The 72,089-nt window shown below is 44.0% G+C and overlaps 1 protein-coding gene and 1 pseudogene across 8 annotated transcripts; both read right to left on the bottom strand.

Moving 5' to 3' along the window:
- Nucleotides 1-16,827: 16,827 nt before the first annotated feature.
- Nucleotides 16,828-36,228, bottom strand: MED10 (mediator complex subunit 10). 7 transcript variants are annotated; one of them, XM_073332415.1, is made up of 5 exons: nt 36,061-36,227; nt 35,165-35,248; nt 33,710-33,812; nt 30,848-30,954; nt 16,828-17,099 (listed from the first exon to the last, which is right to left on the bottom strand). In XM_073332415.1, exons 1-4 carry the CDS (start codon nt 36,180-36,182, stop codon nt 30,859-30,861), a joined length of 405 nt encoding a protein of 134 aa, XP_073188516.1. In that variant the 5' UTR covers nt 36,183-36,227; the 3' UTR covers nt 16,828-17,099; nt 30,848-30,858. The 7 variants fall into 7 exon arrangements, with proteins under 7 accessions (XP_073188516.1, XP_073188517.1, XP_073188512.1 ...); XM_073332416.1 differs by having other exon boundaries at nt 16,828-16,982; XM_073332411.1 differs by lacking the exon at nt 30,848-30,954 and having other exon boundaries at nt 36,061-36,228.
- Nucleotides 36,229-46,798: 10,570 nt separating this feature from the next.
- LOC140906138 (uncharacterized) lies at nt 46,799-71,665 on the bottom strand (annotated as a pseudogene). Its single transcript, XR_013635275.1, has 5 exons — nt 70,906-71,665; nt 69,363-70,229; nt 62,197-62,312; nt 57,568-57,800; nt 46,799-48,597 (listed from the first exon to the last, which is right to left on the bottom strand). The product of XR_013635275.1 is annotated as an uncharacterized LOC140906138 (transcript).
- Between the last annotated feature and the right edge of the window lie 424 nt (nt 71,666-72,089).

Here is a 72,089-nt window from a genome sequence, read left to right as displayed (position 1 = left end):
GACCTGCTTCGGATTTTGAGCCCTGGTCCTCTCACGCTGCTGCTCGTATGAGCACTGAGATGGTAGGTATTGAGGAGATTGTGACCTGTGGTGTGGCTGAGAGGTATATCTTCTCTTCTGTCCCGCAGCGTAGATTCCTAGGCTATGTCTACACTACCGTGGTAAGTCAACCTAAGTTATGCTACTCCAGCTACCTGAATAACATAGTTAGAGTCGACATAGCTTAGGTTGACTTACTGTGGTGTCTACATTGTGCTGGGTTGATGGGAGACGCTCTCCCATTGACTTACCTTACTCCTCTCGTTCCCAGTGGAGTACCGGAGTCAAACGGAGAGTGCTCTGCCATTGATTTAAGCAGGTATTCACTAGATCCACTAAATCAACCCCCTCTCCCCTGTGCATTGATCGCAGCAGCGTCAATCCCGCAGTAGTGTAGACATTGCCCTCGGGAGTGTAATGTGGCCTGGGAATCCTTCAGGATGTGGAGAGAAGAATCTGTCTTCTCTGTGAAGAATTTTGGGTCCTTCCAACTGGAAGTCTTCTGCAGAAAGGTGTAGCCAAGAAACCCACTACTACTCATTACTACTGTCATGGAGACCAGGCAGGCCACTGTATCGGCTACATCCAGTGCAGCACCAGTCTGGCTATTAACTGACCCTCTCTGAGAATGGCCTGAAACTGCTGCTTTTGTGTCTCTGGTAAATGTTCCAGAAATGCATTTAGTTTCCCATAATTAATAAAATCATATTTGGCCATGACAGTTTGGTAATTCACAACTCTGAACTGTAATGTCACCGACAAATACGCCATCTTGCCAAGCCCGATTGTATGGGGTCAACTTGGCATGATGTTGCTTGCTTCGTGCATTAACCACATTCACTACAATGGAGTTGGGTTGCGGATGTTGAAACAGGAAGTCTGCCTTTTGGGGAGGGATGTAGTATTTTTTTGGCTCTCTTGCTGGTTGGTGAAATGGAGGCTGGTGTCTGCCAGATGACTTTGGTAGGATCTAGAATCACCTCATTAATTGAGAAGGCAATTCTCAATAAGGAAGAGGTGTGCAGAATATCCACCAACTTGTGACGTGTATCTGACACCTTCTGCAGGGGAATCTGCAGCTTATCTGACACCCTCTTGGTAAGATCCAGAAAGTTCTTAAAATCATCATCTAGTGCTGGGGGGGAGGCATTACAGCCTCATCTCATGGAGATGAGGAGAAGTTTGCTGGAGGGGTAGCTTCCCATTCGAGCCCTTCTTCCTGTTCTGAAAAAGCTTCCTCCTCCCCTGGGTTGGGGGCTCTGGATGGCCAGGCTATAGGAGACCATCTGTTGGACTCTCTCTGAGAGACACTGGACAGCCGCAACATGTGGGATGTGTACGTCACCCAAGGATCGCAATACGGCCATGGGGGGTGGGAGGGTATTGGCGATGGGGTTACCCCAGGGGGCCCATACCATGATCGTAGGTTGGCTCAATGGAATTGAGTCAGACCCTTGAATTGTGATGGTGGACCACAATGAGGGGCCAGGAAAAAGACCTCCTGGTCGTTGTCAGACTCGGCACTGGGTAACATGGCACTGATTGGGGTATTGGTGGTACATGCCCAGTGCCAAGAGTGATTTTGGGTGCCAGGATGTGCAGGTACCGAGTAATGGGGATTGTGGTTCTTCCCCACCCATCAGGTCTCCATGGTACTGGAGCTCATGCGGTACCGTGGGCTGACTCAGTATCAGGAGTGTCCGTGGTACCTTCTCAATACTGATGGTTGAGAAGGTGCAGAGCACTCCCTAGATAAGAACTGTGTCAGGCCCGGTACTGAAAGTTTTGTTGGTACCGTTCTTTTAGAGATGGTACAGTAAATGTCTTTTCCTGGGTACTGGGGTCAAAGGTTTCCAGAGTAGTAGAGCTTATGTGGTACTGTGGGCTCACTTGGTAACACAGAAGAGTGCCCGTGGTATGTTGTCAATACTGATGGTTGAGAAGGTGCAGAGCACTCCCTAGATGGGAGTTTTGTCACACCTGATATCAAAAGTTTTCTCTGTGCTGTTCTGTAAGAGACGGTATGGTAATTGTCTTTCTCCTTAGGGTGAGGTACTGTTGCCTCAGAGCCTGAGCCCCTGGCTTCCCCAGGTGGTGCAGCAGAGGTCATAGCAGAGGCTCCCTTCTGGGTACCATGCTTCAGAGCTGCTGGTGCCATCGGTACTGAAGTGGCAGCAATGAGGAACCCCTCTGGCTGGTCAATTACTAGGAGCCCTTTTTTACGAACAGGAGGAGTCTGTTGTTTGTTTTTCACGATTTTACCCCCTTTGAAGTTAAAGGTTCCAGGGATGATCTTGTGTCAGCACCTGGAGACTGAAGTGCCTTCTCCATAAGTAGGAGTTTTAACTTCAGCTCCCAGTTCCTGCAAGACTAGAACTTTAGCTGTGGCAGGGGAAGCACTTCTGTGGGACTCTCCCAGGCACCAGACACAAAGAATCAACTCCTTGCAGGAGAGGCACCTCTTGGAGCTGGGCATGCCCCTGGGTGGGGTCTATCATCCTCTAGCAGTGAGGAATGCAGAAGAAATGTCTTCTTTCCTCCTCATCTTCTTTTCTTCTTTTTCTAAAATTGAAAATACATAGTGTCTTCTAAACATGGGGAGTGGGGGAGCAGGAAATGTAAACTGAAGTTCTTTTTCTTTCTTTAATACAGACAGAGTAAAAAGGAAACACTAACTATTAAAGACTAACAAATTTATTTGGGCATAAGCTTTCATGGGCTAGAACCCACTTCATCAGATGCATGGAGCAGAAAATACAGGAGCAGGTATAAATACATGAAAAGATGGGAGTTGCCTTACCACGTGTGAGGTCAGTCTAACGAGACAATTCAATTAACAGCAGGATACCGAGGGAGAAAAAATAACTTTTGAAGTGGTAATGAGAGTGTATTTATACCTGCTCCTGTATTTTCACTCCATGCATTTGATGAATGGCTTCTAGCCCACGAAAGCTTATGCCCAAAATAAATTTGTTAGTCTCTAAGGTGCCACAAGGACTTCTTGTTGTTTTTGCTGATACAGTCTAACACGGCTACCACTCTGAAACCTGTCACCATGCAAGGCACTGAATTTAGCCATATGAAGTGGAAATCCATCAACTTCATGAAAAAACTCGTGTAGATGCAGACAGACATCATCTTCCTTTCCAAATGCAAACAAATGGAAATCATACCAAAAGGATTAAAGGTAAAAAATCCATTACAATCAACACACCACACAGACTATACTGAGAGATTGTGTCACACACTCTCAAAGAAACTGAGGAACCACCTCATCAAAATCCTATACAACAAACAGAAGAAAATCAAGAATGAACTCTCAAAACTAGAAACTCTCTTCAAAACCCAACCTTCCACACAAACTCCCTCATGGCTGGTCTTTACAAAAACTAGACAAGCCATTTACAACATACACTTTGCTTCTCTACAGAGGAAAAAGGACACTAAATTATCTAAACTCCTACATGCCACAAGGGGCCACAACAGTGGTTCCCTTAACTCACCCAACAATATTGTTAATTTTCCACTGAATGCATCCGATTAAGTGAGCTGTAGCTCACGAAAGCTTATGCTCAAATAAATTGGTTAGTCTCTAAGGTGCCACAAGTACTCCTTTTCTTTTTACTATCCTTTGGTGATCTTCCAGACAAAACCATCCTAGCTTCTATGGATGTAGAAGCCCCCTACACCAACATTCCACATAAAGATGGACTACAAGCCATCAGGAATAGCATCCCCGATACCATCATGGCAAACCTGGTGGCTGAACTTTGTGACTTTGTCCTCACCCACAACTATTTCACATTTGGGGACAATTTATACCTTCAAGCCAGCGGGACTGCTATGGGTGGCCGCACAGTATGCCAACATTTTAATGGCTGACTTAGAACAACACTTCCTCAGCTCTCATCCCCTTATGCCCCTACTCTACTTGTGCTACATTGATGACATCTTCTTCATCTGGACCCATGGGAAGGAGGCCCTTGAGGAATTCCACGAAGATTTCAACAATTTCTATCCCACCACCAACCTCAGCCTGGACCAGTCCACACAAGAGGTCTAATAAGTGCTAATAAGTGATGGTCACATAAACACCACCCTATACCGGAAACCTATTGAATTCTATACTTACCTACATACCTCCAGCTTTCATCCAGACCACATCACACAATCCATTGTCTACAGACAAGCTCTAAGATACAACCGCATTTGCTCCAATCCCTCAGACAGAGACAAACACCTACAGGATCTCTATCAAGCGTTCTTAAAACTACAATACCCACCTTGTGAAGTGAAGAAACAGATTGACAGAGCCAGAAGACAGGCCCAACAAGACAGGCCCAACAAAGAAAGTAACAGAACGCCACTAGTCGTCACCTACAGCCCCCAACTAAAACCTCTCCAGCAGATCATCAAGGATCTACAACCTATCCTGAAGGACGATCCCTCACTCTCACAGAACTTGGGAGACAGGCCAGTCCTCGCTTACAGACAGCCCCCCAACCTGAAGCAAATACTCACCAGCAACTACACACCACACAACAAAAACACCAAACCAGGAACCAAACCCTGGTGCCAACTCTGTCCACATATCTATTCAAGGGACACCATTATAGGACCTAACCACATCAGCCACACCATCAGGGGTTGTTCACCTGCACATCTACCAATATGATGTATGCCATCATGTGCCAGCAATGCCCCTCTGCCATGTACATTGGCCAAACCGGACAGTCTCTATGCAAAAGAATAAATGGACACAAATCTGACATCAGGAATCATAATATTCAAAAACCAGTAGGAGAACATTTCACTCTCTCTGGTCACTCAATAACAGACCTAAAAGTGGCAATTCTTCAACAACAAAAACTTCAGAAACAGACTCCACCATGAAACTGCGGAATTGGAATTAATTTGCAAACTGGACACCATCAGATTAGGTCTGAATAAAGACTGGGAGTGGTTGGGTCATTACAAAACCTAAACCTAATTTCCCCAATACTAATTTCCCCCTACTGTTACTCACACCTTCTTGTCAACTGTCTGAAATGGGCCGCTCTCATTACCACTTCAGAAGTTATTTTTTCTCCCTTGGTATGCTGCTGTTAATTGAATTGTCTCATTAGACTGATCTCACACTTGGTAAGGCAACTCCCATCCTTCCATGTATTTATACCTGCTCCTGTATTTTCCACTCCATGCATCTGATGAAGTGGGTTCTAGCCCACAAAAGCTTATGCCCAAATAAATTTGTTAGTCTCTAAGGTGCCACAAGGACTTCTTGTTGTTTTTGCTGATAGAGACTAACCCGGCTACCACTCTGAAACCTGTCACTAACTATTAAGGAGAACAAAAGAAACAAAAATAACTACTACTTATGGTAATGATGCAGCTAAGGAAGGGAGGACTGCTTGCTCTGTTGGAAGCCAAAGGCCAGTTGAGGAGGAATTGAGGGAGGGTTCGCCTGCGCAGTAACAAATAGTCTTGTGGCAGACCACGAGGGAGGAAGAGTGCATGAGCAGGCTCAATGGACATGGCTAACAAAAAATCTCTGATTAGAGGTGCAGGGGTGCACATACAAGTATATTAACTCCTCGCTGCAATGATGATTGTGGAGCTTCGTTGAGCTGGAGGAGTCAGACGGTGGGATATTTCCTGGGGAATGCCTTACTGCTAAATGATGAACTAACACTCAGCTGAGCCCTCAAGGGTTAACACTTTGCTGTTAATGTAGCCTCACACTCTACAAGGCAGCATAAATGGAGGGAGGAGACAAAGCATGGCAGAGAGAGACAGACACACACACCGTGTGTGTGTGAGAGGGAGCGAGACAGATACATACACTATGTGAGAGAAACACGCATTGCCCCTTTAAGTACGCTGACCCCACTCTAAGCGCACTGCCTTTTAAAGTAGATCAGCAAGTTGAGACAGCATCTGCTGCCAGCAAGTTCCCTTCATCCTGAGCCCTGTCCTGTCCCCTCCCTGCTCTGAGGGGGACACCCTGACATTAGCACCCCTTTTTCCCCCCGCTCTGCACAGCAAGCAGGAGGCTCCCAAGAGTAGCTCCAAGGCAGCTGGCAGGAGCAGCACACAGCAATGGGGGGGAGGGACTGCTGAATTGCCCTACAATTGACAGCCGCACAGGGAACTTAGGGGAGCTGATAAGGGGGCTCCCATGGTTCCAAGCCCCCACCAGCTGGCTCCAATGGGCTCCTCTTTCTGCAAGCAGTGGACAAAGCAGGCGCTGCCAAACAATGTTATAAGGGAGCATTGCGCAACTTTAAACAAGTATATTTTCTAACTGATCACCAATGTAATAACGTTAACCGTTGTTAAACAATGTTAAGTGAAGAGTTACTGTACAGTGGAACACCCATAGGGACACTACTTGAAGAACCACCAGGGATGACTTGTCTGCTGAAGATTTCTTAAATCAGACCTTTAAACTGATAGAGTATAATAGAGAGAGACATTTTGATGGGATATTACACCTTGTTGTGACAACTGTAAAAAACAAGGGTGGAGGTGGCCATAGTTTTAAATTCTATCCCCAACAGTCTAATCATCAATAAAAAGAGACAGTATTTAGTAGACCTGACTAACACCAGTAATAATCTGTGTCTTGGCTGTCAGATCTGATGGGAAACCCTCAGATGCAGAATGAGAAAGCTGCATGAAAAAGTGGGGTGATCAAATTAAAAGAAAGGTCATGCTTAGCCATGTAGCAGTGTTTGAACAGCATTTACAAGTCAACATACAAGTGGTGCTTTATACAGAAAAAGTGGAATGGCAGGTTGGCATCCTGAGATTTTTTTCAGCCTTCTGCATGATGAACATTATTTTGGAGTTCTGGATGTGAAAAAGCTTTTTGATTTGAGAAATTATTGTGCTTTGCTACAGACTGTATAGTCACACACACATGCAGGTTTGAGTGCCGACTCTGCTTGATCACAACATGTGCAGACAATGCTCTAGCTGTACTGCAGGTAAACACTGTATTGCAGTGCTTAGACAGACACATAGACTTGGCATCAGAAAACTAAGTTGAATGCCTGTCCTAAACTTTAGGTGCCAAGTGTCATCTCATATGAACACAGGGCACAAATGCAAATTGAGATGCCGTAAGCAGTATTAGGCCCTGATCTCTGGTGATGTAGACAGTCACCTGTGTTTTATGGACAACATTAGAAAGTCTGAATGATCAGAAAAGTATGTATTTTATTATTTTGAATGCATGCAGGAGACACGATTGCATGTGCCTAAAGCCAGACAAATTCTGGGAATTTAAGAGAGAAAAGAATCTGGCTTTTTTAAGACCTTTATTGGAAAATAATTCCAGGACTACCCATTCATAACACAGAAAAGGCTATGATGCATTGTGACATACTGGGGCACATTCCAGACTAGTGGAGGGCTATGTCACCCCTGCCCTGCAACCTTGGGGGCCTTACAATGTTTTGTTGTAGTAGTTCCCACTTGGGTTGTTCACAATCAGCCTTCCAGTATGCAAGCCACACCCTGAGTGTCTATGTGTAACTTCAGCCTGCCAGCTACACCCTTGCTCAGACCAGACTTGATTATACTGCAGAGTGACCCCAGCCCTGGATCTTCAAGAAATGTACACCCAGAAATGTATGTCCTGTACTACCCAGCCCTCTCCTGAACAGTACAAATATATTAGGACCTGTTATTCCTTTAAGTTTAAGGGAATAATATGCCATTTTATTTCCTTAAAGTTACCCAGACACTTCAATTTAAATACACTGGACTACATAAAACAATAAAACAAGTTTATTAACTACAAAGAGATACATTTTAAAGTGAATACAAGTAATGAGATATAAAAGTCAGAAATGGTTACAAGAAAAATAAAGATAAAATGCTTACTTTCATCTATTTAACAAATTATATTAGTTGCAAAGAAAACTCTTTCACCACATGCTCCAGGAGATTACTGACCAAACTCTCAGGTTAGGACCGCTCCCGCAGAATCCAGTGGCTGTTTCCTTTTGTCTTCTCAGGTGCGGAGAATGAGGTGGGCGGGAGGAGAGGAAGGGGTGCCTTGGGATATTGGTCTCTCCTTTTTATAGTTTCAGCCCCCCTCTTGAAAACCATTTCCAGCTGGGTACCAGGAGACAAAACGTCCATGGGGAAGGACGTTGCCTGCTGCTTTTTCCTCACCTGTTTGAGCTTCCTTTGTTTTCTCTCCCTGCTTGATGACCCTGTTTACTACTTAAATGCAAATTAAGGAAAACACACATTCCTTCCTTTGTTTAAGACAGACTTGACTTCTGCCTGGGCTCTGGAACATGTGTTAATAACATCATACTGGGGAATCTTATAACTTCATATATAATGGTGCCACACAGATTTTAGACAATACTCATCAGCAAATTATGAATTTTCAAATGATATCTCACAAGGCATTCTTTCTATAACGATGATTACAATACTGTGTAGGGAGTGAATAAAGGAGTGTATTCTGTCACATGCACACTTCGTTGTTAGACAATTACCGACGGAAAAGATGTTTACAGAACTGATTACTCATGATGGTAGACGAGTATTCGTGAAAGTTAAAGTCCTTAGGCATTCATTTTATAGACTCTAAACTTTTCAACTATGAAACTTATCAGCTGGGAGATGGGAGTTGGATTGTTGTGAAGGTATTTCCCATATCTTTTTTTAATACTTAAAAAAAACCAAAATTATGTGGGATCTATGTCAGGGGTGGGGCACCATGGTATTGACAGAATGATGGGTAAATAGCAGAATATCTAGACTAGTTTTGGGACAACCAGCATAAGACATTTGACTTGCAGAAAGCGCTTTGTATATTATTGTCAGCAGAATGTCAAAATTTTGACATGGGCCTGCAGCCTGTACAAAGAAGAAATCATGAAAAAGACAAATCGGAGATATAATAGGCGCCGACTCCGTGGGTGCTCCGGGGCTGCAGCACCTATGGAGAAAAAATGCTGGGTGCTGAGCATCCACCGGCAGCCCCTCTGATCAGCGCCTCCCACTCCCTTCCTGTGCCTCTTGCCTGCTGTTTCGTGGCATTCAAGGAGGCTGGGAGGGATGGGGAGGAGTGGGGACGTGGCATGCTCAGGGGAGGGGGCGGAACTGGGAGGGAAGAGGTGGGATGGGGGTGGAGCAGGGGTGGGAAGAGGTGGGATGGGGGTAGGGCCTTGCTGGAAGGGGTGGAATGGGGGCAGGGCTTGGGGAAGAGCCGGGGGTCGAGCAACCTACGGCAGTTTGAAAAGTCGCCGCCTGTGGGAGATGTTGCAGGGAAAGAGTCTGGTAAGTTCAGAGAGGTAAAGGTAAAATTGTTTATAGATGATTTCCAGTACATAAAACTGGCATCTGCCTGCACAGCTACATGTAGGTTTCTGTTTTTACAGTCCAACACCATAGCACTTCTCCCTCCAGACAACTATTACAGACAGAAAGAGATATTTGACTCCAGCTATTCAGTGGCTGTTGTATACCACACACACAGAAAATATTCAGCTATTGCATGCACATTACAGGATGGGGAATTACAGATAGAACCCTACTTTCTGGATGGTTACACTGTCATTGACAGGGAATGTATGGCCTACAAATTAAATGGGTGTTTTTCCCACGGCTGTGTCACTTGTTATTGTGAAAAAAACGTAGAACACTATGATAGGGACAACTTTCAGGGTTTTTTTAGTATAAGAAACAGCTCATGACTGATTAACTCAGAAGACAGGGGTATGAACTCAAAACTTCTGGGAGCATGGGTGGAATGTGATGATAGAAACAGATTGGGAGCTTTCAGATTTCTTAAACAAAGCCCAATTGACTGAACCTCTAATGCCAAAGAATCTTCTTATTGGGGGGAGGACTAATGCTATTTGCCTGTATTACAAACCTAAACCCGGTGAAGAAATCCACAATTATGGTTTTATCAGTCTGTATCCTTTTGTAAATAAAACCAAAAAATATTGAACACTCCAAAATTGTTCATGACAAATTTGGCTCCCTCATAAATAACTTTGGAATTGCAAAAGTTAAAGTGGACCCTCAGAAGACATCTTTTTCCCCATTGTTACTTATCAGAGTGGGTAGCAAACTTACATTCCTGCTATGCCGTACCTGTGCAGAAATTGAGCAGCAGGAGACATGCACCCACACTTATGAGGACAGGGCCATCATGGGGATTTGTTGCACTGTGGAATTGAAGGGGTATAGCAAAGGGGTATATGGTGGTGAAAATCTATGAAATTTGGAATTTTGAAGAAAAATCTGACAAACTCTTTTTTGAGTACATAAAATTACACTTCCATCAGAAAGAAGAGACTTCAGGGTATCCTAAATCATGCATGGATGAAGAAAAACCAAAGAAGTATATTAATTATTTCTACCAGAGAAAAGTCACACATTTCCACCAACATGAGATCATAAAAATTGCTAACACTGTTCTTTAATTCTCTGTGGGGTAAATTTCACCAAAGAACAACCTGTCTAATACCAATATTGTGAGAGACCGTCACAAATTATGTCAGTATCTATCCCCCCCCCCCACTTATGAGGTTTCATCTTCTGAGTTTATTGATGATGAAACAGCCCGTGTTCTTGGAAGTATGCAAAAGAATGCTATACAGTGTCTGGCAATATAAACATCTTCATAGCTTGTTTCACCACCATTTATGCCCACTTAAAACTATAGAACCTGCTAAACAGGTTGCAAGAGTGTTTCCTATACCATGACACAAACTTGGTGGTATTTGTAAGATGGGAGGGAGACTGGAATCCCTCCATGTGCGTGTGTGGTGGGGGGGTTATTTAGTGAAATCCCACCAGAGAAACACATCATGGTACAAAAATGTACAGGTGCAAGCTGTCACAAGGAAAGGTCTGCATGAAAGTCAAAGGGATTACCTTGAATGTAGCATGCTGCGAAAAGATCAATTTTGACAGTTTGAAAGATCTAGTCCTGGATTAGAGCGTAGCCTTAGGAGAGAACACCCCTAAAAAGATAGAAGTGCAGCAACCCTGTATCATAAACAAAAATCAGTGGCAAATAGAGACAAAGTCCCTTAAGAAAACACAGAAAGTCATTCTACCACCCTGACGTGCAGAGAGAATAGTAAATATGTCAGGTGACCAGCTTGGCTTAACAGTCAAATCCTTGCTAATCTTAAACAGAAAAAAGAAGCTTACCAGAGGTGGAAGACTGGACAAATGACCAGGGAGGAGTATAAAAATATTGCTCAGGCATGCAGGAGTGAAATCAGGAAGGCCAAATCCCACTTGGAGTTGTAGCTAGCAAGGGATGTTAAGAGTAACAAGAAGGGTTTCTTCAGATATGTTAACAACAAGAATCATAGAATCATAGAATATAAGGAATGGAAGGGACCTCAGGAGGTCATCTAGTACAACCCCCTGCTCAAAGCAGGACCAATCCCCAACTAAATCATCCCAGCCAGGGCTTTGTCAAGCCTGACTTTAAAAATATCTGAGGAAGGAGATTCCACCATCTCCCTAGGTAACACATTCCAGTGTTTCACCACCCTCCTAGTGAAAAAGTTTTTCCTAATATCCAACCTAAACCTCCTCCACTGCAACTTGAGACCATTACTCCTTGTTCTGTCATCAGCTACCACTGAGAACAGTCTAGATCCATCCTCTTTAGAACCCCCTTTCAGGTAGTTGAAAGCAGCTATCAAATCCCCCCTCATTCTTCTCTTCCGCAGACTAAACAATCCCAGTTCCCTCAGCCTCTCCTCATAAGTCAAAGAAAAAGGTCAAGGAAAGTGTGGGCCCCTCACTAAATGGGGGAGGCAACCTAGTGACAGAGGATGTGGAAAAAGCTAATGTACTCAATGCTTTTTTGCCTCTGTCTTCACGAACAAGGTCAGCTCCCAGACTACTGCACTGGGCAGCACAGCATGGGGAGGAGGTGACCACTCCTCTCTGGAGAAAGAAGTGGTACAGGACTATTTAGAAAAACTGGACAAGCACAAGTCCATGGGGCCAGATGCACTACATCCGAGGGTGCTACATCCGAGGGAGTTGGCAGATGTGATTGCAGAGCCATTAGCCATTATCTTTGAAAATTCATGGTGATCAGATGACGTCCAGGATGACTGGAAAAAGGCTAATGTAGTGCTCATTTTTAAAAAAGGGAAGGAGGATCCAAGGAACTAAAGGCCTGTCAGCCTCACCTCAGTCTCTGGAAAAATCATGGAGCAGGTCCTCAAGGAATCAATTCTGAAGCACTTAGAGGAGAGGAAAGTGATCAGGAACAGTCAGCATGGATTCACCAAAGGCAAGTCATGCCTGACTAACCTAACTGCCTTCTGTGAATGAGGGGAAAGCAGTGGACGTGATGTATCTTGACTTTAGCAAAGCTTTTCATACGGTCTCCCACAGTATTCTTGCCAGCACGTTAAAGAAGTATGGGCTGGATGAATGCACTATAAGGTGGATAGAAAGCTGGCTACATCATCGGGCTCAACGCGTAGTGATCAATGGCTCCATGTCTACTTAGTAGCTGGTATCAAGCGGAGTGCCCCAAGGGTCAGTCCTGGGGCCGGTTTTATTCATTATCTTCATTAATGATCTGGAGGATGGCATGGATTGCACCCTCAGCAAGTTTGCAGATGACACTACACTGGGAGGAGTGGTAAATACGCTGGAGGGTAGGGATAGGATACAGAGGGACCTAGACAAATTAGAGGATTGGGCCAAAAGAAATTGGCCAAAAGAAAGGATTGGGCCAAAAGAAATCGAGTGACCAGAGAGATTGAAGTGTTCTCCAACTGGTTTTTGAAAGTTATAATTCTTGACGTCTGATTTGTGTCCATTTATTCTTTTACGTAGAGACTGTCCAGTTTGACCAATGTACATGGCAGAGGGGCTTTGCTGGCACATGATGGCATATATCACATTGGTAGATGTGCAGGTGAATGAGCCTCTGATATTGTGGCTGATGTGATTAGGCCCTATGATGGTGTCTCCTGAATAGATATGTGGACACAGTTGGCAACGGACTTTGTTGTGTGGAACCACTAACCCAGGAACCTATCCTTGCAACAAACCACTGCTAAGTAAAGTAAGTGTGCTCTTGTTACTGCCTTTCGCAACAACTTACATGTGTGAAGTGGGATTTTCAACTATGACAAGATTAAAAACCAAAGATAGAAGCTGACTGAACAATGGACCTGATATGCAGGTAGCCCTTTCATCCTGTGATCCTGACTGGAACGAGATCATGATGAACAAACAGGCCCACCAGTTACATTAAGGAAGTGAAACTCAACCAGATCGCCTTTATATGTTTTGTTTAAAAGTAATGGCTTTGTCTAGTTTTAGTTATGTAAAGTGGGTTAAGTGGAAATGTATTGCAATATTATGATTTTATGAAAACTCTAGTCAAAAGATATTATGTTGGGTCACGGGCATGTCATAAATCTAATGGGAAGGGTAACCACCTTTCTGTCCACAGTGCTATAAAATCCCTCCTGGCCAGAGGCAAAACCCTTTCACCTGTGAAGGGTTAAGAAGCTAAGATAACCTCACTGGCACCTGACCAAAATGACCAATGAGGAGACAAGATACTTTCAAAGCTGGAGGGAGGGGGAACAAAGGCTGTGTCTGTCTGTGTGATGCTTTTGCCAGGAACAGATCAGGAATGCTCTTCAGAACTTCTGTTAAGTTAGTAAGTAATCTAGCTAGAAATGCGTTCGATTTCCTTTTGTTAAATGGCTGGTAAAATAGGTTGTACAGAATGGAATGTATATTCCTGTTTTTGTGTCTTTTTGTAACTCAAGGTTTTGCCGAGAGGGATTCTCTATGTTTTGAATCTGATTACCTGTAAGATATTTACTTTTTCTTTAATTAAAATTCTTCTTTTAAGATCCTGATTGCTTTTTCATTGTTCTTAAGATCCAAAGGTTTGGGTCTGTGTTCACCTATGCAAACTGGTGAGGATTTTTATTAAGTCTTCCCCAGGAAAGGTGGTGTAAGGCTTGGGGGGATATTTTGGGGAGAAGACGTCTCCAAGTGGGCTCTCTCCCTGTTCTTTGTCTAACACGCTTGGTGGTGGCAGCATAGGGTTCAAGGACAAGGCAAAGTTTGTACCTTGAGGACGTTTTTAACCTAAGCTGGTAAGAATAAGCTTAGGGGGTCTTTCATGCAGGTCCCCACATCTGTACCCTAGAGTTCAGAGTGTGGAAGGAACTTTGACAGGCATCAACAATGTTCTTCAACTGGGTCACAAGAAAAAAAAGTTTGAAAACCACTGATCTAAGACATTCCCAGCTATAGAAAGCTGAGTGGGGCATTCTTCGTAACAGCCAACAGAGGTGGTACCTTAATGTATATACTTTTCTCAATGCTGGTCTATGCGGGAGCTATTTGAAACAAGTTAAATTTGAATATGATGCACTCTTCAGATCCACATTGAACAAAAGCCATGTTGATTAAAAAGCCATGTTCATTACCAGATGGACAGTGTTTTCTCTTTCTCCCAGGTTTTCTCTTGGTCTTTCACTTATGGCTGGCCCTGCATGTCAAAGTTCTTCTTTTTAAAGGGTTTTGGGCACCCTGTGCATCACACCTCTCTTTTTCTTAAGTCTCCTTTTAATATACATACATTATCGGCCTTACCGATCGTCTAAGGCCAGGTGGGTAACCACCCACCTTATCCAGAAAAGCTCAGGAGACCCGGCTTACTACATCTTTGGCTATGTTTTGTGTGTGTTTTTATATGGGGTTTAATAATTGCTGCCCCCTTCTTAAATGAGGTTACAGAACATTCCCCTCATGATATTAGGAAGGGCCTATCCAGCCCAGGCTTTGTGAAGTTTCTGTAGATGGTTGGGTCCCTGTAATTTTTCAGGTCCATATAGCATTTTGTTTTTTAAAAACCCTTCTCTCTCTCCAGGAGTAGGTGCAGCTTGATGATGTCATTATGCTTTTGGCAAAGTGATGTCTCTTCTGGTCTGTCTTTATTTCAATGGTGATGGTTTCGATGTGATGTTTACTGACTGTGATATAATGCTGTTTATCATACATAATGGTGACAAACTCATTGATCCTTCCTCAGATGGGGATGCAGCGTAACAAAGTCCCCCACAAACTGGTGTTCTACGATGTTTGTGTATAGATACAAGGAGCTGAAACCCCCGTAATGTCTCTTGAGAAGGGGCTTGTTTGGACACTGCAATTGTGGGCCAAACCCAATATATTAGATAGCTTCCTGCCTATAGAAAAAGCATAAGCAACATCAGAAGATTTAAGTCTAACTTTTGTACCCGCAGGGTCATACTTCATAACCACCTCTGGTAGTTCCCCTGAACGATTAGCCATAGTATTATTCATATAATCCAGTAATTTGGGTATGGACAAGTGATAGCCTTGTCACAGGTTGAAACTCCATTTCTTCTCTCCAAAGGCAATTTCAGAAGGGTAGCTTCATTGATATTGTTCCAGCTGTGCAGGTACTGCATTTCTATTATCACCACCCCCTAGGCTCCTGCGAGATCCAAGGACTTAACCTGCTGTACTGCAAAGTTCAAGCTACTGTTTTGAAAGCAAAAAAACCTCAGAGCTGGCATTGCTAAAAGTAATATACCCCCCATCCCCATTCATTTTTTCCTCTTTTTACAGGAATAATTGTTTTCTTTTACAGCAAAATGTCAGAGTTGAAAATGTGTTCCATACAACAAATTTATCGGGCCACTCCAACCATTTCACCGGTAGCCACTTCTGTCCTCACCCTTTCTTTCTCTGCTAGGCCTTTTTCAATCCTGTAAATCCTATCCTGTTGTGGGTTAACTTTTTAATTCTTCAGGGTAAAAAAAATCCAGTAACTGTCTCATCTCCATAATCTTTTAATTGGTATACAGTTCTCTGTCCCTTGGTTAAGGCTTCATCCACTATGAATATTCCAGTGATAAATGTTTGTTCATAGCCTTTTTGAAAAACTCATTTTTTTAAAGATATAGTGGCCTTCTCTAAAAGAGGAAACAATCTGATCTATTTTAAAACTTTCTCCATAAGCCATTTTCCATACTTTCAGAGAATTTGAGGAGTTAATATCAAAAGGTCTGATACAATCAAAGTTTTCACAGAACTGTATGTAACTCTTTATAAACTCCGGTAACACATCAATGTAGTGAAAGGTATTGCTGGTTGTAATACATCTCCAAGTCTTAGACTTTAAAGTTTTGTTAAACCGCTCCACAACCCCTGCTTTGACTTCATTAGTAACAAACTGATGGACATGTTACTTTAACAATTTGCTTAAAGGTTTGTTTAGAAATTCTTTCCCCCAATCGGTTTGTAATTTTCAAGGTACGCAACTGTCCCAGAAAACAGTTATAAAGACCTGGGATATTTCACCACCCATCTTGTCTTTTAGGCCCAAGCATATTTACATAGACATTCTGTCACTGTCAAGATGTACTTAAAACCACTGTTGTGTTTGGAGAGCTGCTGCATATCCACTTAAAACCACTGCCTTGCCATTATGCATCACACCTGAAGTAACAGTCTTATTTCTTTAAAAACGTATTTATACTGGTTTGTGTAACATGTAAGCATCCTGCTCTGAAACCCAAGCTCTTATCTGTCTTCTAGTCAAAGTTTTACTAGGTTTTCTGGCAGCTTGAAAAAGAAGATTCATGCCTCTGAAGCTCCCAACTTCCCTGGAGATGTAATATTTTCTTTAACAGAGCCTCCAGTATACACATGGCTGTTGGTTGTAAAGTCTTTTACTAACACTAGTATGGAGGGGCCACAACCAAATTTAAACAAAAATCTTTTATTAATCACATGGTTTAACACATCATTTTACAGCCATTTTATGCTGTGGAAAATGGACATTGTGAACTCATACCATCCAAGGGTCCAAGCTGGCTCATTCTTCCATTTTGTTCTTATCCAGCATCTCCTCTTGATCTCTGTTAGAGGCATGAATAAAAACAGCTGATGCAAGATAATATTCCCACTGAGAGTGAATCTGTTCCAGGATGTCCTAGGGGATTCTCAACGGCATTTAGAAAGGTGATGGCAAACTGCTGACAGATTTTTCAAAAAAGAAATAGTTTTAAGTCCTATTTTAGATTTACACAACCCCAGGTCAGTTCCTACCCCATTACAACCCCCCACTCCCCTGACTTCCACTTGTATAGTCTATTTACCAGAGTAACATCTTAATTCACTTTGTCCGATGGTGACTCCAAGGAGGCTTGGTTGCCCTCCTCCACAGGTTCAGATGGTGGCCAGACATCACACTCATTGGTCTGACTCACAATAGCATGAGTCTCGCTGTCAGGTTCCAGTGTACCCAGCCAACAGCTAGGCCAAAGGGCTACCCATGGCCACTCCCTCCTCCTCCAAATTGTCGCTAATGTAGCACTTTGTGAGATATTTAGCACCCTTTGAGCTCAAACTAATCTCCTAGTTCTCACAGGGGTGGTAAAGGCTGCCATGTTTCCTCTCAGCATTTCCATGATTTCTGAAAACACACCCTTGAAACAAGATAGCCTGCTCCACGCAGCAAGGAACTTCCAGGGGCAGTGCTGCTGACCAGCCAGTTGTTAAACTCCAGAAAATGGAGTATCTGGCCTAGACACTTGTGCAATACTTATTCTAATTGGTACACATTTCCCTTCCAGAATGTCCTATGAGGCTGGAATCTGCTTGGATTGGTATAGAGCAGTGGAAGGAGTTCTTAGAGGAGGCACAACACTTCCAGACAGGTCATCACACCCTGAAACTTGCCCTGATTGGTCACTCCTGCTTTTGGAGAGGTCTTACAGGGCTGGAACAGACACCAATTTGTAGAGGGTTGCAAGGCAGGGGAGAGAGTGAGGTTCTTAGTGGAGACATATGACTTCCTTCCAGCCACGTGCCAATCTCTGCCCCGGAAGTAACACCCCAAGGGAGAGGGTCTTATGAGATGAGGGGGAAGTGGCAATGTTTGATTGATGGTAGATCTTTTCATTATTACTGACAAGCCCTAATAGAAGAGCTTCCTTTCCAGCAGGCGGGACACATCTGCATAAGCATTCAAATAAAGGAAGAAGAAGAAGAAGAAGAAAAAAAAAAAGTCTTGCAATATGTAAACTTATTATTGAGAGGCTCTTCTCCTTCATAGTTATGCCAAAGAAGCTTCCTATAACTTTGGCTTGGAAAATTGGTTTGGTGTGAAAATTACCACATTTACTCTGCAGGCAAAAAGGAGAACGTTTTCACAAAGACTGCAGAATATTTGAAAATCGGATAAAAATCAATGATTTTTGTATAAATAAAGCAAATTTTAACAAATTTAAATTAAAAGTTTTTATTTAAAAAGTAATCCTTTTACAGTTAAATTTGAATTTATGGCAAGCTGGTGTTAAGCCCTAACCATAGTTTTTGGAAAATGTAGGGGACAATTTCCTGGTGCAAGTGCTGAAGGAACCAACTAGGGGCAGACCTCTTCTTGACCTGCTGCTCACAAACCGGGAAGAATTAGTAGGTGAAGCAAAAGTGGATGGGAACCTGGGAGGCAAGTGACCATGAGATGGTCGAGTTCAGGATCCTGACACAGGGAAGAAAGGAGAGCAGCAGAATACGGTCCCTGGACTTCAGAAAAGCAGACTTTGACTCCCTCAGGGGACTGATGGGCAGGATCCCCTGGGAGAATAACATGAGGGGGAAAGGAGTCCAGGAAAGCTGGCTGTATTTTAAAGAATCCTTATTGAGGTTACAGGGACAAACCATCCCAATGTGTAGAAAGAATAGTAAATATGGCAGGTGACCAGCTTGGCTTAACAGTGAAATCCTTGCTGATCTTAAATACAAAAAAGAAGCTTACAAGAAATGGAAGATTGGACAAATGACCAGGGATGAGTATAAAAATATTGCTCGGGCTTGCAGGAGTGAAATCAGGAAGGCCAAATCACACCTGGAGTTGCAGCTAACAAGAGATGTTAAGAGTAACAAGAAGGATTTCTTCAGGTATGTTAGCAACAAGAAGAAATGAGGGAGGCAACCTCGTGACAGAGGATGTGGAAAAAGCTAATGTACTCAATGCTTTTTTTGCCTCTGTCTTCCCGAACAAGGTCAGCTCCCAGACTACTGCACTGGGCAGCACAGCATGGGGAGGAGGTGACCAGCCCTCTGTGGAGAAAGAAGTGGTTCGGGACTATTTAGAAAAGCTGGACGAGCACAAGTCCATGGGGCCGGATGCGTTGCATCCAAGAGTGCTAAAGGAGTTGGCGGATGTGATTGCAGAGCCACTGGCCATTACCTTTGAAAACTCATGGCGATCGGGGGAGGTCCCAGATGACTGGAAAAAGGCTAATGTAGTGCCAATCTTTAAAAAAGGGAAGAAGGAGGATCCTGGGAACTACAGGCCAGTCAGCCTCACCTCAGTCCCTGGAAAAATCATGGAGCAGGTCCTCAAAGAATCAATCCTGAAGCACTTGAACGAGAGGAAAGTGATCAGGAACAGCCAGCATGGATTCACTAAGGGCAAGTCATGTCTGACTAATCTAATTGCCTTCTATGATGAGATAACTGGCTCTGTGGATGAAGGGAAAGCAGTGGACGTGTTGTTCCTTGACTTTAGCAAAGCTTTTGACACCGTCTCCCACAGCATTCTTGCCAGCAAGTTAAAGAAGTATGGGCTGGATGAATGGACTATAAGGTGGATAGAAAGCTGGCTAGATTGTCGGGCTCAACTGGTAGTGATCAATGGCTCTATGTCTAGTTGGCAGCCAGTATCAAGTGGAGTGCCCCAAGGGTCGGTCCCGGGGCCGGTTTTGTTCAATATTTTAATAAATGATCTGGAGGATGGTGTGGATTGCACCCTCAGCAAGTTTGCAGATGACACTAAACTGGGAGGAGTGGCAGATACGCTGGAGGGTAGGTTTCAGACTAACAGCCGTGTTAGTCTGTATTCGCAAAAAGAAAAGGAGTACTTGTGGCACCTTAGAGACTAACCAATTTATTTGAGCATGAGCTTTCGTGAGCTACAGCTCACTTCATCGGATGCATAGGATACAGAGGGACCTAGACAAATTAGAGGATTGGGCCAAAAGAAATCTGATGAGGTTCAACAAGGACAAGTGCAGAGTCCTGCACTTAGGACGGAAGAATCCCATGCGCTGCTACAGACTAGGGACCAAGTGGCTAGGCAGCAGTTCTGCAGAAAAGGACCTAGGGGTTACAGTGGACGAGAAGCTGGATATGAGTCAACAGTGTGCCCGTGCTGCCAAGAAGGCCAATGGCATTTTGGGATGTATAAATAGGGGCATTGCCAGCAGATCGAGGGACGTGATCGTTCCCCTCTATTCAACATTGGTGAGGCCTCATCTGGAGTACTGTGTCCAGTTTTGGGACCCACACTACAAGAAGGATGTGGAAAAACTGGAAAGAGTCCAGCGGAGGGCAACAAAAATGATTAGGGGACTGGAACACATGACTTATGAGGAGAGGCTGAGGGAACTGGGGATGTTTAGTCTTCGGAAGAGAAGAATGAGGGGGGATTTGATAGCTGCTTTCAACAACCTGAAAGGGGCTTCCAAAGAGGATGGCTCTAGACTTTTCTCAGTGATAGCAGATGACAGAACAAGGAGTAATGGTCTCAAGTTGCAGTGGGGGAGATTTAGGCGGGATATTAGGAAAAACTTTTTCACTAGGAGGGTGGTGAAACACTGGAATGCATTACCTAGGGAGGTGGTGGAATCTCCTTCCCTAGAAGTTTTTAAGGTCAGGCTTGACAAAGCCCTGGCTGGGATGATTTAGTTGGGGATTGGTCCTTCTTTGAGCAGGGGGTTGTACTAGATGACCTCCTGAGGTCCCTTCCAACCCTGATTTCTATGACTCTATAGTATAATATATTCATCATTTTAATAAATACAAAGAGATATTGAATCAATGAGACCTCTTCACGAACTTTCATGAGTTAAAAACTGGGTTTTTATACACAGATCCAGGGGGAAAAAATAGCTAACTTAAGGTCAAGCTTTATAAATATGGTACAATTTGTCTTGTAGTGCACAAAATACGTATGTCATTTTCAGTCTTTAAAATGGAGTAAATGCTAATATTTCTGTTTCAAATGTCAGCATTTTCAGCTGTGATGTGCACAAACACTTGGTTTCATCTGTTGTATTTATCCAATACATTTTTTGTTAGTTAAATAAAACTTTTTAAATGCTGTCTGTACACTTTAATTGAATTCCAGTTTCCATCCAAATGAAGCTTGATACAAATCACAAGTAAAAAGTTAATTATCTAGTAAATTTAACAATAAAAATGTAGAAGTTAAGAATCTGAAGAAATGTATGTTAAATGTATAGTTAATGTATCCTCCTGGTTAACGAAAGCAGTGTCAAATCTAGTATAACAACTGCATTTAATTTTAAATTAAATCAGCAATGAAAAATGTTTAGGAAAATAACTATAAAATACAAATGGAAAACGATTAAAATTGATTTATATCAAGATTTTCTGCTTGCTGATTTTAATTGATGATTAAACCAATCTATCATTCTACCCAGGTTGGAGGCGATTTAAAACAAAAACACGCTTCTCAATAGTTCACGCCATATTGACTTCCCAGCTTGTAACTTCAAACAAAAATCCTTGCTTTCAAATTCAAGTTACACCTCCTGGATAAGGTAATTGTTCTGAAATTTTGATTACACTAAGTTGTGATGATATATGCATTTCAATGTACTTTAACTCATTTGTGTGGGCAGCTTAAGCGTTCATTTCCTTACATGCAAGAGTTTTTTAAGCAGGCCTGTTTTTCAAATTAAGTGTTTTGTTTTTGAAATTAAAAAGACTAGTTGCTCACCATGCTAAATAATAAAACTGGCTAAATTGTATGCTAAGCAAGAATATTTTGAACATGGAAACAAAGCCAGAAAACTTAGCCTACTGATTAACACAGCAACAGGCATCTGTAAGTGATAATGATGATGATGTTTTTTTTTGTTTTTTTGGGGGGGGGGGGGTTCTAATTTTCATTTGAAATGCACAAAGACTAGAGTTGCTGAAGCATTATTGCATTCAACTGAAGTTTACATGGAAAAGGACAGGTAGATTCAGAAAAGAATAAACTTTTACTCTTATCTGAATAAGCTCAAAAGCATTCCAAAGTTAACTAAGCACAAACAGAACATAATATTTTCAGAAAGGATTACCAAACAATGACTTGAAAAATAAAGCACCACACCCAGAGGGGTGTAATGGTAATTTCTTTTAAAAGTTGTATCTTTGTTTATTTTGGAAGCAATTACTGATGATATACAAAGAAACAGAACCTGCTGAATGCATGGAGGATTTCCACTATTTAATTGATCCTAAAAACAGAGGTGGACAAACTACGGCCCACATCCAGCACGTGGGACCCTCCTGCCCAGCCCCTTAGCTCCTGGCCCGGGACGCTCGCCCCCAGTCCCTCCCCCCGCTGTTTCCCCTCCCCCGCAGCCTCCGCTCACTGCACTGCCACCGCAATGCTGTGGGCGGCAGCGCAGCTACAGAGCTGGCCTGACCCGGTGCTCTGTGGTGTGCAGTGGCTGGCTCCAACTGGGCGATGCAGCTGCCTGTCCTCGTGCTTTGGGTAGTGCAGCTGTAGTGCCGCCAGCCACTGGTGCTCCAGACAGCGTGGTAAAGGAGCAGGAGAGGTTGGAGAGAGGGCAGGGAAGTTAGGGGGTGGTGGTCAGGGGGCAGGGGCAGTCAGGGGTGGAGGGTCCATAGACGGTCAGGGGACAGGGAGGTGGACAGGCAGGGGTCCCGGGGGCACAGTCAGGAAGGGGGGGGTTGAAAGGTGCGGTGGGGGGCAGTCAGGGGCAGGGGTTCTGGGAAGCGGTCAGGGGATAGGGGTGGTTGAATGGGGCAGGGGTCCCGGGGGGGGCAGTCAGGAATGAGAGGCGGGGTTGGATGAGGCGGCATGGGGCAGTCAGAGGTGGGGGGTCCGGGGACAGTCACGGGACAGGGAGAAGGGGTGGTTGGATGGGGCAGGAATCCTGGGGAGCCGTCAGGAGGCGAGAAGTGTGGGGGGGGGGGGCAGATGGCAGCAGGGGCCGTGCCACGGATGGCTGTTTAGGGAGGCACCGCCTCCCCTAACCAACCCTCCATACAATTTCGGAAACCCAATGTGGCCCTCATGCCAAAAAGTTTGCCCTCATGCCCCTGTCCTAAAGGAGTGGACAAAATAAATCATGCCTTCCACAGGCCAATATCATTGATGTTTGAAAGTATAAAAGTTGTACAAGATTTTAATATTAAAGATGTCTAAAACTGTAGGCTAGCCTGTCTCCCTCAAACTGCAATATTTTATATTTTGATTAAAAAGCTTGATTGTTTTATTTTTCCAATTTATTCCGTCTTAGGCAAAACAGGTTTCTTGGTAGAATTCATAGGATGAATGCTGCCTAACAGCCTTCCCCTTCTGGCAAGGCTGAAAGGCAAGTCAATAGCTATAACTCAAGATGTACTTTATTTATTTACTTTTAAATAATTTTTCAGATTTACTCTTGTAAGCCTTGGACATATGAACCAAACTAGGCTTGGCCTTGGCAGAATAGCAACACACCAGATATTTGCTAACCAAGTAAGCACATTTCTGAACAGCCAGGATGGTACTAGAAAACCCAGACCTCTTCAGTAACTAGGTAAGCAAACACTTAAGAGATGTTACAAGAGACACAGACCCCGTTGTTCTGTTCAAACTAGCAGGTACAAGGTACAAAGCTGGTAACTAACAACATCTAGAGTGTAATAGGTAACTTGTTTGTTTCAATGCATAAGACAAGTCATAGGAGGGACCACTTTGTACTGGCCTAGGGGACAGCATCGTGTTATGTTGATTGAGCTGGTACCTTGTTTCAGGCATACATGTGTTAGTGTACCTGTAACCACTGAGCTGGGGTACTAGGACTTTGCTTTGTCAACAATAAACCTGGCTGAGCACCTTTCCCACTGAACCAAGCCAGTGGTCTACCTTTCTGAACACTGAGGTCTGATGAATCAGCAAGCTGTACTCCCTACTAGATGCCAATACACAGGAACTCCTGAGACTAGCAGCAACACCACCCACATTTGTCACCCCTGTCAATTATTTTACGAAACTCATAAGTAACCAGTAACAAATGAAAAAATAGGAAGTATCAGAAAACTTGCCTTTATGCAAAAGATGTGTATTTCAAAAACTTCATAATCAATCCCTGAATTATTCAAAGACATTAAAGAACGTGGTTCAATTTTTGGTAAAGCAGCAGTAAACAAGATGTTGGCATGAATAAACACTGATGAAAAAGGGGTTCGGGTAAAAGTAGGACAAAATGCCAGACTGAAGATTCTCATCTGAAGATAATCACAGCAACTAATTTAATAAAAAGATTATAAATGGGATATTTGGCTCCTATCACTACTTTAGGCAGTAACAAAGTGAACACTCTCAAAAGATACTTCAGGTTGAACCTCTCTAGTCCAGCACCCTCGGGACCTGACCAGTGCAGAACCAGAGAATCTGCCGAACCACGGGAAGTCAATGCAGGGTGCCAGAGGATCTCCGTAAGAGCAGGAAGTAGGAGTGCAGGGGGTGCTGCAGCACCTCCAGGGTTCGCGCCCAGTGTGACTCCCTGCCCGGAGGCTCCAACGCCGGCCCCACATCCTCCCTCCCGGAGCTGAATGCCACGAATCAACTGTTCGTGGCACTCCAGAGGCGCTGGGAGGGAGGAAAAGGAGTTGGTAAGCACGGGGCTGAGGGGGGAATTTGGCGCCGATGGATGCTCTGCACCCACTGATTTTTCCCCATGGGTGCTCCAGCCCTGGAGCACCCACAGAGTCGGCACCCATGTCTGACTACAGACGTTGCCAGACCAGGGAGTGCCAGATGAGAGGTTCAACCTGTATTTTGGTACCAGTTCTTTCCATTATTAATCCCCAAGAAATAGGCAGAATCAACTGAATCAACGTTAAGATTCACATGAAACACACAAAAATCATTACAGTTCAGAGGAAAATGAAGGCCCAGTCTTGCTAAGGCTACAGTTATACTACTTTTAAGTCTATTACATTTTTTGAAAATTACATTGAAAAGACAACTACGGGTGCGAAGTCAACCACTCAAAAAAACTTAGGAAATGCCAGAAGATTTCCTGTGCCATCCCTCTTCTGCATATGCATCATGATTCATCTTTTAATTACAATATTTCTACAGGACCCGTGCCTCATTCAGTGTACAGGATGGATGTAGGCCAGTGAATAAATAGCATTTCAATATTTTATATTATTCTCACTGTTCAACGTGCAGCCTTATTTACCACAAAGCATCCAAGCCCTGCACCAAATAAAAATTATTAATTTGCTTATAGGCTTTTCTCTAGTGCTGTCAACATCTGAATGCTTCACAAATATTAATTTATCTTAATAACCACACCTGTGAATTGGTATAGTTATCCCAAGCTGTAAAATGGGGAAGTGATACACAGAGACTTAGGTCAAAATTATCAAATTCACTTTTTTTGGATGCCCAGTTTGGGATGCCTTGGGCTGTTCAAAGAATAACTTACACTGAGTTCAGTTAAAGTGCTCAGCACTTTTCAAATCATGCCTTAAGTATCTCAAACTGGTCACCCAGAAAGTGAGGAATGCATAGAAGCTACTGTGAAGGTTTGTGACTTTCCCACTATTACATGAGGACTCTTGGCAAAGGCAGGGATCGAATCCTATTCTCCCAGGGGCACACTTGACTGCCTTAATTACAAGAAGAAAAGGAGTACTTGTGGCACCTTAGAGACTAACAAATTTATTTGAGCATAAGCTTTCGTGAGCTACAGGAAGATCTTTTCACTCCCTGCCTCTTTCAACTACACAGCTTCCAATTCGTTTATTACATTCTTGATTCATTCCTTTCCACCATCCAAACTGTGCACCAAATGAGGCCTGATCCCATGGAAAAAAATCACTATGTGATCATGATGACTACCATAATGCAGACATTATGGGTTTCACAGCTATTTGTTGTTAGCAGAAAAGTGTGGGACTCAAAGAATACTGGACTCTATTCCAGGTCCTGGAGGGCAGTGTGTTACAAACCATTTCTGCTCCTCCTCCCTCACATGTCTACCTCATCCACCCATGACCTCCCCACAGGCTATCCTCTTCTGTTCTTATCCCTTCTGCTCCTGTTCCACTCATGTGTGCAAATGGCAGTTTTCTGAGGCTTATAATTTGGCAGAATATGGATGGAAACGCATGAAATAAATTAGTACTTGTGAGGGATATTTTTTAAAACAGTGACCACCTCATTACTCAATTTTAACAAATGATCAGTTGAAAGATGGGTATATACATGCTAAATATGAAAGAGTGAGCTATAATCCTTCACACAATTACAAGAAAAATGAAACTTAAGCCATCTCATTTTCTTATTTTTGCAGTTAATATTGTTTATAAAAATCATAATAACTGGGAGCAATACCTTGACTTTAGTAAAGCTTTTGATACAGTCTCCCACAGTATTCTGGCCTGCAAGTTAAAGAAGTATGGATTGGATGAATAGACTATAAGGTGGATAGAAAGCTGGCTAGATTGTCGGGCTCAACGGGTAGGGATCAATGGCTCGATGTCTAGTTGGCAGCCGGTATCAAGCAGAGTGCCCCAGGGGTCAGTCCTTGGAATTAATTGCACCCTCAGCAAATTCGCAGATGACACTAAACTGGGGGGAGAGGTAGATACGATGGAGGGTAGGGATAGGGTCCACAGTGACCTAGACAAATTGGAGGATTGGGCCAAAAGAAATCTGAGGTGGTTCAACATGGACAAGTGCAGAGTCCTGCACTTAGGATGGAAGAATCCCATGCAGCGCTACAGACTGGGGACAGACTGGCTAAGCAGCAGCTATGCAGAAAAGGACTTGGGGATTACAGTGGATGAGAAATAGAATATGAGTCAACAGTATGCCCTTGTTGCCAAGAAGGCTAATGGCGTATTTGGCTTCATTTGTAGGAGCATTGACAGCAAATCGAGGGAAGTGATTATTCTCCTCTATTCGGCACTGGTGAGGCCACATCTGGAGTACTGCATGCAGTATTGGGCCTCCCACTACAGAAGGGATATGGGCAAATTGGAGAGAGTTCAGCAGAGGGCAACAAAAATGATTATGGGGCTGGGGCACATGACTTATGCAAATAGGCTGAGGGAACTGGGGTTATTTAGTCTGCAGAATGGTGGGGGGGGGCGGAAGAGGGATTTGATAGCAGCCTTCAATTACCTGAAGCAGGGTTCCAAAGAGGACAGATCTAGGCTGTTCTCAGTGGTGGCTGATGACAGAACAAGGAGCAATGGTCTCCAGTTGCAGTGTGGGAGATCTAGGTTGGATATAGGAAAAGCTATTTCACTAGAAGGTTGGTGAAGCACTGGAATGGGTTACCAAGGGAGGTGGTGGAATCCCCATTCTTAGAGGCTTTTAAGGCCCGACTTGACAAAGCCCTGGCTAGGATGATTTAGTTAGGGTTGGTCCTGTTTTGAGCAAGGGTTTGAACTAGATGACCACCTGAGGTCTCTTCCAACCCTAGTCTTTTAGGATTCTATATATAGAACTAGATTTTGGCCCTAATAGGGATCATCATGAGTAAGTGACAAAATAGTCAGAGATACTATTAGCTAGAGAGATACACCATAATCACATTTTTCTCTTACAGGGCATTTTTAAACCATGTGAGGCAAAAATGAGGAAAAAAAACAAGTTTTTCCAGAGGACTGGGAGAACATACTGCTTGCCTTTATGAACAAAGTGTCCCTTGGAGGTCAGTGGAAGATTTTGTTTATACTCTATATTTATATTCTTTACCACAGAGTTTTATAAACCAAAATAGATTCAAAATTCAAGAGGTAATGCCATAGAGTTGGATTCATTCCATCTTTGACAACAATTTCAAACTGAAAGATTTCTGTTCTGCTTTAAAAACTGGATTCAGGTATAATTTCAAAATAACGACATTCCCTAAATTTCTATTATTAGTTTTGTATACATGTGTAAGTTGACTGAAATTAAACAAAGTAGATAGAGACTACCTTTATAGTCACAAATTTTAAACCTAACTATAGTGAGAAAGCAAATACTCTTAAGTTATATTTATTTATTTTTAGCCAGATTACCTTTCTTGGTTTATCCTTCCTCAAAAGATTCTATTATCAATCTGAAACAAATAAGTTCCCCGTTCTGAATTCTTTTCTAATCACCCACAATACTGAGTATGTATACTTATTGCAATCTGAAATTTATACTGCCTTAACTTACTGTCTTCCTACCCTCTCTTTTGTTAAGGAAACACGGCTGTTTCTAGTTTTATTAAATATAAATAGGAGCTAGAACAGTTGCTGTAAAGCTGATAGCATATACAGAATACATGCAGGTGCTGCATATGCAAGTGTGGCCTTCATGAGTTATATAAGTCACTTGAAACAAATGCAAACATAACATCTCTTTGTATTCTCTATTTATGCTGCTGGTAAGAGAGCTGCTTTACAGTAACAAGTGAGATCAAATAATTCAGCAAGATTTTAAACAAACTGAAATTAAATCTCAATATACAGACCAACATCAGTGAAATGTTAAGTATTAGAACAAGAGGCATATCTGCTACTATTTGGACGCCTCCCTAACATGGTAAAAGTAGGGACGTTTTCAGCCTTTTCCACCGTGAAGCTAGCCTTTCACTATGTGCACTATAGCACTGCATAGTGATCCTGTTAAACTAATCTTTCCTGCAAGGAGCATCTACAATAAACAGTAGCTGCGACTTGTGCTAATTTGTACAAGCTCTCTCTATTATTTTATTGAAAAATATATTGGGATGGTGACACATTCCCCTCTGGTGTTATCTGGACTGGTGATCTCCTAGGCCTCTCCAATCCTTGACTCTGGGAGCCAGCCTTACTCTGCTCTGCTGTGAGAGCCCCCACTCCTGGGCTGTTCACGCACAGCCTCTGGCATGTAAGCTACTTGCAAGCAAATGACACTAACCAATATCTCCGGTCCCAGACACAACCCTAGGAACCTCTGTCTTGCAGTATCCAGTTATGCCCGCCGGATGTTGCAAGCTTATATAAATTCATCAATTTAACAAAGAAATTGATATGTAGCAGGCCTGTTATCCCAAGGGGTGCCTGTAACACACTTTGAACCAAATGCACTGCTTCAGGTAGAACAAAAACAAACAAAATTTATTAACTATAAAGATAGATTTTAAGTGATTATAAGTCAAAGCATAACAAGTTAGAGTGGTTACCAAAATAAAATAAAATATAAGCATACAATCTAAACTCTCAAACTTATTAGACTGGGCAGCAACTAGATTAAGCAGTTTTTCCTCACCCCACTGGATATTGCAGTCCTCAATATACAGGTTTGTCCTTTAAGCCTGGGCTAATCTTCTGTGTTGGAGTCTTGTCATCTTCTTCTCAGTGTCTTGGTTGCTTGCAGCATTGGTGGGGGCAGGAGAAGGCCCCAGAATATGTCCACTCTGCCTGTTTTATACTCTCAGTCCATATGCTTATATAACACGAGTCCAGGCATGTCTGTGGGGCACTGCGGAGTCTCCAAGCAAGGTTGAGCAATTCCCCTGGTAGGGTCTCATGCAGGTGAGTCATTGCATTGTAGCTCCCTTGCTAGACAATGGCTGTTGATGGGTTATTTGACACCCCGCCTGGGCATTGGTTACTTTCCTTGTTGTTGCCTCTGGGAGCGAATATCTGGCTGATTCCACAACTTACAGCATGTTTTAGTGATCACCATATAATACAATTCTCATAACTTCATATGCATTAATGATATACATATATATGGATAGAGAAATGACTCAGCAGATCATAACCTTTCCCCTGATACCGTACAAGGCATGCTTTATATGTAAGATCACAATTATATGAAAATGAATAATATGGAGAATATTCAATATGTTCCCCCAAGGTACAGACTGTCACAGATGGTATGGAACAGAAACATAGTAGAAGAACTAGCTACAATATTCATTTCAAAGTGTTTATTATATATTTTGCCCAAAGAAAATGCAATACACTTAATAAAAGATTTGTTTCTGCATCAAATGCTGAACAAAATGCAAGCACGGCTGGGAGGCCATCCTTGAAAATGTTCAATTTTTCCATCCTCAGCCACCTGTCCTTCCATTCACAGGACTGAAGGGGACTTTTTGGTTGTGGTTGACAAAGTTACATGGATGTACAGCACCTGACAATGGATTTCCATTTCAGCAGAAATTTAGTAAAAAGAAAGAAGTCCTGTCCAGTCATGCTTTTATAAACTATCAGGAAAGAGCTAGTTAATAGTAGTCAATTCTCATTCCCGCCCTTCCTCCCCAACCCACCACATGAGATAGGCTGTAGCCTATTATAATAATCAAGTATAACTAGCTTCCAAAAGAAGTGTATTTATCCAGTCTGGCACTTGATCATAATTCTTTTCCATACTAAAAATGTACTTTGTGGGAAATGACGTACAATAGCTTGCAAGTCTCACACATGCCTCAAACAACTTTTGTGGAAAGAACACAGTAGTACAGGAAGTTTCAAATGCAATCTTTAGATGCATAAAAGTCTGTAGGAAAACATTATGGCTTCCAAAACAAAACAAAACCACCCAAAAACAGTGCGTGGTAATCAGGCTCCCTTACAGCCCATAACCACATACATGAACACGCCTAGTAGGAAGACTGAAGAACTTCTTCTGTCCAGTGAGCTCAACATTTTCACAAAAGATTATCAGTTCCATGAAAATATTAGGCATCTTAGAACATACCAAAGGCAGTCTTAAGGAGGAGGTTCTTCTCCTCGAATAGCTTTGTACTTGGCCATGTCCTCTGGGAAGACCTTAGTCAGCTCTTGAATCAATAAGCTTTTAAATTTCTAGAATGAAAAAAGATTTTAGAAAATAAAAAAATTGGCCATATATTGGAGCCAGTCAAACAGAGTAAGTTATTCACTGAAATATTTGCAAGTAATAGTCAACCAGGTCTACCATTCCTTGACCTCACTGAATGGTATTCAAGTCAGAAAAAACAAGTCTTACAAGACCCTTATTCATAGTAACTGCCTGAAATCTATTTTATATTTTCTATAAACTAAACTAGCAATCAAACTCTTTCAAGAAAGGTAAGGAAACTAGACTCTTGATAAGCTCTGGCGCAATGATGTCCAATTTGTGGCCCTCAAGTCTATCATTTTAAAGAAGAAAACCGGCACTTACTTAATTGAAAGTGTGCTGAACCATGTCCTGAAGTTTGTAAACTAAGAAGCCTGAATCAGCCCCCTTTCCACCATTTCCCCCAGTGCTTCCTAGCTCTTCTCTTGAAGCCTCAAGAGCAACTCTGATGTGAGCCAAGTTCCTCTGAGCAACTGCTGTCCCTTCCCTGATGCAACAGCTCAGCAACTCATCCGCTTGGTGCACCACAGCGGAAGGAGAGAATAGTTCTGACTTCCCTGCCAGGCTGTGGGAGCTTCAGGGAGAAAACAACAGAAGTTTGATTGATACTACTTGAGACCAGGGAAGCACCTAGCAAAGCACAGCGGATTTCCTTCCCTCACACAATCACAGGACAAGGGTAGGAAATCTCTAGTAAGGGAGGGAAAGATGCTGAGAACCAATCAATTATGGCTTCCTGAATCTTTATCCCAACCCTGAACGCAGATTAGAGCAACCTGGGAGTTTCTCTAATTTGTACTATGGTGTCCAATAACTGGCTATAGCCAGCATACAGCATACTCCAGTCACACCCTCTCCATCAGAAATACGACTTATATAGTTAAACATAAAACTATTATGCTAGATCACAATAGGTCCACCAAGCCTGATATTCTACCCAAAAAGAGCATCTTACACCCAGCACTTCAGAAGGAATAAAAAGAATAATGCACTTAGCCAAGTATGTAAGGCTACATCACAAGGCTGAACACAGACCACTGAAACCTGGAGATCAATTTATGTCTTGTAGCACGCATATTGCTGTCCTCTGTGCGTATTTAAATCTAGCTATTCTTCAGCTGCAGATTTTTTCTGAGTCTTGCTAAAAACTGTCTCAATATCTTTCAGTAATGAATTCCTAAGGCTGATTAAACATTAGGAAACAGGATGCCCACAATCTTATTGAAAAGAAACTACTAATTCAGACAAACACATTTTAACTAACATCAACTTGAACTTCCATTTAATATCATCTGCCACTGTGTGCCTCATCTCATACTGAAGATGATAAAATTCACAAAAGATGTATTTTACTGTTAGGTACAACAGTTTCTTGTTATACATCTATAACTATTATCCACACATCAGTGTTCCAAAGGCAATAAGGCCAAACAAGATTTGGAAAACATAACAATGCTTTTATTTAAGGGGAATAAGTGCAGACTGCTGTTACTACTAAAAGTTAGTAAAGTGTCCTCCATTCATGGGTTTAAGAGTGGGTTTGGGTTTTTTTTTTTTTTTTTTAACTTTGATTTAATCCCTTTAGCATCACACAAGGGGAAAATACTGTTATGGGTTGGGTTAAGCCTTGTTGAAACTGGTGTGGTTAAACTGCCCTTCACTCACGAAAAGTAGAAAAAATATTCAAACTCTTATGAAACCAGAAAGGTGGAACAATAGCAGCCTCCAGCCAAAACACAGACACATGCAAGGCACATGTGGATGGAGAGGCTTCACTGAATATTGCTTTAGCAGCGGTGTATGAGACAGGGAAGCAGCAAGAATACAAAACAAAAATCAGTGAAAGAGCAGAAAGTCAAGGACAAAGGCTTGCCTGGGAGCATGATAAAAGCCTAGAGATATTTTTATGCTGAGTGTTGGTTGAAAGAGGCTTGGAACTGTGAGCAAAGAAACTCTCTCCTCTTTGACTCCTGCTATGTTCAGGGAAACATGACTCTCTGAATTTTTTGTAAAATAAGCAGGAATGCATTGAAGATACCAAGCTCAATCAACAGTTTCTCCTCCTGACCAATACAACCCACAGGACCCTGAATTTTGGGGAACTGTTTAGGTCACACAAGGGTAACTATCAAATAACAGAAACCATCTTACTTTATTAGAAAGAGATAATTAGAAAGTATCCTCCATGTTTTTCTATTCTTAGAACTGTTTTATGGTGAATTTGCACACCATAGCCATGCTTAGGAAATTATACATTCAGTACCTATGGAATAGCAGTTGAAACAAAACCAACTAGCTCTTACACAGCACACTTTCCATCATTAGATATCAAAGTGAGGTGGCAGCTCTATGAACAGACTGTATAAAGAAGATTAGATTAGATGTGTGTTATGGCTATAGAAATGAAAGTTTGATTTTGTATTTAACCTTACCATAGAATTAGAGACCATAACTACAAAACAAGCTGCAACATTATCAGTTAAGATAAATAGATTGGAAATAAGCCGCAGTGCAACCCACTTAATGAAGAAAATCTGATAATCATTCCAAAAAGATGACAAGGCTTAGAAATACTTAAATATGGTTCCTATCCTTATTATAAAGAACACAATTATATTTTTAATACATCATAGAATATCAGGGTTGGAAGGGACCTCAGGAAGTCATCAGGCCAATGCTCAAACCACGGAACTATCCCTCCCCCCAAATTATACTCATTATACATTATACTCATCTTACCTTCATAGTGTCAATTTTGCCTTTTACTTGTTCATTTTTAGCCAAAGCCCTTTCCAAACACTCTTTAGTGTAAAGCTGGGGATTACGGCCTTGATCTATGTATCTGGAAATATGAAAGATGCCATGTAAGTGTATCATGTAAGTTAAGATATTCCTTACCTTCACTAAATACAGCAATGAGAAGCTCAATTACACTGAGTAAAAGAAAGGCATATACAAGTATGCTTTGTGTTCCTCCATCTGAAGCATGCATTCTAATATGTGGATTAGGCCAGCAGCTCCCAAACTGTGATCCAAGGAGCACCTGACAGTGATCTGCAAACATCTGGTGCTGGTTTTCAATGGCCGGCTGCTTCTAAGTGTCCAGACTTTTCCTTGTGAAGAGCCTAGAGGATTGTAGAATGTGCTGGGAATCAGCACCATGTGACTAGCTAACTCTCTCCAGACCACCAGTAAGTACATGAAAGCTGGAGAAGAAACAGGAGTCACCATCAGCAAATGGACCAGCAGTGAGAGCAAAGCAAAGTGATGTGACAACCGTAGCAAAGTGGTATACAGGGAGAAAGGAATAAAGCAGCTAGAACATCAAGGGAAGAACTGAGTAGACAGAAGTGGGGAGATGAAAAAAACCAAATATTCAAATTATCTTCTTTTAAAAAGGTCACACATTTACTTTATTAGAAAGTGCTAAAAAGGCATTAGTATTTCCCCAATTTTACTATGTCACAGAAACAATTACTATAGTTGCCACAAGGATGTTATGTGATTGAAAATAAATTGAAAGATATTGTCTCAAACTATTAAAATATAGACTGAACTATAAGAAAGTTTTGAAACCACCTGGTTTAGCCATCTACAAGTAGCAATACTATACACATTTCTCAGCTTGTCACATTTGAGGTAATTTAGAATTCATGAAATTGAATGACTAATGTGCTAACTCACTGAGCAGTATAAGTCGATTCACATAGCTCTGCCATTAAACTTTGGCCCAAAACTAGATCAGTAAGAGTATAACAGGTGAATGCAAAATTAACAACTGACTGCCAATTATGTAAATATATGCAGTGACTATGGCGTACAAAAACAGAGGCTCTGATAAAAAACAAACTAGTTTTCACTTGTAATCTAAAGCAAGATTTGAATCCTGAATAAAGAACCAGAGTGAGATGGAAAGCTATACACAGTACCAAGTAACTGAATTAGATAAGCTCTTTCCCAGCCTTGAGTTATGCAATTTATGCAAACATTAATGACAAAATAAACAGACGTGAAAATAGATGGATAACTCATAATTTGTCTTACTCTTTTTCCTTCAGATTCTTTAGGAATATTTCTAAAGTCAAATTAAACAAAACACAAAAACTGCAGTGGAAATGTCTAACACTACAAGATTAACTGTCTCTTCAATTTGATGATGTGTGGAGGTTGCTCCCCAGATGTAAAGTTACTTACTCAAAAACCTCTAAAGGTACGCTTATATCGTGAAGTTGCTGTCGGCACTTGTCAATATCTTGCAAGCCGGTAACCATAAAATTCCTGGGAAGAGAAAAATCATGTGGCTATAAAACCAGACCCAAATTAGTTACAAACATCCTTCTACATTTTCTCAGCTTCAAAGTATAACTGATCTCACTGCTGTTGGGTTGCTGCCTACAAGAGGCTGCAAGAATAAACAAGGGAATGAAAAGGTTCTCTGGAGGTTCTCATGGCACCTTTTCCATGTGCAGCCCTGGATTCCTAATGCACTTCTAAATCTAGGTCTTTGGTACACAGCACACCATACCGAGTATATGAGTCCCTTCCAAACAGAATTAATTAATCGTCACAGGACACTCACAAAATAAATCATTATTGTTGCAATCACATGTCCCAGATTTGACCCTACTACAAACAGGTTTGGAAATCAGTATATTTTCCCGTCAGGCTGTACACTTGGCACCACTGCATCCTGTTGAATCATGCTAATAGACCATGCTTCAAAGTTTAGTTTACAGTTTATTTAAACCTAAGTATTGCTCTTCACACACCAATGCAACTGCACGTTAGAGACCTGCTCCCTGCTGATCACCACGCCACGTGACAGGCGTTACTTGACATGTGGACACTGGTCCATCACCGACAGACCCGCCCTGACTACTCCTAGGCGAGACAGCGCCACAGGCCTCCCCACCCACAAGTGGTTACAGGCCGTCGCTCCTCCGGGAAGCGTCCCCACGCCCGCTTCCCATAAGGCCCCAGGGCGCCTGCAAGGGGCCGGCGCTGCCGCGTAGCGCTCGGCCGCCAGGGAGACCCCCAGCCGCCCAGCGCAGGGGCCACTGAGCCGGGGGCGGGCGCGGCGGGGGTCTCACAGCTTCTGGTTGAGCCCGGCCTGGCTGCTGGGCTGGAAGTCGCTGACGATGATGCCGAGCTGCCGGATGTTCTCCACAAACTTCTCCAGCTGCTCCTCCAGCGAGTCGAACTTCTCCGCCATCGCCCTGCGCCGCCGCCACTTCCGGGTCAGCTGCCACTTCCGGTCGCGCGCCCGAGAGCGTCAGGGGGCGGGGCGAAGCCGGGGTTCCCGCCCTGCGACCCAGCGGCGGGCCAGGCCCGGGCTTCGGGGAAAGCGCCCCAGGGAGGGGGGCAGCTCCCCGGCCTCGCGGGCTCCTGCTCTGCCCTGGAACAACCCAAGGCGAGCTCCGTGGGAGTCGCCGGGCGTGGGCGCAGCTACGCTCCGGTCAATCTGCCCAGGCCATTAGGTGCCGCGGAGAAGCCACCTGACTGAGGGGCGTGGTGCCCTGGTTGCCATGCGGAGGTTGTTGCAGTGGGTGTGCGGACTTGGTCTGTGTCAAGACTAATAGGCCTCCCGCAGCTGTCCGGTAGCACCCTGTGCCCTTGCAGCACTGTCAGTTCCTAGCACCAGTGCTCAGGAGTCACAGAGAGAGAAAGAACATTAAGATGGGCCAGATTGGGTCAGGCCAAAGGTCCAAATAGCCCGGTGTCCTGTTTTCCAACAGTGGCCAATGCCAGGTTCCCCAGAAGGAATGAACAAAACCTGTAATCTTCCTTTTCTTTTTGTAATCGTCAAGTGATCCTTCCCCAATTCCCAGCTTCTGGCAAACATAGGCTAGGGACACCATCCCTGCCCATCCTGCTAGTAGCCGTTGATGGATCTAGATCTCCATGAACTTATCTAGTTCTTTTTTTATCTTATAACCATGTTATAGTCTTGGCCTTCACAACATCCTATGGCAAGGAGTTCCATAGGTTGACTGTGCATTGTGTGAAAAAATACTTCCTTTCATTTGTTTTAAATCTGCTGCCTATTAATTTAATTTGGTGATCCCTAGTTTTTGTGTTATAAGAAGGAGTAAATAACACTTCATTTTTTACTTTCTCCACACCAGTCATGATTTTATAGACCACAAGTATACCCCCCTCCTAGCCATCTCTTTTCTAAGCTGAAAAGTCCCAGCCTTATTAATCTCTCTTGATAAGGAAGCCATTTAATACCCCTAATCATGTTTGTTACCCTTTTCTGAACCTTTTCCACTATATCTTTTTGTGAGATGGGGCGACCACATCTGCACATAGTATTCAAGATATGGGCGTACCATGGATTTATATAGAGGCAGTATGAGATTTTCTGTCTTATTATCTATCCCTTTCTTAATGATGCCCAACATTCTGTTTGCTTTTTTTGACTGCTGCTGCACATTGAAAAAAAATTTTGCTAGCTGTCCTTCAAATTCTTTTTTGGCCTTCCTAATTATATTTTTACACTTCAGTTGCCAGAGTTCATGCTTCTTTCTATTTTCCTCACTAAGATTTACTTCCACTTTTTAAAGGATGCCTTTTTGCCTCCCACTGTTTCTTTTACTTTGTTGTTGCCATAAATATAAAGGGAAGGGTAAACACCTTTAAAATCCCTCCTAGCCAGAGGAAAAACCCTTTCACCTGTAAAGGGTTAAGAAGCTAGGATAACCTCGCTGGCACATGACCAATGAGGAGACAAGATACTTTCAAAAGCTGGAGGGAGGGAGAAACAAAGAGTCTGTCTCTGTGATGCTTTTGTTGGGGACAGAACAGGAATTGAGTCTTAGAACTTAGTAAGTAGTCTAGCTAGATAGATTATGATTTCTTTAAATGGCTGAGAAAATAAGATGTGCTGAATAGAATGGATATTCCTGTCTTTGTGTTTTTTTGTAACTTAAGGTTTTGTCTAGAGGGATTCTCTGTGTTTTGAATCTAATTACCCTGTAAGGTATTTACCATCCTGATTTTACAGAGGTGATTCTTTTTTACTGTTTCTTCTATTAAAATTCTTCTTTTAAGAACTGAATGCTTTTTTCCTTGTTCTTAAGATCCAAGGGTTTGGGTCTGTGCTCACCTATGCAAATTGGTGAGGATTTTTACCAAACCTTCCCCAGGAAGTGGGGTGCAAGGGTTGGGAGGATTTTGGGGGGAAAGACGTTTCCAAACAACGCTTTCTCAAAAATAAACCCGGTCAGACGTTTGGTGGTGACAGTGGAAGTCCAAGGGCAAAAGGTAAAATAGTTTGTACCTTGGGGAAGTTTTAACCTAAACTGGTAAAAGTAAGCTTAGGAGGTTTTCATGCAGGTCCCCACATCTGTACCCTAGAGTTCAGAGTGGGGAAGGAACCTTGACAGTTGAGTAGCCACATTGGCACCTTTTTGGTTCTGTTACTATGTTTTTTAATTTGGGATATTCATTTCTGTTGAGCCTCTATTATGGTGTCTTTAAAAAGCTTGCAGGGATTTTACTTTTGGCACTTTACCTTTTAATTTCTGTTTAACTAACCTCCTCATTTTTGTGTAGTTCCCCTTTCTGAAATTAAATGCTACAGTGTTGGGTTGCTGTAGTGTTTTCCGTGCCACAGGAATGTTAAATTTCATTATATTATGGTCACTATTACCAAGCAGTCCAGCTATATTCACCTCTTGGACCAGATCTTGTGTTCCACTTGGGTCTAAATCAAGAATTGCCTCTCCTCTTGTGGGTTCCAGAACCAGCTGCTCCAAGAAGCAGTCATTTCAGGTGTCAAGAAACTTTATCTCTGCATCCCGTCCTGAGGTGACATGTACCCAGTCAATATGGGGATAGTTGAAATCCCCCATTTTTATTGAGTTATTAATTTTAATAGTCTCGCTAATCTCTCTGAGCATTTCACGTCACTGTCATCATCCTGGTCAGGTGTTCAGTAATATATCTCTACAGCTGTATTCTAATTATTCAAGCATGGAATTACTATCCATAGAGATTCTATTTAAGGTTCATTTAAGATTTTTACTTCTTTTGATTCTATGCTTTCTTTCACATATAGTGCCACTCCCACACCAGCACGACCCGTTCTCTCCTTCCGGTATATTTTGTACCCTGGTTTTACTGTGTCCCATTGATTATCCTCATTCCACCAAGTTTCTGTGATGCCTGTTATGGCAATAGCTTCATTTAATATGAGACACTCTAGTTCACCCATCTTATTATTTAGGCTTCTAACATTGGTATTTAAACAGTTTAAAAACTTGTCACTTTTTAGCTGTCTGCCATTACATGACATAATTGAATGGGACTTTTTTTCATTTGACTGTTTTTCATCAGATCCTACCTGTATTTTATCATCTTCCATACTCTCCGCCTTACTAGGACATTGAGATCTCCATGAATAGATCCTCCCCTAAGGGATGTCTCTGTCTGAACCACATGCTCCTCCACACCTGTTGGCTTTCCCCCAGCCCTTAGTTTAAAAATTGCTCTATGACCTTTTTAATTTTAAGTGCCAGAAATCTGGTTCCATTTTGGTTTAAGTGGAGCCCATCCTTCCTGTATAGGCTCCCGCTTTCCCAAAAGTTTCCCCAGTTCCTAATAAATCTAAACTCCTCCTCCCTACACCATCATCTCATCCACACACTGAGACCCTGCAGTTCTGCCTATCTAATTGGCCCTGCGTGTGGAACTGGAAGCATTTCAGAGAATACTACTATAGAGGTCCTGGACTTCAATCTCTTACCTAGCAGCCTAAATTTGGCTTCCAGGACCTCTCTCCTATCCTTCCCTATGTCACTGGTACCTATATGTACCATGAACCCTGGCTCCTTCCCAGCACTACACATAAGTCTATCTAGATGCCTCGAGAGATCCGCAGCCTTCGCACCAGGCAGGCAAGTCACCATGCAGTTCTCCTGGTCATTGCAAACCCAGCTATCTATGTTTCTAATGATCAAATCGCCCATTACTAATACATATCTCTTCCTAATAACTGGAGTTCCCTCCACTGGAGAGGTATCCTCAGTGCGAGAGGATACCACAACATCATCTGGAAGGAGGTTCCCCAGTATGGGATCATTTCCCTCTGCTCCTGTTGGATGTCCTCTGTCAGGGTTCCCTCCCCACTCTGAACTCTAGGGTACAGACGTGGGGACCTGCATGAAAGACCCCCTAAGCTTATTTGTACCAGCTTAGGTTAAAAACTCCCCAGACACAAATTCTCCCTTGTACCTTGGGTTTAAGTAACACTGCCACCACCAAGTGATTTAACAAAGAACCAGGGAAAAGGACCACTTGGAGTTCCTCTTCCCCCAGCAATCCCCGCAAGCCCTTACACCCCCTTTCCTGCAGAGGCTTGAGAATAATATCCTAAGCAATTGATTACAAAATGATCAAAGACCCAAACCCCTTGGTCTTGGAACAATGGAAAAATCAGTCAGGTTCTTAAAAGAAGGATTTTATTTTAAAAAAAAAAAAGGTAAAAATTATCCCTGTAAAATCAGGATGGAAAATACTTTACAGGGTATTCAGATTCAAAACACAGAGGATTCCCCTCTGGACAAAACCTTAAAGTTACAGAAAACAGGAATAAACCTCCCTCTTAGCACAGGAAAAATTCACAAGTTAACAAAAGATAAACTAATCCACCTTGCCTGGCTTTCCTATACTGGTTGCAATATTGGAGACTTGGAGTGGGATGGGTTGGAGAAGATGGATTTCTATCTGGCCCCTCTCAGTCCCAAGAGAGAACCCCCACACAAAACAAAGAGCACAACAAAACCTTCCCCCCCAAGATTTGCAAATATCTTCTTTCCCCATTGGTCCTGTTGGTCAGGTGCCAACCAGGCTGTTTGAGCTTCTTAGCTTCTTACAGGTAAGGAGAAATTCTAGGCTACCCTTAGCTGTATGTTTATGACATCCTCCTTCCCTGAACTGACATCCTCCTCAACAGCACAGAGGCTGTCAGACCAGGTGTGGGACCATTCTACTGTGTCCTGGAAAGTCTCATCTACATACTCCTCTGTCTCCCTTAGCTCCTCCAGTTCAGGCACTTTAGTATCCAAAGCCTGTACATGGTCTCTGAGAGCTAGGAGCTCCTTGCACCAAATACACACATAAGCCACCTGCTCACAGGTAATCATATATGCTGCATTTGGTGCAATAAACTGGATAGCCCCTACTCTGTTGTTGGACTTCCGCCTGCACTATCTTTTTACTCCTGAAGCTTGTTCTTTTGTTGTTGTTTTGTTTTTATCAGGGGGTGTTTTTGGCTTTAAGTTTAAAGAATGGTAAGTGTATCTAGCCCGCACTCACAGTCCCCCTGTAAAGTCCCTCGCAAAATTTCCCTGGTTAGCCACTCCTGTTCCCTAGCTCCTCTGGTCGCTTAAGAGCAGGCTTTTTAAATCCCTGGTCTTCCTGAGTAGCCCTGCCCCCTGGTTAAGAGTTGATGGTGCTAAAGGGTTTTAGGATCAAAGCCTCCTTAAGAAGCTCTCAACCTTGCCTAGAAGGTCACTAGGCTCAGCACATACATGGTCAGCACATGGTCCCCCAAACAAACAGACCACACAGTATATTTCAGTCAAGCAGCATCTGTGAGCCATTGTAATATCTCTGGGGCACCATGGAGCCAAAGGGCATGGTATCAAAATGATAGCGACCAAACGACATGGCAAAGGCAGGTTTCTCTTGTGATTCTGATGTGAATGGGATCTGCCATATCGCTTGGTTAGGTCTAACATGGTGATATATCAGGCCTCACCTAGCTGGTCTAGTAATTCTTCCATTCGGGGCATGGGTAAACATCGAATTTGGAGATGGCTTGACTTTTTTGAAACCTATGCAAAACTGGATAGTACCACCTGGCTTTGGGACCAATACAACCAGACTTCACCATTTGTTGCAGGATTCTTCAATGCCCCCTGTTTCCAACATCACATGGACCTCTTGCCTCATGGCCTCCCACATTCTTGAAGGGAGTGACCATAGGTTCTCCTGGACAAGGTACTGGTTCTGTTTGGATATGGTGTTGCATGAGATGATTCCACCCTGGCTGGGAGACAAACACGGTTGAGAAAACTTTTACAAGGCTTCTCACTTAGGCTTTCTGTTCTGGGTAGAGGTGTTCCCGCATCTGTATAGGGTTTGGGTCCAATGAAGTGGACACTTGGGGACTGGGTCTGGCTCAGGGGGATAAGGAGCAATAAATAACCTCTCTTGCTCCTTCCATGGCTTCAGAAGGTTAACGTGGTAGATCTAGGTTAGTTTCCTCTTATTGGGCTGCCTGATTTTGTAGTTTACTGGCCCAGCTTGGGGTATGACTTTGTATGGGCTTGCCATTTAGGGCAAGTAACTTAGACGATATACTTGGAAGTAGAAGAAGAACCCGATCTCCCAGCTTAAACATGCACCTATACATCCTTTTCTTATAGGTTCTCTCCTGGGCCTGTAGGTTACATGCATTAAAGCCAACTATTATGGCTAAATCTCATGAACAACAAACTGGCATTCAACATAAACAAAACCCAAGAAAACACTATGATTCACTAATAATAAGATATGATAACAAAATAATATGAATCAAACCAAAAGAAAACATATTGTGCAATAAAACAAGCTAGTAAATTGGCCTTATGGGCTACAGCACCAACCTTACATTTTAGGGGCAGAAAGAAGTATGCAATGATAGAAGTATCCACTAAGGAGGTTTTCTGTGGCAAAGGACCCTAGGGTTTTGAGCCTCTCCTGAAGTTTCAGAATATACTTTATCACATTCTTCATCCTAGGAGACTGTTCCTCCCCCATCTCTTGGATCAGGTCAAGTATTTCCTGGCATTGTCTCTCACGTAAGAGTTCAAATGGGGAGAATCCAGTAGATAACTGGGGAACTTCTCAAATAACAGGGGAGGGATCAGCTGATCCCAATGTCAGGGATCCTGAGGAATATTTTTTTTTTAACATTCTTTTCAGGGTCTGGTTGAATTGTCCAACCAGACCATCCATTGGTGGGTGATAGACAGATGGACATAAAGACTTGATTTTTAGTAGATTGCATACTTCTTTCAGCCCCTAAGATGTAAGGTTGGTGCTGTAGCCCATAAGGCCAATTTACTAGCTTGTTTTATTGCACAATATGTTTTCTTTTGGTTTGATTCATATTATTTTGTTATTGTATCTTATTATTAGTGAATCATAGTATTTTCTTGGGTTTTGTTTATGTTGAATGCCAGTTTGTTGTTCATGAGATTTAGCCATAATAGTTGGCTGTAATGCATGTAATCTACAGGCCTGTATCCTGTATGATTAGCTAGAGCAAGTTAGTCTGAGTGTTTGCAACCTTTGGCATAGATAAATGGTCTTCTGGTTCCCCCCCTCTACTTTGGGGAACTAAACAAAGAACTGAATCTGTTTACCTTAGGTCTGGAGCAGACCAGTAACGACAGGGCACACCACAGGACATGGTAGTCCTGAGTTAGGCCACGGTTAACGGTTTCAGGAATGAGATAATCAATACTAATATGTATGAGTCTATGTCTGTAGGGAGGTCTTCCTGTTTGCCCTTGCACTATGGGACCCCTGTGCCCACAAATCAGCCAGAGACCTCTTCTGGGTGCAGTCACCAGTGCCTTTTATTTACAGTGTCAGCTCCCACTGTCTATTTACAGACTGCTCCAAACTAGCAACCTGGGGGACAGCTAGCTTCTCCAGCAAGCAGGGACACACAGCCCTTGGCTCCTCCCTTTCCTTTCTCTCCCCCCTTCACTTCCTTCCTGCCAGCCCCATATAGCCCCTGGCTAATGAGGCTCGCAGGTGCTTCCCTTCTGTCAATTAGGCGTGGCCTCCCCCCTTATGAACCGCCAGGTCCGGTCGACCTCGGCCCCTCTGCCCGGCGGGGGGTCCTCCGGGGAAGTTCCCCACTCTTGGCCAGGTGATGCCCGGCATCCTCCCCTGGGGTTTTTTCCATCTCCCACCCGCAAAACGTACATTGCTCGGGGGGTGGCTGCCCCCATAGTTCCACCTCTGCCTGCAGGTCGTCACACCAGTCGCACCCCTGCAGGTGTCCCATCCCCTGTACTGCCTTTATTTTTGGAAGGGGGTCAGAATCCATCCCACTGTCCTGCGGGACCCTCTGTGCCTCCGTTTCCCCTACACCACCCTGCTGGTTCTGGGTCCCCTCCCTGGGGAGTGGTGTTGTGGAGTGTCCCAATTGCCCCCTCTTGTCTTACAAGGGGCTGAGGCTGGCCGGCTCCCCCATACACCCTTCCTGCAGGTCTAATTGATCTGGGCTCTGTTGTCCAGGATTCTCTTCTTTGCTATTTCTGGGACTTTGCTCATCTTTCCCACTTGGGATCCTTGGTCTAGGGATATCTGCCTCCTCCTTCAGGGCACCTCGCCGCTTCTTCCTAGGTAGTGGGCCCCAGTCCCTACCTAACACCACCGGGTATGGTAGCCCCTTCAGCACCCCAACCCGCTTCCATTTGAAGTGGCCCCTCACTTCTAGGGGCACCTGGGCCACCGGACAGGACCTCTTGTCCCCATGAATACACTCGAGGGCCAGCCTTGCCCCCGCGATCAGCCAGTGCGGCTTCACCAGCCCCCTCTGTACAAGCAAACAGGCTGACACGGTATCTATCAGGCCTGTTTGGGTGTTCCTCCCAATTCTCACTGGGATGGTGGACCGTTTCTGCCCCCCTTTCTGCCCCCCCAGCTTGAGTCCAGCCAACTTTTACAGGTTCAGTGCTCCCTCCGGGGGCCCTCTGCCTCGATATATTCCTCCATCAACCTGACCACTGCCTCGACAGTGACAGGCTGGTGACGCCTCACCCAGACATGGATGTTCTTGGCGAGGCTCTGCAGCAATTGTTGTAGGACCAACGTGTCCATTGTTTCGCCCACCATGCATGTATCCGGCCTCAGCCAGTGAGTGGCCCAGTCCATTAGTCTCTGGGCATATGCCCACAGCCACACTGCCACCATCCATCGGGTCACCCAGAACTTTTGGCGGTACCACTCTGTCAACAGGCCCACCTGGTCTAGAATGGCCGCCCTCACTGCCTCATAGTTCTGGGCTTGTTCGTTGCTCAAGGCCATATAGGCTGCTTGTGCCTCTCCCGTTAGGTATGGAGCCAGTCGGAGGGCCCAGGTTGCCCTCTCCCACCCGGTGCATGTGGCTATCCGCTCAAAGGTCCTGAGAAAGGCATCCGGATCATCCACTGGGCTCATTTTACAGAGTCCCCAGCCCAGCGGCCAGATGGCATCCCCTCCTGCAGAACTCACCACTCTTTGCAGGAGCTGCTGTTGCATGCCGGTCTGCTCCTGTATGAACTCTTGCAGACTCTGCTGTTGCTTTGCTTGCCAGGTCAGTAAGGCCTGTCTCTCGGCCTGGTGGGACTGAAAACTTTGCAGGGCCTGCTGCATCTGCTCCTGCTGTTTGAACAGCCATTGCAGGGTCTTCTCCATATCTGGGCTGCCAACCACATTCACTAAAAGAAAAGGAGTACTTGTGGCACCTTAGAGACTAACCAATTTATTTGAGCATAAGCTTTCGTGAGTTACAGCTCACTTCATCGGATGCATACTGTGGAAAGTGTAGAAGATCTTTTTATATACACACAAAGCATGAAAAAATACCTCCTCCCACCCCACTCTCCTGCTAGTAATAGCTTATCTAAAGTGATCACTCTCCTTACAATGTGTATGATAATCAAGTTGGGCCATTTCCAGCACAAATCCAGGTTTTCTCACACACACCCCCCACCCATCACACACACAAACCCACTCTTCTGCTGGTAATAGCTTATCTAAAGTGACCACTCTCCTTACAATGTGTATGATAATCAAGGTGGGCCATTTCCAGCACAAATCCAGGGTTTAACAAGAATGTCGGGGGGGGGTGTAGGAAAATACAAGGGGAAATAGGTTACCTTGCATAATGACTTAGCCACTCCCAGTCTCTATTCAAGCCTAAGTTAATTGTATCAAATTTGCAAATGAATTCCAATTCAACAGTTTCTCGCTGGAGTCTGGATTTGAAGTTTTTTTGTTGTAATATCACAACTTTCATGTCTGTAATCGCATGACCAGAGAGATTGAAGTGTTCTCCGACTGGTTTATGAATGTTATAATTCTTGACATCTGATTTGTGTCCATTTATTCTTTTACATAGAGAATGTCCAGTTTGAACAATGTACATGGCAGAAGGGCACTGCTGGCACATGTTGGCATATATCACATTGGTGGATGTGCAGGTGAATGAGCCTCTGATAGTGTGGCTGATGTTATTAGGCACTGTGATGGTGTCCCCTGAATAAATATGTGGGCACAGTTGGCAACGGGCTTTGTTGCAAGGATAGGTTCCTGGGTTAGTGGTTCTATTGTGTGGTATGTGGTTGCTGGTGAGTATTTGCTTCAAGTTGGGGGGCTGTCTGTAGGCAAGGACTGGCCTGTCTCCCAAGATTTGTGAGAGTGTTGGGTCATCCTTCAGAATAGGTTGTAGATCCTTAATAATGCGTTGGAGGGGTTTTAGTTGGGGGCTGAAGGTGACGGCTAGTGTCATTCTGTTATTTTCTTTGTTAGGCCTGTCCTGTAGTAGGAGAGTTCTGGGAACTCTTCTGGCTCTATCAATCTGTTTCTTCACTTCCGCAGGTGGGTATTGTAGTTGTAAAAATGCTTGATAGAGATCTTGTAGGTGTTTGTCTCTGTCTGAGGGGTTGGAGCAAATGCGGTTGACTCTCGAATCCCAGACAAGCCCACACATGTAAGGGGATCTTCCTGTTTGCCCTCACACTATGGGACCCCTACACCCACAAATCAGCCAGAGACCTCTTCTGGGTGCAGTCACCAGTGCCTTTTATTTACAGTGTCAGTTCCCACCACCTTCTATTTACAGACCGCTCCAAACTAGCAACCTTGGGGACAGCTAGCTTCTCCAGCAAGTAGGGGGACACACCCCTTGGCTCCTCCCTTTCCTTTCTCCCCCACCTTTGCTTCCTTCCTGCCAGCCCCATATAGCCCCTGGCTAATGATGCCCGCAGGTGCTTCCCTTCTATCAGTTAGGCAAGGCATACTCAGCCAGCCCCAATTAATGCTTCTTAATTGGAGCGAGGCTAACAGAGGACTGGCTCAGGACCTCCTGGCCAGCACCCTGTTACAATGTCATAATATGTTAACCTATAGAGTAAGTGTACCCAAAGATTTATGTGGGTGAGGAAATAAGATTTGGGCATGGTAGGTTGGGCCTAGATTCTGGCAGTGGGCAGTACCGGGACCCTATAAGAGAGCAAACAACCATGCAGGGTAGTCGCTTTTTCCTATCTTCTGTCAAGCTATCAACTCAGCTTCGCAATACAGGCTAGCTACTCAACACTCGAACCTAGTCCCTACCAATTTGCGAAGCCTGGACCATCAGTTCCTCGGGCATGCCAGAGATGAGGCTGGTCCTCTGTCTCCTACCACCAGGTCTTCAGGGAAGGGTGTGAGTATGCTAGCTTAAGTAGTCTTTTAGAATAGATATTTACCACCAAGGATCATAGAATTGTATTATTTCTTGGTGACTCTGTGTTTTGTAACGTTAATTCTTCTTTCATTCATTTTAATAAAGACCTTAACAAGTTGGTATTATCCTCAGTATAAGTGTCCTTGCCATACACTCTGAGAGTCCTCTCACGATGTGTGAACTCTATGTGTTCTCTATCCCTGTAGCCTGAATTGGGACAAGAACCTTAAATGTCTTCTGATCAGAGCAGGGGTGAGTCATAATAAACCTGCCCATAAATTCAGGTCAACAGTTCCTTGACCAGTGAGGATTTTCTTAGGTACTCCTACTCTGAGAAAGCCTTTTAGCAGTTCAACTGAAATAGTCTTTTAATTGGGTTTGCACAGTGGGATTGCCCCAGGATAGCAGTTAGTATAAAATCAAACTATAACAAATACTTGCTTTTACCTAGCTGCACTTTTTTCTAAGGGCCCAATGATGTCCATCCTGACCCTTTCAAATGGGATGCTGACAAAGAGAGTGGGACAAGAGGGACTTTTTTCACTTCTTTAGGTCCTATTAGTTGGCATTTGGGGCAGGATTTGCAGAAATCTTTAATTTTTGGTGAATCCTGGGCCAAAAGAAGTATTTCAGAATCCTGGCCAGGGTTCTATCTGTTTTTCCAGACCCGCTTCTGACCCCCTCTGTGGGAGCCCTTTAACAGGAATATGGAGGGGGCAGGTCTACCATCACCCACCAGACCCCATAGGGTACTGGATCTCCAGGAGCGGGTCATGCAACATCAAACTGAGAACCATCTGCTGCAGTCCCAAGTGGTGCAGCTCCTAGCAGAAAATCAGACACTCCGTGAGCAGCAGGCATGGTCCCAGGAGGAAATTTCTGTATTTCAGGCCTGGGCTAAGCCACTGCCCTTTGAACTGAGCTCTGCAGTACTGAACATTTTGATGGGGACCTCCTTGACTTCAGGGAGTTCCTTAACCTTAACAGTCCGAACTTCACAAAATAATTCATTTTATAAATTGACGCTTCAGAAGTGGGACTCGGTGCCGTCTTGTCCCAGGAAATAAATGGAGAGGAATTCCCAGTACTCTGCTTGAGCTCAAGCTGTTTCCCTCGGAACAGGCAGATTCTGTAATAGAAAAGGAAGGTCTCACTGTTAAATTGGTTGTGGACTCTCAGCAATGTTACCCATTCAAGCCTGTCACCGACCATGCCCCCTTGAGGTTGTTAAATGCCATGAAGGACACAAATGCTCAGCTTATGTGTTAGTACCTGTCTCTCCAGCCCTATTCTTTCCGAATTCAGTATTACTTGGCATATATAATCTGGTCAAGCCAAGCCACAGTGTTCTTATCAACGATATTCAAGGCAAGAAGATTTCCAGCTCTCTGCCCACTTGTGCATGATGGAAATGGAGGACACTCAACACAGTCTTACTTCCACTTGGTATCAGGTGCCACAGACAACAATAATCAGCCATAGTCCCCATACTGCATTCAGAACTCTGTCAAGTACTTCAAAGGAGTGTGGCTGAATGCCGAGGCATATGTCACCTGCATAAACAAACTTGTGAGACCCAGTATGTGGTAGGCCATTCGAATATAAGTTGAATAATGTTGGAGACAATATGATCCTTGCAGGAGGTCATTCTTCTGGTGTCTCCAAGCATTTGTTCTATCACCAATATGTGCACAGAGATGGTGATTTCTCAGAAAGAGAGCCATTGCACATACTAACCAACTTGGCATAGTTCTAGACAATTTAATCAAAAGACCCATATGCCAAACCATATTGTATGCTGCAGTCAGGTCAAGGAAAACTGAACCAGTCTTCAGTTTATGTTAGAAACTATTTTTGATTAAAGTTGTAAGTGCCAGTACTTGATCACATGTACTACGAGCACAGCAAAAACCAGCTTCCTCTGGTGCCAGCATGCCTTCCACAGATGGTGAAATGGGGGACAATGAATCAGTGTGGGGGACAGTGGACCAGCATTCATGACACATCCCCCATAAGTAGCCAGATGCAGCTTGTCTGCCATCTAGAGAAACGGACAATCCAACTAGCAGATTGAATTCAAGAATTAGTGTGCATATCAGTCAACTGGTCAAACAGGTTCCAGATGATAATTTTCCAAATTCAGTATAGAGTCAGAAAAATTCACCAAAATACTGATGTTTTCTCCCAGGAGTGGGGGAACATCCCAATGGCCCTGGGTCCGCAGGTTTTATCTTGAGGTAGAGGGGGTGTGATGTGTTATACAAACCCCACACTGGGCAACAAAGGGTTAAGGTGCTTTGTCCTTGCCCTACCCTGCCACACCTGCAAGAGATGCACACACTAGGGAAGGAGTTAAAAGGGAGCAGAACAGTTCATTTTTGGGCAGCTCAGGGAAGAGAAGGGACCTCTACCTTGCAGCTCCTGAAAAAGGCAGGATCTTTCCCTCAATGATTGTCCCTTCCTGAGGAAAGGGAGGGCCTGCTTCTGTTATACCTGGAGAGAGAGACATTCCCCCCCTCTCACCTACTAGCCCAGTTTATTTGAGTTGATTCCTTGTGTTTTGTTTATGGACTACCCCTTAAGGGAAAAGACTTTGAACTGACCTAGCTGGAGGGTCAAGACACAAGAAGAGGCAGCTGCTGCCCCAAGAGGGAGAGAGCTGCCATGCCCAGCTGCAAAGAGGCGCCAAGCGCTGAGCTGATCACCTTCATGTTTTTCTATTGCAAACTGTGAATTTTTGACAATAGTGGGGTGGTAGAAAGTGTCTCAGGGAGGGCAGCCTTAGGTGTTCCTGGGTGTCAGACACTTTTGTCACCCTTACAGGGCCCTTGGCTGGGCTGGACTCTGAGGGAATGGGGAAGCCTGGACTCCCTTACCAAAACTGCCCTCAGTATGTCAAAGGGCCTAAGCCCCTGACTACAAGGCAACACTCCTTGCAACTGAAAACCATCAGAGAAGGGTGTCCGGAATTAAGTATAATAAAATAGAACTCCTTGGCACAGAGGTAAATGCAAAATAAATGTAAACAAGTACTATTCTAATAAAGGTTCTGCACTGCATAAACTTTAAACAGAAAAACAAAACAAAAATCCCAAACCCCTTAAGTGGCATTTTCCAGCAAAAAGCAGTTAACGTGTTCTAGCCATTGTCAAGAGTTGCCAAGTTGTCATAAAATCAGTCCTTAGTGTCAGTCCAGTTGCTGACTGCTCCTCTGTAAAAGTAGGCAGAATGCCATTTGAACAAGACTGTTTACAAGGTTACATAATTATATAATTTCTAAACTACTTCTCATACTGAATAGATGAGGGATGTTGGTTCAAGGCACAGTGAATGTCATATTACTTACTGAGAGGGAAGACAAAATAAACATCTGTTTTTAAGAGATTATTAATTTTAAACTGTATGTTGGGTAAAGAGGTACAGTTGGGTTGTATCTCACAATGAACTAATCATAGATAAATGCAAATATAGTGAAAAGATGGGAACATTTTCAAGTTTTGCCTTTTCAAAAGCACAGCTATAATATATTCATATACTGGATCAGGTTCATTTTGTAGAATATCAGGGTTGGAAGGGACCTCAGGAGGTCATCTAGTCCAATCCCCAATTTTTGGCCCAGATCCCTAAATGGCCCCCTCAAGGATTGAACTCACAACCCTGGGTTTAGCAGGCTAATGCTCAAACCACTGAGCTATTCCCTCACCCCATAGCTCAGTGGTTTGAGCATTGGCCTGCTAAACCCAGGGTTGTGAGTTCAATCCTTGAGGGGGCCATTTAGGGATCTGGGCCAAAAATTGGGGATTGGTCCTGCTTTGAGCAGGGGGTTGGACTAGATGACCTCCTGAGGGCCTTTCCAACCCTGATATTCTATGATTCAGGCAGTACAAAAAGGTGGAATTCACCAAGGAGAGAGTAGGCTGTGGTACTTCTGCTGACCCATCCCCGAAATTTCTGCTGCAGGGAAGTCAACTCTAAAATTTCTATAAACCATTTCAGTACATCTGCAATCTGGCCTGGCCTTACATCCTCACTGTGTGGATGGTGCTGGCCTGCTCCATGTCCTAAAGTGGCAATGGAGACAGCTTGCACAGTTACACATCCACTCCTGTGGACTTTCTGCTGCTGGGGACTGATTTCTTCTAGTTTCTAGGCAATGAGTGAATTTGGCCCAGAACCTTTGCCAAATCTAGATCAATTAAAGCATCTGTCAGCAAGAGATTTAATGGAAGCTGAATGTCAAATGTGGTTTATACAAGGTCTTAACTACTAAATTAATGAATTTAATTTAATTAGGTTATTTGTACAATGCTTTGAAAATTAAAAGTGGCATGAATGCATTGCTAGATATTGTTACTAAAAAGCATTAATAATAAGTTGGAGGGTCTAAACTTGTCCTGTTCCTATTTAAGAAAAAAATTGCTTGTCAATGAAAGATCTAAATAGATAATTGAATGGTTCAAGAGGTTAGTATCTGTAATGTCCTCCTGGCCTGATGTCTGGGAAGATGACAGTACAGGAACAAGCTAGACCAGTGTTACAAACTATCATTATAAAACTAAATCTTAAAAGACTGAGTAAGCAGGAGGCAATAGGGTTGTGAGAAAATCTCACCCTGCTTTTCCAGTACAGGGACTGGGAAGCAAAACTCCTTATCGCACTCAGCAGAGGTGACATTTGGGATCCTCAATAGTCACTGCAGCTGATCCCTGCAAAACCCATCTGAAAGGCAAAAGTCCTCCAAAACTCAGTAATCATGAACAAAGGCCACATCTACACTGGTAAATTTAGGATCCATAACTGATCACCACTACAGCTTCAGTGGCAGGAACAATGGCATAGGCTGTATTGTAAACAGGACTCTGGATTAGACAATATGATGGTAAAAATGCCTCAGTCCTGTCTACACTACAGCCTTCAACATTACTACTATCAGTGAAGCTGCAAACTGGAGGATTATGGGTCCTAATTTCTAGTGTAGACAGGACCTCACAGTGCAGCTGTTGCCTTTACCCCTCAGCAGGGTATGATTTGTAACTGCATGAAGGGGAAAGACTTGAAGACCATTGTGAAAGCCATTACCATCCCCATAGATCTCAGATCATCTGCAAGGAGAGCTAACACTCCAGTCTTCCCCTCTCTTAGAAGCATGGATCCTTAAGACTCCCATACTGCAGTTACAGATTGGAGTGCTATATGAGAGACATAGAAGCCGTGTGGTGAGCTATTACTGCAAGGAAAAGCATTAATTAAAAATTAGCATGGGCTGTTCACACACAAAAAAGAGAGAGAAAGGATACAAAACAAAAAAGGGAAAGTAAACAAGAATCAAATAATGACTTTAAAACAAAAAAGAAAAATAGGCAACCAAACTAATAAATACAATTTTTAAAAAGAGAAAATGAGCAAGCCTCAAAAGAGCACCAAAAATTAATGAGTCAAGGATTAAAATTAACAGCACGAGCTGAAAGTAGTCAAGGAAACCATGGCAATTGGGTCCATCTCTAATGAAATAATGTACTCTTGCAATAAAGATTTATGAATAGAGGCTACCATTTGGCCTTGGGGTTTACTATTAACACTAAGAATTCACTCTAGCTTCAGTTTTATGGATTATAACATCACCGGAACCCATACGTGCTAGAACCAGGGGTGCTGGGGGTGCTGCATTCCCCCTTGGATTGAAGTGGTTGCCATTACAGACAGGGTTTATAGCTTGCTTCAATGACTCTCAGCATCCCCACTATACAAATTGTTCCAGCACCCCTGCCAAAACCCCAGGATGGAATTACAACCTTAGACCCCCTGCTCCACAATCATATTCACTAGTATAGAGCTTTACACTTCTTGAAAGCTACAGTGGAACTCCAAACAGGAACTCCTAGCAGATCTGACTGCAGGATCATGGCCTTATCAATCACAGTTGAGCGGCAGAATTACCAAAAGGCAGCCCTCCATCATCCTTACCCCCCATTTAAATTAGAGGCTCTAATTTGCAGGACCTCAGACATGCTTCAATGCAAAAAACTTTGCCCATTTCCCCTTCCTATGTCTTATTTCCAAAAGTAACTTAGGTACTTAAGGTCAGACATTCCATGCTATTTAGGCATCTAAAGATGTAGATAGGTTGGCTAGGTTCCTAACTCCCATTGATTTCAATATGTGCTGAGCACATGGACACTTTTGAAAATCCCACTAGGAGCCTATCTGCATTTTAGGCACCTACATTACTTTAAAAATATGGCCCTAAGAAACTTTTTAAAATGGGACTTAGGCTCCTACATTGGGTAGGAGCTTTGGAAATGTTACCTTATATCTTTAAATTAAGACCATTGTGAGGGAGGGGAACAAAACAATAAATCAAATACAAAATAAATGTCAGTAGAAAAAAAGCAAATAACTAGAGGCAAAATGTGAACCGTCAAAATATGTTGTAGAATTAATGCAGAATGTGCACTGATTCCTATGATGCCAGTCTCTATCTGAAGAATGCACTAGCAATAACATTCATCTTCTTTCTTTTTTCACATCAGCTACTTGGTAAATTAGCCCGTTATTTCAATTGAGCAACTATAGCAACATAGACTACATTTACTTATCTAATATGCAAAGTACAGACTGACAGAGAAAATGCTAATGTTATACTGGTACAGACTTACTTGTACTTTACTGCATGATGCCAGGTTCTATAATTATACAATGTATTGTTCCAGGACATGTCATAATTACATTTAGAGTTGTCAGTTTTACAAGGGAGTTCTTTCTGAAGATCAAACAAATAAAAATACATTGAAAGGGTCATTGGATTATGTCAGTGTGACACTCTCCTCAGGGCACCCAGAGCCTTGCATCACTGCGTTACTTCTGTGCCTCAGCAAGAATCAGTTTTGCTGGGGCTTCAACTGTGTGTTAGCTCTTGCCACACCAGTCTATCTGCCTCACCAGCAAATTCCTCAGGATGCTGCGAGTCTTAACCTTGCCTTGCAGGTAACAGTCCGTGAACTCCCATTCCCATGTACCCCAGAGACATCGCTCTGCCATGTCCAGTCTCTCTCACAGAAGCTATTAAATTTTAGCTCAGAACTCCTACTTTACTTCGGTATAACAGTGCTGAGATGGCTTATAGTAAAACTGAGAATAAGCTTATTGATAAAGAACATAGATTTATGTGATACTAAGCAAGAGAAAAGAGATGGGTCTGGTTACATAAAAAACTATATAAATCATGCTTTTCAGTGTTCAAGCCTCAACTTTAGCAAGCCACAATCTTTGCCTAAATAGCTTTTTCAGCTTTTTTGAGACATTAAGCTACCAGCCTCTCCAGCCTTTGTGACAGGAGGATCCAACATTCACACAACATTCACTTTGACACCTAAGTGATGGATAACTAAGGAGTTGTCCCCCCTTTATTTTATAGTCCAGTAAATCTTTGAAATGTATTATTCCAAAGTGTATCCCCAAATAAAATTCTTCTCGCCACTGTTTTTGTCTCTTCCTCTTGACTTTCTGTGCTCCTTTACAATTTTTGTGAATATTATATGCTTTTTGTTTATTCATTTGGAGTTTGGGTGTTTTTTAGGGTTCAACTGACATATGCAGACTGTCCAAATTTTGTTCTTATGACGTAAGTACCCCAAGGCTGCCTAAATTATGCCAAGGGCATAATTGGGAGCCTGCAACTGCCCATCACTGGGAGGGCACAAAGTTAGTGCTTCCCAACCCTTGGGCTGTACCTTCTGCGCCTCCTAGAAGCATAGCACAGGATCTTAGCCTCGAGGGTAGGTCTACTCTACAAGGTAGGGTTGCGATTCTCCTACTGTTCATGTACCATACTTGCGCTGCTCTCATAGAGCTAACACAAGTGTAAAGAGCTGTGTAGCCACAGTAGCATGGGTAGGGCACTGGAGGCACAGGTGAGCCATGCTGCATACGTACTGCTTTCAGGTAGGTTTGTACTTGGCGTGGCTCAGCTGTGCCTCCACTGCTGCTACCAGTGCTACCATGGCTGCACTGCTAATTGTATTCATGCTAATTTGATGAGAGCTAGTAGGAGTGTGTATACATGAATAGCAGGGGAATCACGCCCCTAGCTCATAGTGTAGACATGTCTGCACTGTAATCCAACCTCTGACTGCAGCATGTCCTAGCTTTACCTGCTCTAGCACAGCTAAAAATAGCAGTGCAGATGCGGTAGCATGGACTTCAGTGCAGGCTGTAGAAGCCCACTGGGGACTCTGAGTACAGTAACTCCTCACTTAACGTCGCCCCGGTTAACGTTGTTTTGTTGCGGATCAGTTAGGGAACATGCTCATTTAAAGTCATGCAATGCTCCACTCTTACGTTGTTTGGCTGCCTGCTTTCTCCACAGCTGACAGCCTCCCTTCGCCCCACCCCCATCCCCACAGTACCTCCTGCCCTCCGGCAGACCCCGGGGATCAGCACCTTTCCCCTCCTCCCTCCCGCCTCCTACCCACAGCAATCAGCTGGCTTGCGGGGGAGGAGGGAGAAGCGAGGACTCAGCGCACAGGCCCTGCCTCCCTCCCCTGCCTCCTGAACAATGCAAACCAGCTGATTACCCTGGGCAGGAGGCAGGGAAGGGAGGGGGAGCCTGCATGCCAAGTCCTCACTCCTCCCTCCCTCCTGTCCCACAAACCAGCTGATTGCCCCGGGCGGGGGGGGGGGAGCAAGTACTCAGCATGCCTCCCCCCTCCCTCCCTCCCCTGCCTCTTGCCCACGGCAATCAGCTGGCTTGCAGCATTCAGAAGAGAGTGGGGAGAAGGAAGGATGCAGAGTGTGAAGTAAAGGGGGAGAAGAGGCGGGTCAAGGGTGGGGGCTTGAGGGAAGGGGTGGACTGGATGGGCCAAGGGTTGAGCCCCCTGCCCCTGGCAAAGTCAGTGCCTGTGCTTGCAAGAACAGCAAGAGGAGCAGCCAGACAATCCATCCTCTTCCACTTTCTGACTCCACCACCTCAACCAAGCTTCATTCTCAGCAGTGATGATTGTAGTATTAAATTGTTTGTTTAGAACTTATACCTGTATTAAATTGCTTGTTTAAAATTATTTAAAATTTATATAATGTCTTTTGTCTGGCAAAAAAAATTTTCCCTGGAACCTAACCCCCCCCATTTACATTAATTCTTATGGGGAAATTGGATTCGCTTAACATTGTTTCACTTAAAGTCACATTTTTCAGGAACATAATAACTACAACGTTAAGTGAGGAGCTACTGTAGTACATACTCACATAAATAGCTTGTGTGGGAACTTGTGATGCCATGTCAATACTGCTATTTTTAGTCATGCTAGCACAGATCAAGCTAGTGTGGATATATCTACCTGTCCTTTAATCACACTTCATATTTCAGTGTACAAAGACCCTTAGTGTATACTGTGCAGAAGAAGAACTATTGGAGGAACAGCCCTGGAAGGGCTTGAAGAAGCAGATAAGAATCAAATCAAAACCAGCTTGGATCTGTGAAACCAAGAGTCCAGATCTATTTCCTTCCAGAGAAGAATGGATTTAGGACCTGATCCTGTAAGGTGCTAATCAGCTCCTCAGAAGTAGTTAATACCTTCCATTACTATTAACTTCACATTGGGCACTCTGCACCTCCAGGATTTCATAGAATATCAGGGTTGGAAGGGACCTCAGGAGGTCATCTAGTCCAATCCCCTGCTCAAAGCAGGACCAATCCCAATTTTTGCCCCAGACCCCTAATTGGGCCCCTCAAGGACTGAACTCACAACTCTGGGTTTAGCAGGCCAATGCTCAAACCACTGAGCTATCCCTCCCACCTTTATCACAGCTTTTAAGATCGAGCCCTTAAAGTCAGCTTTATATGTCTTTAGACAGTTTGTGTATGGTTGTGTGTGTGAGAGAGGGAGATAAGGTCTTTAAGCCTCTTATATGCTACTCTTGTTGACTGGAGGGGTCATGTGAGTGCAGGCTGTGGAAGCTGAGTGTCAAAGAAGGGCTAATTAAGTGCAGGAGATGGGCAGGTTGCATGGTGGTTTGTGACAAAGGGGGTTGGTGAAAGGGAGGTTTGTGACTATGCATGTGTAGTTTTAAAGTGATTTTCAAAATAAAATACAATTTACTGTACCTTTTCCTGTACTTTTATGGTATGTACCAGGGAATTTACCTTTCCACATATATATGGCACAAGTCAGTGTTTAAAATATAATAATTAACATGCTGGCATATTTCCCTTTCTCCTCAGGGCTCCAAACTGCCTGAAGATCCTTTAGCTGCTTGGTCAGCTCTGAAGTCAGGATTGGTTATTTCCTCCTTCCAGCTCTCCTTTTCTGCCTGAGATATCCAATACAATGGAGGAACCTAAATGAGTTAAATAAAACTTTAAAACAATTATTTATTATTTTTGCTTTTGAAATATATGTATTACTTTTGCTTCCTCCACCCCATCTTTTTCCATTTCTTTATTTCTTTTCCTCTTTCAGGGACTTGCAGAGGAGAAGTCATGCCCTGATTGGCCACAAGGAAGCACTATCTAAACAGTTCATTTACAAATTTGCTGGTGAATACAGGCATCAGGCTAACCCCTGTGGAAGGGAGTAGGTCAGGACTTTAAAAAAACAAAGCCTCCCCAGCAGTATGGACATGGAGCAACCATTGAAATGGATGATGCAACAGAACGGCCAACTCAGCAGCAGCAGCTACAGCAACTCCTCCAGCAGATGGTCACCCAGCACCAGCAGCTGATCCAAGATTTAATTTTTCAGCAGCAACAGCAACAACAACAGCTAGTGCATCAGGTGGTGACCATACTGCAGCCTCCCACAATAGTCGGTCTTCCGGCACATATCTGACAGAGGCCCCAGTACCAGTCAGACTAACAAAAATGGGACCTGAAGATGATCCAGAGGCCTTTCTCAGAAGGTTTGAATGAGTGGCAGTGGCAACATAGAATCATAGAATCATAGAATATCAGGGTTGGAAGGGACCCCTGAAGGTCATCTAGTCCAACCCCCTGCTCGAAGCAGGACCAATTCCCAGTTAAATCATCCCAGCCAGGGCTTTGTCAAGCCTGACCTTAAAAACCTCTAAGGAAGGAGATTCTACCACCTCCCTAGGCAACGCATTCCAGTGTTTCACCACCCTCTTAGTGAAAAAGTTTTTCCTAATATCCAATCTAAACCTCCCCCACTGCAACTTGAGACCATTACTCCTCATTCTGTCATCTGCTACCATTGAGAACAGTCTAGAGCCATCCTCTTTGGAACCCCCTTTCAGGTAGTTGAAAGCAGCTATCAAATCCACCCTCATTCTTCTCTTCTGCAGGCTAAACAATCCCAGCTCCCTCAGCCTCTCCTCATAACTCATGTGTTCTAGACCCCTAATCATTTTTGTTGCCCTTCGCTGGACTCTCTCCAATTTATCCACATCCTTCTTGTAGTGTGGGGCCCAAAACTGGACACAGTACTCCAGATGAGGCCTCACCAATGTCGAATAGAGGGGAACGATCACGTCCCTCGATCTGCTCGCTATGCCCCTACTTATACATCCCAAAATGCCATTGGCCTTCTTGGCAACAAAGGCACACTGCTGACTCATACCCAGCTTCTCGTCCACTGTCACCCCTAGGTCCTTTTCCGCAGAACTGCTGCCGAGCCATTCGGTCCCTAGTCTGTAGCGGTGCATTGGATTCTTCCATCCGAAGTGCAGGATCCTGCACTTATCCTTATTGAACCTCATCAGATTTCTTTTGGCCCAATCCTCCAATTTGTCTAGGTCCTTCTGTATCCTATCCCTCCCCTCCAGCGTATCTACCACTCCTCTCAGTTTAGTATCATCCGCAAATTTGCTGAGAGTGCAATCCACACCATCCTCCAGATCATTTATGAAGATATTGAACAAAACCAGCCCCAGGACCGACCCTTGGGGCACTCCACTTGATACCGGCTGCCAACTAGACATGGAGCCATTGATCACTACCCGTTGAGCCCGACAATCTAGCCAGCTTTCTACCCACCTTATAGTGCATTCATCCAGCCCATACTTCCTTAACTTGCTGACAAGAATACTGCGGGAGACCATGTCAAAAGCTTTGCTAAAGTCAAGAAACAATACATCCACTGCTTTCCCTTCATCCACAGAACCAGTAATCTCATCATAATGGGCAACATGGTGGGCACATGAGTAATGGGCAATCTTACTATCCGCACACTTGACTGGAATTGCACAAGAGGCCTATTGTGGGTTAGACTCAGTAATATCATAAGATTCTGCATGAGTCAAACTGGCCATTTTGGATTCTTTGGCTATCATTCAGCCAGTGATTTTGGGAGGAGCAATATCCTTTGAATGCCTGGGCCCACGTGATGGCACGAAACTGGAAGACTGGTGTTGGCAGTGGATCAGACCCAAAACAATGGTAGGGGTTCAAGTAGTGGAAATGATTCTGCTCAAATAGTTTACACAGGTACTCCCTGTCAGGGAAGGAGACTGGGTGTTACATCACTGGCTTGAGACAATAACTGAAGCAATCCAGCTAATGGAGATCTCTATGGTGGCTAGGATAGCAATATCCAGAAAGGGACCCTCCTGGGCCAAGGAATAAGCTCTGGTGAATGAAAAATGTGGCCAAGAGGATCTGTGTCCTGAAGAACCCTACCCAGGGCCTCCCTAGCCAGGATTTAAGAAGCTCAGGAAGTCATGGGAGTCATGAACAACTCAAAGTAAGGAATTGGAATAGTCTGGCTGAGGGTCAGCTCAAGAATCCTCCAACTCTCACCAATCTCAAAAAAGGGAAATCCTGGGGTCAGGCACAGGGAAGGCCCATGCAGAAGAGATTACTGAGAAATGATGGGGAGGCCTCCATACCAGCAACCAGGTCCAGGATGTGTGTTTTAATTGTGGCCTCCCATGGCACTGGTACCAGGACTGTCTGTTTATGGAATGCAGTTACGGTAAGTCTGGACTGCAGAGGCCCAAACAGGTTGGCCAGGGCCAGCTAAACTGACCAGCCTGGTTAAACTGGATAGAAGTAATGGGCCTTGTGATCTCAGGGACACAGAGCGGTCTGACCCTCATGAAAGAATCATCAGTACCAACTCCAAGATTGCCCCGCAGCACCATCTACTTATAGTGTTTGCATGGGGATGTAAAGCCATATTCCCACACTCAATTTCTGCTTCCCATGGAGGAGCTTACAAGACCCCTAATTGCCAGCCTCATGACATCACTCAGTTACCCAGTCATTATTGACTGAGACTGGGACTATTTTGGGGACCTCCTGACGGCGTTCTTGGGATCTCCCCAGAGCACAGGGTCCTCACAGCTGGCATCCCCTCAGTTGACTTGGGGCCCAATAGGCCTCACTCATATAGCACATAGCCAGGCCAGAGGGCAAGAGTTCCAAGCAGCTAGTTGCTTCCTTAGGATCCCTGTCCTTCCTGCAGTTTAGGATTACCCCCTTATCCAAATCTGAGATCCTGATTAGGTTCTACAACGTTATTGAAGAACAAAAAGGAGATGAGACTTTAAGTTGGTCCTATGTACTAGTGGTCATTTTTAATGGGAAGATAGTGGATCCCCTGCTACCTGAAGTATTCCCCCATTTTGAAATTCAGGGTGAGTGGTTGTACCACCTAGAGAAAGATCACCAAAGGAAGTTCAAACCTAATTCCTGGTGTCCCAGATGCCCCTGTTTTTCTGGCCCAGGATATATAAGAAGGTTCCAGACTTCTCCACCTCTTGCTCAGAATGTCAACTAACTGCACCCCAGAGAATGACGAAGGCTATTTTCAGGGTTCCCTCCCCACTCTGACCTCTGGGGTACAGATGTGGGGACCCTCATGAAAGATCCCCTAAACATATTTCTACCAGCTTAGGTTAAAAACTTCCCCAAGGAACAAATCCTTTCCTTGTCCTTGGACAGTATTGCTGCCACCACCAAGTGATTTAGACAAAAATTCAGGAAAAGGACCACTTGGAGTCCCTATTTCCCCCAAATATCCCCCCAAGCGTCTTCATCCCCTTTCCTGGGGAGGCTTGAGAATAATATACCAACCAATTGCCTTTAATATAAGTACAGAGCAGACCCTTTATCTTTAAGACACTAAAATCAATCAGGTTCTGAAAAGAAGAACTTTATTATAAAGAAAAAAGTAAAAGACGCACCTCTGTAAAATCAGGATGGAAGGTAACTTTACAGGATGATAAAAAGATTTAAAACACAAAGGATTCCCCTATAGGCTCAGCTTCAAAGTTACAAAAAAAAAAAACAGGAATAAAACTCACTCTTAGCATAGGGAAAATTCATAAGCTAAAACAAAAGATAATCTAACACATTTCCTTGCCTTTACTTACAATTACTGTAACTTTAGATGTATCATTTCAGGTATGTTTTAGGAGATGTTTTACCTGTTTGGTCACTCTCTCCATCCAGAGAGGAAACAAAGAAAGAGAGCGCAAACAAAACCTTCGCCCCCCCCCGCCCCCCCAGATTTGAAAGTATCTTCTTTCCCCATTGGTCCTTCTGGTCAGGTGCCATCTATTTAATTGAACAGATTAACCCCTTACAGGTAAGGCAATTCAGTTCAGCTGCCCATTGTATATTTATGACAGCTATACTGGTCCATCTCCCCTTGGTTGGCATACCATTTGTGAGGACTGGAATGGACATGGTTGGGCCACTCAACAAAAATGTGGGCTGGTTCTTGCTAAATCTTGGTAATCATGGATTATGCTACCCAATATCCTGAGGCCTTACCTTTGTGCTCCACAAACATCAAAGCCACTGCAGCTGGTTTTATGAATTGATGAAGATCTTTGCCCAAGTAGGGGTTCCTCAGGAGATTCTCACAGACTACGGAACTAAATTTACATCTGAAGTAAAAACAAACAAAAAACAAAAGCTGACCACTGAAGATCAAGTACCTCCTAACCGTCAACTACCCTCCCCAAATGATGGGTGGTAGAATGTTTTAATCAGACACTAAAAAAATTATTTGCCACAGATACTTGTCACTGGGACCAGCTGCTTCCCCACCATCACCATCCTGTTTGTGGTATGACAGGTACCACAATCATCTACAGTATTCTCCCCATTTGAACTGTTGAATGGGAGGCAGCCGTGAGGGACTCTGGATTTAGTACAAGAAATGTGGGAGGAACTAAGTCCCCAAGGTGACAGTGTTGTATAAAACAGCCTCACCATTTGCAAAAGGCTAAGAGACTTTAGGTACCATCACACAGGAGAATCTGCTAAGTTCATACAGCACCCAAGAAACAACCTATAATAAAGGGGCCCACCTCTGAGTGTTCTAATAGGGGGATCTTGTTGCTTCCTAAATTTGACTCTCTAGTTCTGAGTCAAAACTACTGGCCTCCTTACAAAATTATTGGTCAGGTAGGGCCAGTGAATTTTGAAATCAGGCAGTCAGTCAAGAGGAGGCCCAAACAAATTTACTATGTCAATCTCCTAAAGCTGGAAAAAGCAAGGGAGGGCATACGTATAGCTTGCTACCCTCTGGAACTAGAGTTAGGGCTTTAGACAGACAGCATCTCAGACTTCAGAACAGTTAATACTGGGGACAATCTCGCGCCAAAGCAGAAGATCCAAGCCCAACAGCTGATTGCTGCCTTCTCAATGGTGTTTTCTGCCCGGCCTGGGTGAACCCACCTCACCACCCATCACATAGCCTGGACACTGTGTCAGGGAAAACTCGCAGCCTTTTTCCCAGAAGCTGAGAGAGCTCATGGAACAAGAACTCCAATCTATGTTGGACCTTGGGGTAACTGAGGAATCCTGTAGTGACTTAGGGAGTCCAATAATATTGGTCCCTAAGCTGGATGTAACCAACCAATTTTGCATTGACTTTAGAAAAGTCAGTGCCATATAAAAGTTTGACACATTTCCCCTGCCATGTATTGAAAAACTATTACATCAGCTGGGTGCAGCCAAATATATCACCACCCTGGATCTTAACCCAAAAGATACTCACAAATTCCATTCACACCAGAATCTCAAGAAAAAAACAGACTTTGCCTCCCCCTTCAGCCTGTATCAGTTCCAGGCCATGCCATGGGCCTTACACAATGCACCAGCAACATTCCAACAGCTAATGGACCACGTCCTCCGGTCTATAACGGTTATGTCACTGCTTACCTCAACAATGTTGTGATCTATAGCCAGAGCTGGGAGGACCACCTAAAGCAAGTAGCTTCTGTACTTTGGTCCATCAAAGAGGATGGACTAACAGCAACCCTGCACAATACTGCGTAGGCAAAGACAAGATGCCTTACCTCACGTATACCTTGGGGAAAGGTCAGGTACAATCTCTTGTGGACAAGGTCCAGCCCACTCTGACTACAAAGAAGCAGATGTTCAGGTTTCTGGGTTTCTTAGGTTACTACCACCAGTTTGTACTGCGGTTCTCATCTATTGTGGCCCCCTCAGCATTAAGCTTAAAGACAGTAGCCCAGAGATTGGCAACCTATGGCCCACGGCCCGCTAGGGTAAGCCTCCTGGTGGGACGGGACAGTTTGTTTACCTGCCACATCTGCAGGTTCGCCCTATTGCAGCTCCCACTGGCCGCGTTTCGCTGCTCCAGGCCAATGGGGGCTGTGTGAAGCGGCGTGGGCTGAGGGATGTGCTGGCTGCTGCTTCCTGCGGCCCCCATTGGTCTGGAGTGGCGAACTGCAGCCAGTGGGAGCTGCAATCGGCCGAATCTGCAGTCGCGGCAGTTAAACAAACCGGCGAAGCCTGCCAGGGGGCTTACCCTGCTGGGCTGCATGCCAAAGGTTGCCGATCCCTGCAGTAGCCCAAAAAAGATCCACTGGACAAAAGCCTATGAGAAAGTCTTTCAGACCCTAAAATATCACCTTTGCAGAATCTTATGCACCCTAGATTTCACCAAGGAATTTCTCCTACAAACTGATGCCTCTGAAATTTGAGGTATTGTTGTCTAAGATGATTGATGGTGAGGAACACCCCATCCTCTATCTAAGCTGAAAATTGTTCCCAAGAGAAAGGCCCACTCCATGATAGAAGAAGAGGGCTTAGTTGTGAAATGGGCCATGGAAGCACTCAGATGTTACGTCCTTGACAATAAGTTCACTCTCGTAATGAATCATGCCCTGCTACAATGGCTTCATGTCATGAAAGACACCAGCCCCTGAAGCATGTGGTAATACCTATCCCTCCAGTCCTTCTAGATCTGGATACAGCATTGGCCTGCAGGTGCTCACCAAAATGCAGATTTTTTTTCTCTCAGGATGGAGGGAAGTTGGTTGGGAAGAGCCATAACCCAAGCAGTATCCTGAAGGAGAGAGAATGCGATGAGGTAGATAGGCCCCATACTGGCAATGAGGGGATTAAAGATCCCACATCCTGCTAAACCTGCAGCCAATCTCAGGTGCGGAGAGGGGAGTTAAAAGGAGAAGACCTAGCCCAGTTCAGATCTGACCAGGAAGGAGAGTAGAGCTCTGCTACTTCCTTGACCAGGGAAGCCTGGTTCCAGCCAATAGCCTAAGACAACTTGCTACTTAGATGAGTTGGAGATAAGGCTTTGGATTCTTTGACCATGGGATGGTGTTCCAAGAAGAAGGATTGCTAGGCAGAGACGGGCTCCACCTCTCAACGAAGAGAGGGAAGAGCATCTTTGCAAGCAGGCTGGCTAATTTAGTGAGGAGGGATTTACACTAGGTTCACTGGGGGAAAGAGACCAAAGCCCTGAGGTAAGTGGGGAAGTGGGATACCAGGAGGAAGCACGAGCAGGAGAGCGCAAGAGGGGAGGACTCCTGCCTCATGCTGAGAAAGCAGGATGATCAGTAAGTTATCTTAAGTGCTTATAACACAAACACAAGGAGCCTGGGAAACAAGGAGGGAGAACTGGAAGTCCTGGCACAGTCAAGGAATTATGATGTGATTGGAATAACAGAGACTTGGTGGGATAACTCACATGACTGGAGTACTGTCGTGGATGGATATACACTGTTCAGGAAGGACAGGCAGGGCAGAAAAGGTGAGGAAGTTGCACTGTGTGTAAGAGAGCAGTATAACTGCTCAGAGCTCCAGTATGAAACTGCAGAAAAACCTGAGAGTCTCTGGATTCAGTTTAGAAATGTGAGCAACAAGGGTGATGTTGTGGTGGGAGTCTGCTATAGACCACCAGACCAGGGGGATGAGGTGAACGAGGCTTTCTTCTGGCATCTAACAGAAATTACTAGATCGCAGGCCCTGGTTCTCATGGGGGACCTCAATCACTCCAATATCTGCTGGAAGAGCAATATAGCAGTACACAGACAATCCAGGAAGTTTTTGGAAAGTGTAGGGGACAATTTGCTGGTGTAAGTGCTGGAGGAACCAATTAGGGCCAGAGCTCTTCCTGACCTGCTGCTCACAAAGAGGGAAGAATTAGTAAGGGAAGCAAAAGTGGATGGGAACCTGGGAGGCAGTGACCATGAGATGGTCGAGTTCAGGATCCTGACAAAAGGAAGAAAGGAGAGCAGCAGAATACGGACCCTGGACTTCAGAAAAACAGACTTTGACTCCCTCAGGGAACTGATGGGCAGGATCCCCTGGGAAAATAACATGAAGGGGAAGGGAGTCCAGAAGAGCTAGCTGTATTTTAAAGAATCCTTATTGAGGTTGCAGGAACGAACCATCCCAATGTATAGAAAGAATAGTAAATATGGCAGGCGACGAGCTTGGCTTAACAGTGAAATCCTTGCTGATCTTAAACACAAAAAAGAAGGTTACAAGAAGTGGAAGATTGGACGAATGACCAGGGAGGAGCATAAAAATATTGCTCAGGCATGCAGGAGCGAAATCAGGAAGGCCAAATCCCACTTGGAGTTGCAGCTAGCAAGGGATGTTAAGAGTAACAAGAAGGGTTTCTTCAGATATGTAACAACAGGAAGAAGGTCAAGGAAATTGTGGGCCCCTTACTGAATGAGGGAGGCAACCTAGTGACAGAGATGTGGAAAAAGCTAATGTATTCAATGCTTTTTTTGCCTCTGTCTTCACAAACAAGGTCAGCTCCCAGACTACTGCAATGGACAGTACCTTATGGGGAGGAGGTGACCAGCCCTCTGTGGAGAAGGAAGTGGTTCAGGACTACTTAGAAAAGCTGGAAAAGCACAAGTCCATGGGGCCGGATGCACTGCATCCGAGGGTGCTAAAGGAGTTGGCAGATGTGACTGCAGAGCCATTCGCCATTATCTGTGAAAACTTACAGCGATTGGGGGAGGTCCCGGATGACTGGAAAAAGGTTAATGTAGTGCCCATCTTTAAAAAAGGGAAGAAGGAGGATCCAGGGAACTAAAGGCCAGTCAGCCTCACTTCAGTCCCTGGAAAAATCATGAGCAGGTCCTCAAGGAATTAATTTTGAAGCACTTCAAGGAGAGGAAAGTGATCAGGAACAGTCAGCATGGATTTACCAATAGTGAGTCATGCCTGACTAACCTAATTGCTTTCTATGATGAGATAACTGGCTCTGTGGATGAGGGAAAGTCCTTGACTTTAGCAAAGCTTTTGATATAGTCTCCCACAGTATTCTTGCCAGCAAGTTAAAGAAGTATGGGCTGGATGAATGGACTATAAGGTGGACAGAAAGCTGGCTAGATCGTCGGGCTTAATTGGTAGTGATCAACGGCTCCATGTCTAGTTGGCAGCCAGTATCAAGTGGAGTGTCCCAAGGGTTGGTCCTGGAGCCGGTTTTGTTCAATATCTTCATAAATGATCTGGAGGATGGGATAGAGTGCACCCTCAGCAAGTTTGCAGATGACACTAAACTGGGAGGAGTGGTAGATATGCTCGAAGGTAGGGGTAGGATACAGAGGGACATAGACAAATTAGAGGATTGGGCCAAAAGAAATCTGATGAGGTTCAACAAGGACAAGTGCAGAGTCCTGCACTTAGGACGGAAGAATCCCATGCACAGCTACAGACTAGGGACCGAATGGCTAGGCAGCAGTTCTGCAGAAAAGGACCTAGGGGTTACAGTGGAAGAGAAGCTGGATATGAGTCAACAGTGTGCCCTTGTTGCCAAGAAGGCTAATGGCATTTGGGGCTGTATAAATAGGGGCATTGCCAGCAGATCAAGGGATGTAATCGTTCCCCTCCATTTGACATTGGTGAGGCCTCATCTGGAGTACTGTGTCCAGTTTTGGGCCCCACACTACAAGAAGGATGTGGAAAAATAGGAAAGAGTACAGCGGAGGGCAACAAATATGATTAGGGGACTGGAACACATGATTTATGAGGAGAGGCTGAGGGAACTGGGATTGTTTAGTCTGCGGAAGAGAAGAATGAGGGGGGATTTGATAGCTGCTTTCAACTACCTGAAAGGGGGTTCCAAAGAGGATGGATCTAGACTGTTCTTAGTGGTAGCAGATGACAGAACAAGGAGTAATGGTCTCAAGTTGCAGTGTTGGATCATATTAAAGAAGTTCTGTATTAAAATCACAAATGAGTTTGATTCCCCATAGTTTAAATTCCAGGGTATTACTAATTAAGAGGTCTCTTGGTTTTTGGTACTGTTTCTCTCCCTCTATGTGTGAAACTTGCAAGCTGCTAATTGCGTTAGTACATTCTAAGACAGAGTCTGTTCTCAAAGCAATTCACACAGAGAGACTCAAAGCAATACTCTGTAACAACAGAAACAGCACCCAGAGACTCCCCGCCCTTTTGTTGTATTAACAATTATGATTAAAATAGAGATAGAGGATGTATGTGGATGGATGCTTGGTTTGGATAATAACTGAATGATGAGGGAGGTGCCAGCCTAAGAATCCAGTGTCCATCATCTGAAGAAGGCGTCAAGTAGAAATAATCAGACGACCCCCGGAGGGCAGACTGGAATCCACCCAACAGCCTCAAGAATGGGAGAACCAAAGAACAAGATAACATATAGCAGCACGGAGCCGTCAGGAATGTGCTATCTGCTGATTGATTCAGTAACAGCATGATGAAGCAATTCCCATAGACTGGCATAGGAAGAAATTCCTATAAAAATGGACTCTAGAAAGTGAGAACTTTGGAGTCTGATTCTGCAAACCAACTTCCAGGAGCATCAGATGAGCATCTGACAAGGCCCTGCTCCCTCCTCATTTCCAGGCCACCTGGCCAGTGGCTTGGCATGAGCAACTCTAAGGCTGGTAACTATGATAACAACCTTGCAGAACCTGTGTGTGTGTGTGTGTATGAATGAATGTGTGAATAAATATGAGATTGAATGGAATGTTATAGCTATAACTAACTGCTTACTAGGATTCTTTCTGTATTCACAATAAATGTGGTATTTTGCCTTTTCCCCTTTAATAAGATCCTGCTGGTTTTTATTTTATTGGTATAACAGCAGTGGGGGAGGTTTAGGTTGGATATTAGGAAAAACTTTTTCACTAGGAGGGTGGTGAAGCACTGGAATGGGTTACCAAGGGAGGTGGTGGAATCTCCTTCCTTAGCGGTTTTTAAGGCCAGGCTTCACAAAGCCCTGGCTGGGATGATTTAGTTGGGGATTGGTCCTGCTTTGAGCAGAGGGTTGGACTAGATGACCTCCTGAGGTCCCTTCCAACCCTGATATTCTATGATTCTAAAGGACTAGCACACAGAGAAAAGCCTGAAGCGGAATAGCTCAGTCCATCCAACACATCCTCGGATGCCCCTGATTTATTGTTTTCCTTTGTTTGGACTCTAACACCCCAGAAGGAATAGACCTACTAGTGTGCCTTGGTTTGAGGACTAAGGCGCCACCATACTGGATCTGCGAGGGGCAACACCCAACCATCAGGGACACACAGTGGGGTAGTCAGGGCCTCGCAGGCCACAAGGGGGTGCCACCCAGATAACCGAGTTACAAGGAACATTTTGTTCTGTCAGTAAACTTATCATAAAAAATTTAATGCATATTGCATAAAAGATAAAGCAGTCACCTTTGTCTAGCTTGTCCTCGTCCGTCTCTCCACGAATGCAAGTTGACACCACATCATTCCATTTTGTTGCGAGCACATTCTTTCCATTTCTGGCCAAAGAATTTTGTCATGGGATCGGCCCAGCACATTTTTGGTCTGCCCAACAGTTGCTTGTGGTCTGTGGGACTCCAGTCACTGATGCAGGTTGTCCACTTATTGTCTTCCTTTGGTCTACATGACCCACCCATCTCCGCTTTGCGTTGTACATCACCTGCATTACATTGGTCACTTCTGTATGCCTTCTGATCTCATTAGGTATGTGATCATGGAGTGATATCTTACACATTTGCCTTTCCATTGCTCTCTGGGTGACAGTGAATTTTTCTTCCTCCACTTTTGTTGTTGACCAGCTTTCCACTCTGTATATCATTGCTGGCAGAACAGTGGAATTAAACAGTTCTCTCCTTTTCTTCACGGGAGTTCATCATCCATTTGAGACATCTTTATTTTGTTGAAACTTGTATACCTCACCTTTCTCCTCCTACTGCATTACCCTTCGAATGAGTTGAGTCTGTTCAGTTGCTGTCCCAGATAAATATATTTGTCGACCTCCTCGATTACTTTCCCATTTATAGTGATGATTTCTGCTGCACAATGCTCATTCTGCATCCACTTCAACATGTTCACTTCCAACCCTATATCATGCAAAAGCGTTTGCAGTTGCTGCAATTTGTTTTCCAGTTCTGCTGTGCCCTTTGCCAATATTACCCAGTCATCAGCAAAGAGAAGATGTGTTACCATCAGTTCTGATTTCTTTTTCCCAGTTCAATTTCTTAAACAGTGATTCCAGTATTGCTGCAAATAGCTTTGGTGAGATTGAGGGCTTGGCTACACTTATATTTTATAGCGCTCTAACTTGCTGGCTCAGGGGTTTGAAAAATCACCCCCCTGAGCGCAGCAAGTCAGAGTGCTTTAAAGCGCTAGTGTAAACAGGTTCCGAGTGCTGGGAGCCGTGCTCCCAGTGCTCAGAGCTTAATCCCCTTGTGGAGGTGGATTACCAGGAGCGCTGGGAGAGCTCTCTCCCAGGGCCCGCACGCAACCACACTCATACTTCAAAGCGCTGCCCCAGGAGCGCTCCTGCAACAGCGCTTTCAAGTTTCCAGTGTAGCCATGCCCTGTGTCACCTTGTCTGAATCCTCTACGTATAACAATAATGCAGGGGACATTGAATAATGTTATCTCTGTCAAACAATTGCAGATAATTTCTTTCAGCAGGTCAATTTACCTTGGGTCGATTCAGATTTCATTGAGTGTGTTGAGACAGCGTTAGTCTCCACTGAGTCAAATGCTTTTTTGCAGTCGACAAATGCAATACACAATGTGGGGAGGGTTAGCTCAGTGGTTTGAGCATTGGCCTGCTAAATCCAGGGTTGTCAGTTCAGTTCTTGAGGGGGCCATTTAGGGATCTGGGGCAAAAATGGGGATTGGTCCTGCTTTGAGCAGGGGGTTAGACTAGATGACCTCCTGAGGTCCCTTCCAACCCTGATATTCTATGATTTCTTGCATTTTTCGATGAGCTGCCGAGCTGAGTAAATGTGATCAATTGTTGAATACCCTGAGCAGAAACCAGTTTGTTCTCTGCTATTGTGAATTCAAGATCCTTCTTAACCTGATTGAGTATGACGTGGGTGAAGTCCTTATACACTTGTGAGAGGAGTGTGATCAGATGGTAGTTGCTCAATTCTTCTGAATCGCCTTTCTTCATCAATAGTATTGTTTTCGATTTCTTCCATGCATCTGGAATATGCTTGTTATTGATGGAGATGGTGAACCATTGTGCCAAAGCTTTGAAGAGAGTCTCTTCTCCTGCTTCGAGGTATTCTGGCCAAATAGCATCCACTCCCGGGCTCTTCCCTCTCTTTATGTTATGAACTGCGTATTCAATTTCTTCCCACATAATGTCGGGAACTTCTTCTGTAGCCTGCTGCAGCAGTGTATGCTGGACATTGACATGCGAGGAGTAGAGATCATTGTAGAATTTTGTACATATTTCCTTCATCTTGCTCCTTTCCAATGTCCTTTGACCTTTTTAATCTTTCAGCTCTGTGGGATAACATGTTTCAGCCTAACATCTTTTTCTACCTTCTTCAGATGCTTGTTCTTTCCAACCGCCTCTTTCAATTTTTTCTTTCTAAAGTCTTCAGGGTCTTCTTTGATCTTCACGCAAATTTCTTTGCACAGTGTTCTGTATTCTTCACCCATTTTTCCTTCTAATTTCATGCGCATCCTCCTCGCCACCAGATTCAGTTTCCTCAGTGATCCTCTGCTTGCGTCCCAGTGTTTTCAATGTCTTTGCCTTCTTAGCTGGTGAGATTATCTGAGAGAGAAACTCTCCATAGTCCTCATCAATGTCCTTGTTGACATTATACTCGAGGTCCATTTCACTCACTTCCTATGCAAATGCTTCTTTGTTGAAGTGCCATTTTTGCTTCGGTTTCTGGCTTCTCTTGACTCATCTTTGTAGGCATTGTCAACGCATAGTTTTGAGCCCAACATAGGATGGTCTGAGCCTTGCACATAAGTCATTCTCGTATTGTAGCTACATCGTTGAAGATTTTTCTTGTATCCATCAATATATAATCAGTCTGATTCAGTGTGACTCCACCTGGGATTTTCCATGTCCAATGCAGTTGTTCTTTTTGAAATATTCTGTTCATTATGTGGAGATGGTTTGCCTCTGTGAATGCA

The sequence above is a fragment of the Lepidochelys kempii genome, chromosome 2, assembly GCF_965140285.1.
Source record: "Lepidochelys kempii isolate rLepKem1 chromosome 2, rLepKem1.hap1, whole genome shotgun sequence".
Lineage (NCBI taxonomy): Eukaryota > Metazoa > Chordata > Testudines > Cheloniidae > Lepidochelys > Lepidochelys kempii.
Note: the sequence above shows the minus strand (reverse complement) of the source record. Positions and strands in the feature narration are given on the sequence as shown.

Coding starts and splice junctions, on each gene's coding strand:
- MED10 (XM_073332411.1), bottom strand. CDS start 36,182: ATGGCGGAGAAGTTCGACTCGCTGGAGGAGCAGCTGGAGAAGTTTGTG. Junction 35,249..36,060: donor GCCGGGCTCAACCAGAAGCT/GTGAGACCCCCG, acceptor TTCTCTTCCCAG/GAATTTTATGGTTACCGGCT. Junction 17,100..33,709: donor GCAAAATTGACACTATGAAG/GTAAGATGAGTA, acceptor AAAATCTGTCAG/CAGTTTGCCATCACCTTTCT.